The following is a 60948-nucleotide window of genomic DNA, read 5'->3' as shown; positions in this document are numbered from 1 at the left end:
GATTACGGCTCGGATTGTATCCTTGTACATCGCTAGACGAGCTTTCCCTTGCTGTAGGCTATCGATGGTTGTGCCTGAACGTTGGAACCGATCATGATAATGGTTTAAGTGGAAAGTGTAGTAGTCATGCTTTAATTGGGGGATTATAACGCACTAAGAGGATGGCAAAGCTTTCGCAGGCTTCAAAGGAAAAACTTTGCCTCACCAACCGAAGAATCCTTGTATGAAGTGAACACACAATTCTACGTGTGAACCACATTTCGGACATTGAGCAAAGAATTTGCTTTACAAAGAGACGAGACGGAGCCGTTGATGCTTTGTTTTCATCCATTTAATTAAATTCAGATTTTTCTCTATTTTATTACTTGTCGCATGCGTTTTTTTCTGTATCGTGTGTAAGTGTTTCTCATTTCTCCTTCTCCACAGTATTCTTTTGCGTCTTCTCTCTGTTGGTTCACTTCTACATGCCCTCTCTCTTTCTTCTCTCCTTGCCTTTCCACAGGGGACAAAGTGCAGAGTTACATCATCGGTGTGGGAAATAGTGAACGTGAATTTGTGTGTATATCCATATATTTTAGAGGTGTCTTTTTTCCGTGTCCGTGGGAGGTGTAAGGTATAGATGAGTAGAATTCAATAACGTGTTAGCAGCCCTTTTCCCGTTCATGCCCTCTATTGGTTTACTCGCTTTCGTTACATGAGTCGAATGACGGGCGTTAGGTTACCTCGAGTCGGATATTAGAGTGGAATAAAGATGCAATCGGTCGTCCTATCATTCGCTTTTGCCCAAATTTCACTACAACGGGTTGGTTAGTTTGGTTAGGGTTTGCGTGTTCCCTTCCACCACCCCTCCCCCCCCCCCCTCATCCCTCCCATATCGTCTTCCCTGACTATTGGTTCCAGCGATGACTAACACTTTGAACGTGTAGTGCTAAAATTCGTGCAGGAGTTTGTTGAACGCTGAGAGGCTGTGCCGTTTACATGAGGCGTTACATCGCCCTGCTGGGCCTGCTAGCGGCCAGCGGGGGAAGAAGGAAATGGGAGTAACATCGCATATAGATATACATATCGTGGAAACTCTGCGCTCCAACTGGGCGAAAAGGAAAAAGAAATAACTCAGCTCCAACCGAAACGAGGAAATAACAAAAAAAAAATCAACGTATTCCTAGCTAAGCAACGAACGAGATTTTGTTTGCGAGCTTCCGCTGAGCCGATTCAAGCTTTTATTTTATGATTTCTCAACAGCTGAAGAGCTTTTATTTTATGATATCTCGAGATGTACTAGCGGGCTTGAGTGAATGTGGGTGCGTGCGCGTGTTTGCTTCGTAATTGAAGTACATCCTTCAACATTAGCTCCCCAGCCTTGCGGTGTATGCGTCTATTATTTTACAAATGATACGCAAGGTTTACTACACTTAGGAATACGTTCTGCGAGATCTAGCAGGTTATCTAGTTTCACTTGCATATGCGCCCTTCGATGCATCCCTTACGCCAGTTTCGCTGATAAATCTATTCGGTAAAATATGCCATTTTCGTACATTATTTCTCTCTAGCAACTCAACATCCTACCATCATTGTCTGCCGCTTGCTCCACAGTATGGCGGATAATTTTCCCTCGTCAGTGTATGTGTGTGGATGGGGGTGTGCGTCGTCTTGAGTTGAGGGATGTTTCTGGGTGTTTAATGCTTTGCCCCGCGGAGTACATTTCATACAACGTGAATTTTGAATAATTTTTGGAAAACCTTGCTCACTTGCGCTCATTCCGTGATTTATTTTCTCTGTTATATCTTTCGTTTAATTTGGATTCTACGATTCATCGGTAAGAAACTAGCTAACAGCAAATAGCCTTTAACGACGGTCTTTGTTTTTTTTCTTTAAAAAGGGAACAATTTTAGGGAGTTTATTTTGCTTTGTCAAAGTGTTTTTTGTATCAGAGTAGCGCTACCTCTACGTTCCAAAAAAATCCTTCCACATCTACCGGCGACGGCTCACGCTGGTGTGGTTTTACATTATATCTCTCTTAAGCGAAAAAATTGTGCTACGCAACTTTATTGGTTCGTTTTAATTTGTTTCCATTGTAGCACTTTTTTTATTTTGTTTGCATTTTTGCTCTACGATACTTATCCTCATTGAATAATTGGTTCCTCGTTTTGTGTTCCTTCTTACATAGTGCTCCTCTTATGATTACGTAGGCGTGTAATATGTTGCGTTATGTGTTGCCTCCCTTACAGCCCTTACAGTTGGGTGCGTGTGTGTGTGCGCCTTTTTCTTTTTTTTTCAGGGGCCAAATTGCGATTTTCATCCCTCAGTACACCCGTCCCTCTCACTCGCCCGATGATACCTTACCATTAATGCTGTTTCTGCCCTACGCCACTCTGTCTCACTCTGTCGCGGTAGAGTTTTCTGCCGAGAGGTGTTTCGCTAGGTGTGATATGTCAATCCGTTTTTCCTTCTGTGCGGCTTTCGATTTCCCGCTAGTGCGACACACAGGAACACGTCACCTCGATCGAGCCCCTTGCTATAGAGGGGATGGGACCCACCGCAGGTCGGGTGGGTGGGAGTTCGCGAGGGGTTGGTGGGTAAGGGGTTGCGCTGATAAAAGTACAACCGGTAGCATCACACCCCGGGCGGAAAACCCGGGAAAAACCCACCCCTTCCCAATTACGCACTATTTCTTCGCAAAAACTAAACTAAAGCGGGGGTTGCAAATGAACGCCAACGGAAAATCGGAAGCCTAACGGGTTTTGCTGGCCCCACATTTCCACTACCCCTTTCTCCCTTTTCACCCTTCCAACCCCCATCCCACCCTCATACCCTCACACTTACTGATTATCACAAGATTGTTGTTGCCGTGCGCTGCGTGTCCGGTTGCTGCGAATTTTCCGCGACTGCGTGTGTGTTTGTGTGTGAGCGTGTGTGTTATCCTTTTTGTTCCGAGGCGAATTTATGGTTCCTGTTGTTGAAAGGATACCACCCCCACCGCACGCTGCAGCTGAAAAGGGTGGGGGAAACAATACGCAGCCAACGAAGGATTTCTCTTTGATTTCATTCAGCTGCGTGTGCGTGCGTGCGCGTGTGTGTGTGTCCTTTATGGTTATGGTTCCTAATGTGTTTCGTATGCATCTATGTTTTGCCTACTGAGAGCGGGCCATTCGACGGCCGGTTTCGTTGCAAACGCCGCCAACCCCACCTCTCCCCGGTTTCTATGTGTACCCCTATCCTTCTCCCTCTCCTCCCAGCCCCAGCTCTTCCTCCTTCTTCGACCGTACTCCTAGTAGAGCGCGGCGTTTCCACCGGCCAAACTGCCAAGGTACAGAGAGCAATGTTGCAAAGCACGATCCTGCTAAAAAGGCGCTGGGAATATAGACCTCGGTCTCACCCGCTAACGTACGGCTAGAATTTCTTTTCAAAATATAACAAAATACGCTATAATAGAGGATGATGCAGTTACATCTCGCTAGGAGCTACGGGAATCAACCATCTGCCGTATGGGTAAAAGCTAGTATAATGGCACTATAATACATTCCGGCCCGTCCCTTGGACTTGGATCGAGCCGGGCTTGAAAACGCACGCGAAGGAAAACTCATGAAAATACGCGAAGTAACAAATATCTGTCCCCGAGCGCGGGCGAAGCCACAAAACACAAACGAGGCTCGGCCCAAAACAACGCGGCCCGGTGTGACACTTAAGGCTACGATCTGTCCGCAGCAGTAGTAGAGCTGTCACGAACCAACCCAACCGAACCCCGAGGGTTGGTACGGTACGGTTCGGCTCTCATTCCAACCTGACCTGGCGTATAATGCTAATTTGCTAGTAACAATGGCGGTGGGCGAAGGACTGCTGTTCCTTCACCATGCTATAGAGCGTCCTCGATCTCGTACCATGAATTCGTAACCCGTGGGTTTGCGAGAATACCCTGCAGCTTCTATTGCTCCAGAGGATGTGCGTGTTTCGCTAGTCATCGCTATTAGTACATGCTGCTGGTTCAGTATATGAGTGTGTGTGTGTATGTGTGTGTGTGTTGATTCGGTATTGTTCTGCTGAACAACTACATTGTGCGGGCCACGCGTAGGACAGCAAACGTACATTCCTTGGCTTTCTATTCGTTTCCTACGTGATGCGATAAAATAGTAACCGTGCCAGCGTAGACACTAGATTGCTTAGCTGCTTTGTGGTCCTACGTACTGAGATCGGGTTAGTTTGAGATAGTAGAAATGGCTGCTCCCTCACGTCAGCCTCCGCTGCGCTAGTCTCGGTTAGGAAGATACGAATTTTGGGGTGACTATGGTACTATCATGTCTTCGCCTCATCTACGGCTCGCTTTTATGAGGCTTTTCCCCCTTTTTTTTCTCCTCACTATCTCTAGCGTCGTGGAAAACGTTACGCGTCCACCGTTTCTTTTCCCCTTTTGTGTGTCCACGTACATGCCCCTCCAGAAGTTCGTTTCCTTCAGCAAGTTCCATCATGCGTCACGCGGTTGCTTCGTCGTCGCTGAGTCCTCAAGACCGTGGGTGTTGTTGCGTCACGAACACCCACACCATCGGCGTGCCGTATCAATATGTAATGGCGTTAAATGCTTTCATTTTGAAGTCACCCGAACGGGAGATTGGGGATGTGGTGGCAGCAGGGACGACACGTACGAATTATCTCGTCAGTGGCCTCGTACGTACGGCTTCGAACGAAACGATGACGGGAACTGGGTCAGCCAGATCGACCGCAGGACACGAAGAAAATCACACGAGAAATCACCCCGCGTCGGTGGTGCGGGTGGGAAAATCGATAAAATGTTTAATTGCCACCACGTGACCGGGCGCACACGTGATAATAATTTAGAAAAGCCATAAAGTAAGGTGAAAAGCGTGTCTTCCTCCCCTTCCTTCCACCACCCAAGTGCGAGCCACATCGACGGAAATAATTGTGTTGGGAGCCATTTTTCGATTTCATGCCTCGGCGGATGAATTATGGCTCCTGCTTGAGGTAAGTAAGAAGGAAAAATGGCAAACTCCCACACACACACACGCGGGATTAAGCTTCGAGCACATTTTCTCATTTCTTGCCATTAAAATGGCGGACCGTTTGACAAGTACCGGCGAAGCGTGAATGTCCGCGACGTCGGCTGGTGCGGGTGGTTTCGGTTGGCCTGGGGAGGCTTTTTTATTATACTCTCAAAATGCCGGCATGGTGAAAGGAACGTGGCCAAAGGAAAAGCACACAATCGCAAAACAATAAACATTACCATCGCCGTTTTCGCCGCCCGCCCCGAGTGTCCTTTTTTTGCGCATTTTTAAGCTTCTCTGGTGGATTGAACGGCTCGCTTCCTGTGAGACTGTTTGAGAATGGAATGTTATGGTGGCGGGAGGAGAAGGGGGCTCTCTTACCATCCCTCCTTTTTCCGCTGCCCATTTCAATCCCTCCGTAAAGGTAGCGGGACGATAATAAAATCGAAAATAAACATCTCGCGGTATCGATTACCTTCCCGGTTAAAATCGCGCGAAGAGACGTCTCCGGAGGTTCTCACCACCCTCAGGAGGAGTGGGTGGGTGGGTGCGGGGAGAAGAAATATGCTCCTTTGCCGGTGCCATTTTCCAAAGGGCGGCCAGATGGCTGCTGATTGATCAATATCACCCTTCAAGGGCGCGCAATCCGATTTCGCTTGCGTCGGTGCGTACCTGATGCGGGATATTTAGGTATTTTATTTTTTCCTTCCGGTCGGCCTGTTTGGCCCGTGTGTTGGTGAGAGTTGTCCTTTGTTTGCTCCTGTGTGTATGTGTGTGTGTGTGTGGGAGGGTGTGTTCTTGTTGCTTGTTTGCAAACCGTCTCCCCCAGCCCCATCCTGAGGGTCTACAAACCCGGACTTCCGGTTGGTGCACCGGGCAGGAAGCGAGCTCGTTTAAGGTTTTTATTCAAATTCGCATCCTCACGGTGACCGAGTTTTCCACGGCTCGATGCCGCAGGACGACGAGCGAACATTGGTTTTTTATGCGTTCGGGGTTTTCCCCGCTTTCCGGCTCCTGCAGGATCCTCCAATTCAACCCCCTGACTCACGAATGCCGATTTTAACCCTTCAGGTGTAGAAACAAGCTTCAACGCAAGCCATTATGGTGGATTCAAAAGTTGAATCAGCAGAAACCACACACCCAAAGATGACTTACCGACTTGCGGTGGAACTAGCAAAGCATGAGGGTCACGAAATTCGCTACACCGCTTCTCTTCAACCACTAATACCTCCGACGTTGTGGCATTTCAAATCAATAAAACCACATTCCCGTCAAATACCGTCAAATTCCGCGCTGAAACATTCGCCAATTGACTTCAAGCTATCGGTTCGAGCTATTACCATGCTTCTCACTAACGGGGAGTCGCAACACTCACACTACAAAGAGACGCCGACGTGTCCTTTTTTGTAGACGCAAATATGCCGTCCAATTCCGCTCGAAAGCGAGAGAAATTGTTCCGCCCAAAACGCCCAGCCAGGTTCTTCCACAGAACGGACCAAACCTGAGCGCCATTCCAGCCACCAAAGCCCGGTGGTGGCCCCAACCAGCCCTAGGGCCGCAAGTGTGCATTCTGGAACCGCACACACAAAAGCGACGAGGCTGTGTTTGCAGCCTGTGTTTGTTTGCCTCGGTCACGGATTGTTTCGTGCATTATTTTTATTTGTCTCGCTATTGTTTGCTCACCGAAAGGCTCGAGCATGCCAAGAAGGACGGCACGCCCTGGGACCGTCTCAGGGCTCGAGTTGTCCCCCCCCCATCCTCCCTCACACCCCCTCCCCATGGGCGATTGTTTCGTCACCGCTGTCTCTCCGTCATCTGCCATCACAGCTGGAACGTTGACGTTGATTTACAATTCCGATATCGTTTTTTTTTTGCTTTAGTTGCTCTCCCCCGCGAAGGTGCTCGAGCGCTGCTGTTTTCGTGTGTTTTCACTTCTTGTTTTTAGTATTATTTTTACCACCTCCCCACGCCCCTGCGCTCCACCGATGCAGCACCCTTCCCTGCCCCGGTGGCAATCGCGCGTGGGTTCGGGTTTTGGAGGTGTTGAATTTTTTAACACCTCCACCGCAAATGATGGAGCAGGTTTTGCGTGCTTTTGTGAGCGTGACTGTGTACGCGTGCGTGCGTGTGTGTGTGTGGGGGGGGGGGGGAAGGGGGGTAGGAGGTCGGAAGGGAGATGTATTATGTCATGGGTGCGGTAGCACTCGGGATATTGGGCACGAGATTGCCTCTGGAGTGTGTGCTCGAACAGCGCCACCCGAAACAAAGAGCGATCTATTGGTGCGGCTTCATGAAAAAATCACATACCTTCGGTTTTTCACGCGCTCTCCATTGCGCATTTCTTTTTCCAGCACCTCCCCCAGCCGGGAAATGGTGCTGGCCGCTTTTAATCATTCCATCCGGGAAACGCAATGCGAAATAATTGAATAGGCGCCTGTTCGGGTTTTTTTGGCAGCTGTGAAAATTGGCCCGCTTGCGTTCTTGTTTCCGGTCTCGGGCGAGTGGCCAGGAAATCCGGAAGAAGGGTGTGAAAATGGTGGACCGAAATAATTCCCTTTTATCCCTCCCCGAGCTTTATCGCCCATAGACCGCATACCGTTTTGGGATGGTGATTGCGATCTGCAGGAGAGGATTCTCGAGCCAGTAAGATGGCAACCGGTCGCACGTGTACGATGCTGGAATGCATCCGTTTGCGTGACTGGAAAAATGGCCATGAAATTCGCACCAGTCTGGTCGGGAATTTATGGCCCGAGAATAAAAAAGCTGACTGCAGCAAATTGCTGCCACCTGCCGTACCGTCAGTGTTGCTGACGTCCAACAAGTGTTGCCAGCTCGCAAGCAAGGCCACCGGGACCATGGGACCATGGGCGTATGAAAAAGAAAAAAAAGACCGAGAGAGCTGCCTGAAATTCGAACGAACGGTCTCGAAATGGCCACAAAATAAGAATAACCGTGTCTCCCGGTGGAACGTCAAGACGAGCGACTCCTCAAGCGAGTCCTGCCGGCGGTGTTCAAATGAAAAGTTAGTGCGCGCTGTTGCGCAAAGGTACACGATGCTGGTTGGCTTCCTGCCGTGAGACCCATCTCTGGTTGGTGTACGTAAAATAAATACGTCAATTCCCTGGTGGTCCGTCTCGGGGCGGCGAAACGGAGGAGCCTTTCTCGTTCAAAAAGGAGCAAAGAAAAAAAAAAGCCCTACCTACCCACGTTTTTGGGTAAGCACTGTAGCCCAGGCAGAGTAGATGGGCGCAACAAGCCACACCATTCGGTTGGCAATCTTCCGCTCAAAGGACACGCTTGTTCCGGAAAAGGAACCGACCCTTTTGGCAGGTCCCTTTTTCCGCTTCCCCGGGCTGCTTTGTTTTGTTATTTTAAAACTTATTTAAAGTTTCGCCTCGGACCAAAACACCTTATTTGGCTCTCTCGTGCCCAGCACACGCACCGGCGATGCGGACATGTTGCAGATTCCGAAAGGAGCCGTGAAGGTGTACGAACCGTCAGATTAGGCTTTGGCGGTTCAAGGCATCTGGCCGTTTGAAACGAATTTTGCGGAAACCGACCCGGGATGCTAATGCGTCGCTTTCGGTGGACATTAGGCTAGTGGGCGAGTGAGTGTTTTTTGGGGAGCATTTTTTTTTAAAGTTACACCAGCAGCAGTGCCTGTGGGAGAGATGCTAGAGCTAGCCCTTTCGAAGGGTCGCTGGAGTACGACCTCGTTTGCGACTTACGACTGTTTGCTTGTTTGCACTCGGTGGCCCTTTTGTCAGCCCATTGGGGACTTTTCCTCGGGTTTCCGGGGTTTCCATTTCGCGCTCGAAAGCTAGCCGGCAGAAGTAGCCCGAAAGGTCGCCTTTCCTCCCAGCTTGGGCTGGGATTCGAATCGACATCTTTAAGAAGGTCTAAACCAACAAATCGGAGTGTTCTTCGGAAGGCACGAGCTATGATTGAGAGCTGGCACAACTTTCTCGGTTCCTATCGTTGTTGGAACAACGCCTTGCATCGCCAATTCGGTTCACCGATAATTTGCAACCAGCAGACGCGTAATTTGTCACCTGTACCGCTGGCGAGTCGTTACACCGTACTCGCCGATATCTCTACACTGATGAACTTTTTGACACATCTCCTAGCAAGGAGGCGGCATGTCTTGCTGGTGGCAAGCAACGTAAAGGAAAAACTTACCGGGTGGAAACGTGTCGTGTTCGGAAAACGAGAGCACAAAGTTTCCAACTCTTCGCCGAATGCCGGAACGCAAAACCACACCGTGCCTGATGCGATATAATAGGAACTGTGGGTTTCCGGTGGTGGCGGTTTTCACGGTAATCAGGTGCGGGATTGAGGAAGAGTTGTATCAAGTTTTTCCAACCCCCCCAAAACCCGAACAGCTCACCTTTCATCACTTTCCGCGCCGGTGGCTCCCCACAGCCACGGGATGTTCCAGGAGTTCTGAGCCTGCCAGCGAGCAGTGGAGAAGCCGAAGCGGTTCAGGGGTTTAGAGCATTTTTTTTTCATTTAGAGCTATACAAAAAAAAAGCTCCCCAGACGAGCCAAGGGACAAGCAAGGAGCCGCGGGGTGATTGAAGGCTAAACGGAGCCGAAAGAGGGAGCAGAAAAAGGTCTACACTTCCACTTCCACTAATGGGCTGAGAACGTCCGAGGAAGCGAGCGAGGACTCCGAAACGGACCATTTTATGGGTCCACCGTTATTACTCGCCGACCCGACCGATGAACCCCTGCGGTGGGGTGATGGGAAGGGAAATATTGCTCCTCCTCAGGCTGCGTTTCCTCCAGGGCTCCCTCAACGGCTTAAGGCCCAAATCGCCAAGGAATTTATGCACACGGCACACCACTTCCTGGCGAGTTTTGCTACGCCTCGAAGGAGGCCTTTCAGGCTGAGCAGTAGGAGGCATGCTGCGTGTGTGCGTGTGTGTGTGTGTATTCAGGATCAGAAGTATCGGGTGAGTAGAGGAGGACGGGCTGTTACCGGGGGTCTATAGTGATGGGTATGCATCGATGTAATTTTACGCTTCGAGCCTGCGAAATGGCACACGTTGCGTTGGTTTGGTTGTTGGCACTAATTTGGGACGTTGACGTGTGTGAGTAGTTTTGGTTGCTTCAAGGTTGCTTTCACGGTTCAGAAAATCGCCCTAGATAGTGCTTGCCATGACCTTGCATGAATGGAGTAATAAACTACGACTACGACTCTTGGCTGTTGGCCTTAAACCATTCGTTCCTCAAGCAGTGAGGCTGTTGCGAATTTTTCACACATCCAAAATCCTCATCCTCCAGGACACATGACGCAATACAAGCCAGTGGAAACGTTTGCGTAACGAATTTTCTCCTCCTCATCGATCATCGACGCTTCATCGAAGGACGTGTGTGTGTGTGTGTGTGTAAGCAGGACTTCTCACACGACTTGTGGTGAAGCCTTATCAGATTGCACGACCGATGCTGGAAGCACAATGCGACATCATTGACTACCCAGCGCACTCGAGATATGCGAGGGACTCGTACAACTTCCCCCAGCAGTCTTCTCGTCTGGGGAGTCATCGCCATATCCTTCCGCTAATTTTGTCCTTCACGCTGATTCCGACCGGTGGCAAGGATCAGCACGCAATCACTCACCGTCCTGGTTGGGACGCGGCATCCTTGCCGAACAAGGACGCGGTATCCTTTCACGCAGCCGGCGTTTGATGGATTAGCTATGATGGAGCGATCCGTGCGCCTGGTTGACGCTAATGCAGCAACCGCGAAGATGCCGATAACAGGGGAAAAGCGGCGGAAAAGCGGCGGAAAAGCGGCGGAAAAGCCAGTTTTAAGGAAAATCTCGAGCCGGGTGAATTGAGCGCCAAGCGCGTCAGCCGGCGATGTTTATCTTCATCGATGACCCGAGGCATTAAACCGCGTCACAATAGGCCGCGTCCTGATGGCGACGAGTGGGAAAGATTCGGGATCCCAGCCCCAGGATCAATACTGGGCGTTGAAACTTGAACTGGGCTCCAGTCGCTAATGAAGCCTGCAGCCACCGGCCACGGGCGAGAACCTCTGACGGTACCTTTACCCCTGACCAGACCCACCCGGGGCGTACCGTCACATTGCGATGGAAGATAGTGGGGTTATTTATTGTTGACATTAGCTGATAATTGAATTTCATTTTCCACCCCGAAAACAATCCCTCCGAAACTCGGAAAGGCTTTTCCGGGGAGCGCGCTACTCGTAGTTGTCACGGGTGTAGGATTGCGATTTATCGTCCTGGACGTCCGTGTGTCACACGGGTTCGTTGGCGGTTGTAAATTTAATACCTCCAAAATTAATGACCTTTTGTTTCGTGGACGAACCGGTGCCAGTACGGAGACGCTTTCTTGGGTAATCGAGGGTGGCATTTTTGTTTGTTTCTTTTTTAAGGGGTGTGAGGGAGATTCCCACAATTTATTGGGTTCTAAACGATTTCACCTCCAGGCGAAGAATAACGTAGCGAACCGGCGAGAAGAATGGAAGAATTGGTGAGGCAAATTTTGTAACCACCCCGTGGCTGATCCCGTGAAGACCTGAGAAGTCAAATTTTTGCTGAAAGTTCCTCTACAACGCCGTCACCGTCGTTCACCGTAGAGCAATGTCTACTAAGTGGAGGCAAACACCCGACCATCAAGAACAAGGCGTCCAGGACCAGGGCTCACAATGTCCCATGGCGGGTAACTCCACCCTGTGGGGTCCTGGACCGGGGCTCGCATAAATCATACCAATCAGGAGGTGGAAACATCTCGCAGTGAAACTCTGACCGAAAAAGCATCATCACGGTTGGTGAGCGGAGGGAAATGAATATTGATGGGGACATAAATTAACATCCATAAAGGGTATCTACAGCAGGCGGTTGGGCAAAGCTCGTGGTAGGAATACGAGCAAATGCATTACCTGTATTACGGCTACCGGGCAGTTGGGCAGGAAATATGGCCCCCAAAATAAAGCAATATAAGCAATGGTTGGTCTTGGTCGCAAGAGTTAGTCGGTCGGACTGTGGGTCGAAGTCGGTGGTTGGAGAGAAGGTGATCACCTTTAAGAGGAGTCCTCTTGTCGGGGGATGGGACGAATGTCTTGTCCGCAGTGTCAGCGCTCAGGTAGAGTTCCGTAACCGACCGTTTTGCATGATGGATACCTCGTGAAGGACGAACTTTTGGAGCATGCAGCAGTCCGAATAGCTAATGGAAGAATGTGCCTGCCCAGCTAACACGAGCCCCCTTGCGAGCTAGCTCCCTGGTTGGCTAAGTGGTGGGTGTTTCGGGCGTGGACGAGAGATTGTTGTCGGAGGTTGAGAGTGGTCTACAGAGCCCGATCCGGGCAGGTCCTAGTGGGATGCCTTTCAGAACACTGACGGCCTGGTCAAGCGTGGCACTCTGCAGACTGTGCCCATTCACCGAGACGAGCCGATCGCCGGGAAAGATGAAGTTGGTGGTCTCAGCCGACCCGCCAGGGATGAGTCCACGTACGACGATCACGGTTCCATCGGTGTCGAGCGGGTCCTGGTAGTCGAGTATGGAGAACCCAAAACCACGCTCCGTCTTCTCGATGTCGCAGTACAACACCTCGTTCGTCCAGAGCGCCAATCCGGACACCTGCTCGACAGACTTCGAGCGCTGCTGGTCGGTGAGAGTGGCCGTGCTGGATGTGTAGAGTGAGCTTTCGGATTGCGCCTTTGTCAGGATGCCTTGCAGACTTTGTAGACTTTGGAGTCCGCCTGCGAGCAGGCTGCGCGCCTCGAAAGCCTCTGCGTTGCGCGACGTGTTGATCACAGTGGGGGGTGAGCTGCCACGAGCGCAAATAACACGCACCTGCGCCGGCAACTCCTTCAATATCTTCACCACCTCGATGTGCTTCAGACCCTGCAGTCGATGTTCGTTCACCTGCAGTAGTTCGTCGCCCGGTTTGAGCGACCCGTCCCGTCCAACCGGCCCATCCTCGAGGATCGATCGGATGTAGTGGTGTGGGCGGACTTCCACTCCGCCCTCCACCTCCACCGTGCCCTCGAGGCTGATGCCCAACCCGGCCAGCTTCCGGATGTCGGCGACCACGATCTGGCTGTTGGGAACCTCGCGAGACCACCGCAGCACCACTGGATCTCCGGGAGCCGAGCCGGTTCCCGTATCACAGCCGTCACTGTCGGTGGCCTCTCCCCTCGTTTCGGCCACCGCCGCCCCCACAACAGTCCCGTTGACGAGTGGGGACGCGTCAGGCTCCGTCACATCCGGCAGCTCGTCGCAGGATACCACCTCGGCACCATTTTCGAGCGCAAACACACTCGAATCGAACGTCGTGCCCGACTCGAGCTCAGGCTCGATCCCGCCGCACTCGAATACACCACACTCTGTCAGGATGGAGTCCGCATCCGATCGAGCGGGACAGATGGATAGAGTCGTCGCTGAGGGTGACTGCACGATCGAGCAACGCTGTGAATGACACTGCGATGCGCACTGTGACAGAGTCTGCGAGTGTGACGTTACCATGCCGCCGGTGAGATCACCTGCGACGCCTCCATGGGCCGAGTACGGGTGTGTGGGTCCGTTGGAACGGGCACAGGAAGCTGATCCGATGGTGGAGCCGGCACCACCCCCAACACCTGCGACCGGCGGCACCATCGGGTCTATGAGCGCTACCTGCAGGTGTTCGTACTTGCGTCCTCTCAGGAACCGCTCCAGCGTGAGACGAACCGCAATGTCGGTGTTGCGCAATAGCTCCACCGCCTGATGGTTGGTGACACCTGCCAAAGAGCGACTGTCAACAGCTACTATCCGATCGTTGATCGCTATCTTGCCACTCATCTCGGCCGCACTGCCTTCGATGATGCTCTTCACGAAGATCCCGGACAGGTCCTCCTCTTCGCACACGTATCCTGCCACCGTGATGCCGAGCCCGTACACGTTCTTGCGCAGCTCCACCTCGTAGGTCTCTGTCTCCGGTGTGTCAGGTGGCACGCGATCCAGCTCACCACCGAACGGTGACTGAGGTGTTCCAGGAGGCTCAGTGGCGAGCTCACTGCCACCAACAACTCCATCGACCAGCTGGTAAGGCGGCAGGGACGGAAGCGTGATGGAGGTCGGTGAGATGAGCGCCACCGTGCCACCGTTGGTAGACTCCATCGAGCCACCAATGCCGTTGTTGCTGTGCAAGCTGTTGTTGACAGCAACCACCTCGATATGAGTCGGACAAAGACCACCTCCACCGTCACCACTAGCCGCCGCAGCAGCCGCAGCCAGCAGACCGAGCGTGGTGCCACCACCTCCTCCAACGGTCGGCTGCAGAAAGGCACCCGAGGTGTATCCTGCCGTCTGCAGCAGAGTCCGGTCGAGCTCGTCAGGATCGGTGAGCATTTTGGTCGGGATGATCGGTGCATGGCTGGCGAGCGCCTGGTAATCGGGAGAGGTGGGTTCGACGGGCCGTGCCACGATCAGGCGGACCTGCTGCCCCGACTGTCGCAGCACGGTTGCCACCTGTTCCGAGCTGAAGCCTCGCAGGTTGACGTCACCTATCTGCAGGACGTGATCGCCACTCTGCAGTCGACCGTCTCGCTCCGCCACTGAGCCTGGGATGAGTGCTTTGATCACTACACCTGTACTGCGGCCACCGACGAGCATGAAGCCCAGACCGTTGCCATCGTTGATCAGGTCGATTATCTCCACCTGGGACCACTCTGTGCTCAGCACCATCGCTTAGCACCGGGTGCGTGGATGCGTTTGCTTCGATTCCTGCTGCTGGTGCTGGTTCTTGCGCGTGTTCATAGTCGCAAATCGGGACAGTGTGGGATCATATTCATAGCTGGGTCAGGTGACAGGTCCCAGAACACAGGACGACCCTACCGTGCTGCGAAGCTGCAGCTGAGGTTCAACATCGCGTCCGGACCGGAAGAGAGTTTAACGTCAAAAATTTAAAGTTACTTCAATCTGGCGCAAGGAGAAGCTGCTGATTATCCCCCCTAGGAGCTTTTTTTTGGAGTTTCAAAAACAGATCGAACTCAAGAAGATACAAAGAAAGCAAGTGGGAAAGAAACAGACCTCACACACATATATATATATATATATATATATATATATATATATATATATATATATATATATATATATACAGCGGGCCTCAAAAGCTGAGTGAGCGCTGGGGAAGGAATTGTCATATTTTATGTTCTATTCACTCCTGCTTACCTGAGCTCTCTCCCCTCGATGTGGCCCAAATGTGACCCCAACTGAGCGTAGATGTTCCTGCCCAGGATGGCTTTTCGTCCTTCGCTGTTGAGGGTGTTACGATTAACTTCTACGGATCGCCGAGGAGGAACTTTTTCCCCCACGTTCACGCTTGAATATTCGTCGATATTATTTTTTCACCGTAGCAATTTCCGACACGTTTTGCATTCCCCTCGCTTCACCCTCCCCACGCCCGCTCCCTCCTGTATTTGAACACTGAGTCCTTCGCTAATGATGTCGGCGCGTGCCCTGCTGGTTCCTTTCCAACCGCTGACCGTGCACTGTTGCGGTGCTAACAGTTCCGTGCTCGGTGGCAGTGGTGCGACCGGATGTTAAGGAGCCGGTGGCATCCCCGTTGGTTCCCAACACCTTTGCTCAGTCACCATCACCCACGCGATTGTTGCCATCATCGGGCTCAACCTCCCCATACCGGTGTATTGCTCATGGCAGGGGGTTGTCGTTTGATTCAGAGTTGATGTTCTTTTTTTTTCTCTCCCCCCGCTTGCTGTTGGTTGATTGTTGCGAGGTGCCGATATGGCAGAGAGGCAAACACTGTGGGTACGCGACCCAGTTGATGGTGAGGACTTGTTGTTGGCCGCTTGCTGCTTGCCACTTGTCACAAACCCGCAGACTAACCTCTAACACCTCGCACCAGGCGAGCAGCAGTTTACTTCATCACGCACGCACGACACTTCGTCATCTCTCTCGCGAACTAGCCGACCGTACGGAGCCTGTCACTGGTCATGTTAACATTCCATTTCAACATTTTCACCTCCCACTGTGCAGCCGAGGTGGAGCAGACGTGCCACAGAGTCCTCGCGAGGGTGGGCAAGATGAACTAGGACGACAACCTCCGCCACAATGTCGGTGTACTAACTCTCGCGGGCTGGAAGGAACGAGTGGAGCTATTACGAAATTAAGTGCTGGGTGGGGAAGGCCTTTTTTATATGCAAATGTTTCGTTGCTTGTCGCCCTCGACCCGCCCACCAGCCAGCCCCGTGCCCCGACTTGGCACGTGTGATTCTTATGACTTATTGTTTTGAAAATGAACACCTGAACGCGAACGGCCAGCGCTCACCGCTTCCGGTGGGTGAAGGCTTTTTAGGGTGATGGACTAAATTGGATGCCCGTCACAACGTTATGAACACCTCGTGCAACTCGGAGCATCTTTCATAATGGAACGAAGCTTGTAGGTGGGTGGGAGAGGCTTTTGGAAAAGTTTCGGTGAACCGTGTACCTCATAAAATGCAAACGTTTGCAGGAGAACTAACATCAAAGGAAGCTACAAAGCATTCCTTGTTGCTACCCTATCTTAGTACGCCTTCAAAGCTCAGATATTTTGTGGGTAATATTTTGGGGTCGTTTAAATTTGGATGCTGGCAGTATACTTCAAGAATCGATACGAAGAAAAATATGCGGAGGAAACACGACTATGAATATGTGTATGCGTGAACATGTCACAAGCATAATGATACTCTAAGGATCCGCGGAAAACTTCCTGATTCGTTTGACAAACCCCTAGCAAGAGGTGACGGTCATCACATATGTTTATTGCAGCACTGAATCCAACTGCTTCGCTTGGATCTTAAGGTGGGGAAATTTTGCCTAAATCTCTGCTCAATGTTGGCATTGCACATGTATCACGAGCATCATACACATCTCCTGCTCCCCGAGAGTCCTTTTTCGACGACGTTCTTTCGTTAGTGATTGATTTTTCCTTGTGATAACGAGATTCACCACAATCACCACCTTGAGAGTAAAAAAAACAGCACTGTACTGTAGGAGAGCTTACATTGATCTAACCTCGGCTGTATGGTACGGCTACGCGTCGTTGTCCTCGCGCTTCTAACACTTTTGTGCGAGGAAATGTGACAGCAGGACGATGATGTTGGAAAACGACCATCCGGTAGGTACGGTTGGGGAAATGGCGGCCAGTCTTTTACAGGCAGATAAACAGTTAGTGACATATCGCGCACATGCTCAGTAGTACTTTCGAGCAGCATGGTGGAGCAGCTGTAGAGAATTGTATCCCCAGCCGCCCACATGTCAACCTACAGTTCAAGTAGGACAGTGTGCCTCATTTTGAAGTTAAACATGCTTAGAGATATACAATTGCACATTAAATACAAAGCAATAAGTGAAATATATTCCTAATTTGTGATGCTATAATCAAAACTGTGGACTATTTTTTATTTGTATTATTTGCATTAAATAAAACTCACTTCTTAACCATTCCATTCTTTCTGAAGCAATGAACAATCATTCCTTCAATTGTATTTTTTATTAGATAATTGTAAAATTTGTAACTAATAAGATGATACAGGAATATAGTAAAACATAAGAAAATTGTAAAAGAAAGCTTACATAACTGCCAATTCGAAAGATGAATTCTTTATCTTTCACAAACGTTGTCAATCTTGTCAAGACGTAAAAATAATAACAAATAAATTGTGCCAAAGTTAGGAAAGTAATTATTGCTGTAAAATGTTTTCTGATAGTATAATTCGATATGGATTGATTGGACTACGTTCGTCTCTTATATCGCTATCGTCACAAGGACCGGCCGGCTACGAGCAATCGGCCCAGTTAATAATTAAATCGTGGATGCTGTGCAGCCAGCGGAGATTTAGCAGCATCAGTCAGGGGATCAGGGGATACGCAAGGTACGTAGATCACTGTAGTCTCACTAACACTGCTGGCAGATGGAAGTAATGGTAGCTGATTTGCAGTGCGGTACGCACGCATGCTGTTTGTTGCCCTTCCCTTCGTAGACCAGCTACCGATCACCTCCTTCCAGTAGACCAACCCGACCATTCACTTTCGACAGCTCTCTCTCTAAATTCTCCATTTTATTCGTTTCTTTACATTCCAAAAGTACAGTCGTTCTTCAGCACTGCTAAGCAATCGGCAAAAGCCAAAAAGCGTTCACATTCGTTCATTTTCGAAAACAAAGGTTATCAGCAAAAGGATGGTGAGTATTTGTCATGCTTCAAAGCTTATATTCAAGTGGTTTCATAGGTTCTACAGCCGGCTGAACATCCGATGCTACAGGTGTCTGTGTTATGATTATTTTAGTCGTGTTTCTTATTCTGTTGGCAACATGTGCTTGTTCCATGTTTTACCATACGAAACATACGATAAATGTAAGGAGATTAATATGCAACTATATGCATTTGCAGATTGCCAAACTTACTGAGGACCAGCGTACGGAGCAGCTGAAGCCGCTGTTCGCAAATGGCTGGACAATGGTTGAGGGGCGCGACGCCATATATAAGGAGTATCTATTTTCGGATTTTAATGAAGCTTTCGGGTTCATGACGCGCGTAGCGCTAAAGGCTGATAAAATGGACCATCATCCGGAGTGGTTCAACGTGTACAATAAGGTGCAGGTAACCCTAGCTACCCACGATTGCGGTGGATTAAGTGAGCGAGATGTGAAACTAGCTCAGTTTCTCGACAAGGTCGCTACTGTTGCTAAGTGAAGCGAATATGAGAACCTACGAAGGCGTGGAAATCTAGAGGCAGACATATGATTGTTACAACAATAAGACGGTTGGGAAATAAATCGAATGCGATCAGATCGCGTTGTCTTAATCTTAATAGTTGTTTTTTTCTTTTTACTTTCTCACAAGATGTTTGTCCTACTTCCAAGTGCATATCCCATTCCATTGCAGCATAAGAAGTATGTAAAAGCTAATGAATTGCATCGAAAGCTGTTGCATGCAATGCTCAACTCATGATAATGCCGAACTTTGCCATGCTTTTATGCTCGCATTATGCTTCTCGCTCGTTCGTTATGTTGCGTTTCATCCCCTCTTATTGAGGGTTGCCTGAACATGAAATTTGCATCCAACATTCTCGAGCTTTTCCAAAACTGTCAAACTTTACGGTGAAACTGTCAATAGATATGTCACTGCTTAAAATTTGTTTATTAAGCTACCATTGTATCGTAAAAGCTTTAAGTTTCGTTGTTCTTAAACGTCTGTTAAACATAGAATAAATTAGTGAGTTTATACTGTAAAACTAAGGAGAGAATGCTACAGAAAATTTCAATAAAATAGGCTCGAGTCAATTTGTGGGTTTACTCTCTCGCTTCCTCGACAGTCATCTGACAGTTGCCATATGGTTTGGTACTATGCCATAGAGCGTTGGAGAGAAAGAGAGATGAACTACGGTGTGTAAAACACATCAAAGCAAATTGTTAACAACCACTCTATTTCCGATACAAAGTGTGTGGAGAAGTAAGAAATTATCAGGTGAGACTTAATCGCGATTTACGAGAAGTGTAGATACTCCTGGAACAGCGAGCAGTTTCTCGTAGTAACCATTGCAGAGCCGTGGTTCAGCGAAAGCGCTTTGTATTGTTGACTGTATTCGAAGCATCGTGCGGTACCTGGAAACCTTTTTCTCGCCGCAGTGGTAAGGTAGGTATACGACCAGAAGTGGCCGTCACTGCATGTTTGCGGTGGGTAGCGTTGTTCAGCTGCTAAGTGGCTCCAAAATGCGCTAGCGTGGAAGTACGTCAGCAGGAAAAGTTCGGGCGGAAAGAGAAACGTAAATTATAGTGCTGCTGATCTATTTCTCGCTCTTGCTCTTTCAGGTGTAGGTTGCGCGGAGTTGGTGTGTTAGTGTCGGTTCCTCGCGGATCGTCATCGCTAATGCAATCGCGAAACAGCTCGCGGCGGTAGGTTTGTTGTGTTGTGAGGTGTGATTTGAAGTCCTACATCCAACCCCGAATGCTAGCGGTTGCGACCCCCTGATCACAGCTCGTTGTTCGTTGACGGCGATCCGTAGAGGTTGGCGTGGTCGTAAGGGAAGTGAAGAAGCGTGTGTTGGGCAGTGTGTCGAGCGTCTAAAGTGCACATGCGAAGCCACAATCAACCGTCTCGCGACCGAAGCTCTACACTCATCCATCCGCTGAGGCCGATCAACCGTTTTTGTTCACAGCCTACTACGAACCACGGCTGAACAGTTTTGTCGCAATCAACTGCAACACCGCGCCGATTGTTAGGCGGAACGGGACGTTAGGCGGATCAACTACATTTGAGGGAAGTTTGATAACGATTCCGCGAAACCGGTTTCTACGGGGGATTTAGTATGGCGCCCAGTTTAAGCAAGCTGCTAGGGAACCAAAACGCTGTAATTGGTGCTGCTGGTTGCACAGCAGCGGCCTGTATCATACTCTACGGCAAACAGATCCACAAAAATCGGTAGGTACCGACTGAGATGTTCAGTGTTACTATGCAAGCTTTCTGTTAAAGTTAAGTTTCATCATCAAGTTATCAGTACTTCCGCGTTAAAAATCGATTATCCAACAACAATAGCAATTTGATTCATCACCCACACGTTGATGAAGCACAAATTTGATCAAACATTTCGCTTTGGCAAGTTACTAACCCCCTCCCTCTTCATATGTACGATAATATAAACAGGCTAGAAACCTGGTTTCGAAGGCCGTCACATTAAAAAAGATAAGCCTCTTGCCTTGGGCGTTCTTCACAAGGGTCGAACACGAAATGCCAAATCTCATTCTGTTTCGTAATCTATTTTCCAGCAAGCAGCGACCCGAGGACGAAATCCAATACTTAATAAGCGACAAAAAGGAAAAGCGCAGTCCGAAGGCCCATGTCAATGCCGTTTTCTTCAATCAGCTGCGCGCACTATTAGGTAAGTGTCGTCCGAGTCCGTCCGTATGTCCCCAACCCCTAATGGTCAGGGTTGTCCCAAGTGGCAAAGGCGTATTTTAGCGTATCATATCCATGCCATCGTTCGCACACAAAAGCCGTAGACTCGTATAGGCGTGTCGACATTTGTTTCGATTGCGTCAAAATCGCCCGATCGCGACGAGCAGAGTCACGAAACCAACAAAAAAAAACCAGACCGGTTAAATGATCACCACTGCCACCGTTTAACTGATTAACGATATTCGTCATGCACAATCAGCATCCGAATGGCATCAACGTATGCGATGGGGCGAATTGAATCGATAGGTCAAAACGCCGGTTACGACAGTCTGGTTTTGTTGCTAAAGCCTCGATTTGCGCTCCTGCTGGGTTTCCGCCTACGAAACTGGGTGCCAATATCTCACTTCAAATGTTCAAATCATGCTGGTTTCGGGCGTGATTAGAACCGGATTGCGAGCTTCCGATAAGGCAAGACTTGCGTGGTTCGAGTCCACCGGGACGGAAAAGATAAGCGGCAAGTGATGGGCCGACGATTGCAAAGTCCGACTTTTACCTCGTGCACCATGTGCGCTTGTGTAGGTTCGAATTGATTGTATAAGGGCACAGTCATTTGGTAGGGTTGGTTGGAGGGTTTTGCGTTTGAAGGAGGAATAGTCAACCGTTGCAAAGCCAAGGTAATTGCAACTCAGCTTAGGAGCGTTGACTGCGCGAAGGCTTTATTGATTTATGGGATTTTCAGACCCTTCCAAAACACCAACAGTCATTTAGCCACCTAAAGAAGAGTTTCACCTGTGCTTATGCAATAGATAAATGAGGGCATGCTTCGACACGGGAATGAATAATTCACAAGTGCGTTTACGTTCGCTAGAACTGCTCGGTGCGACTCGTCCAATGCGAACGATAAGGGATTAATTAATGATTCCAGAATAGAGAGTGAGTCGAAAGGTCGAACAGAATTGTCCCAGCTCTTCTACTTGTCCCCGTCCCTCGTGGCCTTCAGGCCAGAAGCGAGTGTGGTTTAGTCAGTAATGCCATCCAGCGATAGTAAAGTTCAAATTGCACTAACCGTTCATGGCTGTTAAGAAACACTCACCTTCTTATGAACTCTACGTACTTTTCGCCAAGACGCTTTACCTTTTTTTTCGATAGGGCCTTGAAAAAAGAAGGTGACCAAATTAAAAAACTGCCAAATGAGTTAGCAAAAATTACCCCACCACGATCTTGGCGCAAAAAAAAAACATGAAAAGACTCTCGGTAATGTTGAAACTCATTGTTTGCTCAACGCAAATCTTCTACTTCAATCTGTGACGCGATTGACGTAAACGAATAAAGTGTTGGTCTGGTTTCGGTTCACAAGCGGGAGATCGACTAGTTTTGAATTACAGCTGAATGACTAGGTAAATATTTTGCAACTTACACGTTGACGTTCTTTTATCTGCTTTTGCTGCTTTTTTATTCAAGCAAATTGGCTAATTGAAGTAATGACACGCTATTCAATACATAAAGTCGTCATGATGTCTCGAAACTATATTTCCTGTATCATAACGCGCGGATCCTGCTCTGATTCTAAGTGAAATTTGCATAAAACTGCTGCGAATTAAGCGCTTTTTCAAATTGAAACACAAATTCTAATGCATTTACTCTCTTTCTGTTTCTTTTTTGCAACCGCATTGTGCCTTGGCAACCGTCGCCGTTGAAACTACCCTGCCGCTTTTAAACGCCTTAATAGGCATTATCATCCCCAAGGCATGGAGCATCGAGAACGGGTTGTTGGTGTTGATTGCCCTGTCACTGATTGCACGCTCGGTCAGCGACATTTGGATGATACAAAATGCGACGGCGATCGAAAGCACGATCATCACGATGAACAAGAATCAATTCCGTACTGCTTTAGTCAAGTATCTTTCAGCACTCCCAGCGGTAAGTGTTCGACACGTTTGATTGGGCAATCTTTTAAACATTTTTTTTTTTGAATGGAAACAGCTGAACCTTCCCAAACGTATTTTATCTGAAATGTTTAGATATAGGGCCTTTAGAATTTTAAATGCGTATAGTCGATTTTGTCAGTATATTTTTTTTCAATTAATGCTTACTGCTTTGTATCATTGCTTAAGATTGCTGTCGTGAACAACGTGTTGAAATGGAGCATAGGCGAATTGAAACTTCGTTTCAGAACAAACTTGTCGCAATATTTGTACAACGAGTACCTGAAGTAAGTAGAATGTCAGAAAGAGCGATTAATCTGGGATCATAACGACATGCGCTCATTTATTTTTTACAGAGGATTTACCTACTACAAAATGTCGAATTTGGATAACCGAATAGCGAACGCTGACCAGCTGCTGACGACAGATATTGACAAATTCTGCGAAAGTGTGACTGACCTGTACTCCAACATTTGCAAACCGCTTCTGGACATCGTGATTTACGTGTATCGACTAACGACCAACCTAGGCGGAACAACGCCTGGCATCCTGCTGCTGTACCTGTTCTTCTCGGGAGTGTTTCTCACTAACCTGCGCAAACCAACTGGTCGGCTCACAGTGATGGAGCAGAAGCTCGAGGGTGAATTCCGGTATGTGAACAGTCGATTGATAACCAACTCGGAAGAAATTGCCTTCTACAAGGGTAATAACCGCGAGAAGCTCACCATTTTGGCCAGCTTCAGTAAGCTGGTGGGACACATGCGCAAATTCCTCGAGTTCCGTGTAGGCATGGGCATCATTGACAATATGGTGGCGAAATGTAGGTGTTGAAATGGATGTCGGCATGAAGGGGCGTGTTTAGCTATCAATTATTTTTCGATTTCATTTCCGTAGATATTGCTACGGTTGTTGGGTTCTACGCCGTTTCGCTGCCGTTCTTCGAAAAGGATCATCCATTGCTCACCGGAAGCCAGCAAAGTGAACGTTTGAGTGTAAGTATCGAAAAATAACGTACGGTGGCTTCTTTTTCCGGTTATTAACATTCATTTATTCTTGTTTATCCTTTTTTCTCGCTCAATTATAGCGCTACTATACGTTCGGCCGTATGTTAGTCAAGCTGGCAGAAGCTATTGGCCGATTAGTGCTAGCCGGACGTGAAATGTCACGTCTCGCCGGTTTTACCGCACGCATGACAGAGTTGACTGTGGTTTTGAAGGATTTGAATTCTGGCCGCTATGAACGCACGATGGTGAATAATTCGGCTATTGCAGATGCCGGGGACATCGGCCCGGGACGAGGACTAATGAAGTTCCAAGACAACTTAATCAAATTCGAACATGTGCCATTGGTGACGCCCAATGGGGATGTTTTGGTGAAGGATCTCACGTTCGAGGTTAAATCCGGAATGAACGTGTTAGTGTGCGGACCAAATGGTTGCGGCAAAAGCAGTCTGTTCCGTATTCTTGGCGAACTTTGGCCAACATGGGGCGGTAAAGTGACCAAACCCCCTGCTGGCAAGCTGTTTTACATTCCCCAGCGACCGTACATGACCCTCGGTTCGCTACGCGATCAGGTACGTATGCATGTTTGCCTGTCTAAGCGAATCAATTTTGAAACTTATCAATTTTGCTTGTACTCGCCTACTTTGCAGATCATTTATCCGCACACCCACCAGGAAATGAAGCGTCGTGGCAAAACCGATGCCGATCTGCTCAAATATCTCGAGTTGGTGCAGCTCAACTACATCCAGGTGCGCGAGAAGGGTCTGGACGCGATTGAGGATTGGATCGATGTGCTGTCCGGTGGCGAAAAACAGCGGATCGCCATGGCCCGCCTGTTCTACCACAATCCACAGTTCGCAATCCTCGACGAGTGCACGTCCGCGGTGTCGGTCGACGTTGAGGGTAGTATGTATGAGTACTGCCGAATGGTCGGTATCACGCTGTTCACTGTATCACATCGAAAGTCTCTGTGGACGCACCACGATTATTACCTCAAGTTTGACGGCCACGGTGCGTACGAGTTCGCGCCAATCGAAGGTACACAGGATCAATTTGGATCGTAATATGCCTCCATTACCAAGCAGGAGAAGGTGACAAACGTTCGTTCCCACATACTAGGAAAAAGGCACATGAGAGAGGCGCACATTGCTTGTGAGCATATTTTATAGGATTGCGATTAAACGTGTTACCCGTGGCCTCTAGAGCTAACATACTAGGAAGGCCTCTATTGCGCGAAGCAACTACATAGAGTAGGCTTTGGTATTGTGGAACGGTATTAGGTCATCTCATCCTCTATTATAAGGCATTGAATTGCAGCTATTACGAGCAAAGTTATTTTCGTTTTGTTTTTTTTTGTTCTGTGTTAGTAGCGTACCGGTATAATTTCTATGAGATATTTTATTTTCCCAAACTTCGCAATAGAGTCAATACGTTAATGTGTAGGTTTTCAGGATTGTACGGGTGCAGGAAACCTTTTATAAGCTAGCTTTGTATACATTCTAATGCGCACGGTGCGGTACATTCGATCAGCAAAAGAAACGGGGTCGTTAAGTGTTTACTTTTTAGATTGTTTAACACGTTTGAAGATGTTCACCAAACATATTCCATTGGTCAGTTTCGCAAAAACAAGCGCAAAAGTCTGGCTACTAAATTTGAAACCATTGTACAGCTGTTTCGAATGGGCTGCTATTTGGTGACTTCTTATTCGGTGTTCTATTTAGAGCCGAGCATAAGTATGAAATGCATAAAACGTAACATTACATCCAACATGCGTCGCCATACTTCATTTTATTTCTGACACTCGAAAGGGATATTAGTTTTCTTCCTTTATTTCATCCTGGCAATAGCTTCACTTGCAGCAAAGATATTGTTTCGGTTTCATGATTCAATCGAAAAAAATTGGAGTTTTGTTGGGAACTAAGTAATATGAACTTTAGCTATACGAAAAGCTTTAGCTATACTCTATATGACCAATACTTATTGGATGGATGATAAATCGTGACATTAGCAAAAAAAACCTTTGTCTTCATGAAATTGAGCTACTATTCTATCGAACGAAGGAACTGAGTTACATATTACAAAATCGAATTATTTTTATCATCGATGATCATGCTTTATGTATAGCATACACCCGTGCATAATCGGCAAGTTTATTTTAAAACATACATCCATCATGACAAATTGCTGTGGTACATTATCGTGTGATAAACGTTGATTGATTTCGATAGCAACTACTTAATCGAAAAGCCTCGAAACAGTAACATTCAATACCACTGCCGTCTTCTCAAATGGATCCATCAGCTGGTGCACTGTAAACAGTGCCTGTAAGATAAGCGTTATCTATTCGATGACGCTTCTGCTGGTCGATTTAAGCTTCGTTCGCGATTGGTGCCCAAGTAGTCGTGATTTGGAAATCGGCTGAACGTTCAATTGAGAATCTGCAGCATAATGGTGATTGCAAAAAAGTGGATCTATGTGAAGCCGTTCGAAGGACTGCCCAAGGATGAGAACTTTAAGCTGGAAGAGGAAACCCTAGCGGACGAGCTAGCTGAAAATGGTACGTTTAGAAATCTATCGCTAAGAAAAATGATGCCATTTTCCCCTGTACGTGCTTGTGATCATCCATTGCAGAGTTCCTGGCAGAAGCCGAATTTCTCAGCGTCGACCCATACATGCGACCGTACATGGCCAGCTATCCAGCCGGTTCGGTTATGATTGGCGGCCAAGTGGCCAAAGTGACGGCAAGCCGCAACGATCGATTCCCGGTCGGTGCGTATGTGTTCGGGAATTTTGGCTGGCGCACTCACACCGTCGTCAATCCGGATAAGGGCGCAGGCGACAACCGACCGTACGTGTTGCCATCATTTGGCAAACACCCGCGGTCATTGGGCGTCGGCGTGCTGGGAATGCCAGGCAATACGGCTTACTTTGGCTTTTTAGAGCTTTGCCAACCGAAGGCAGGCGAAACGGTGGTGGTCAGTGGCGCGGCCGGCGCCGTTGGAAGCATCGTAGGGCAGATTGCAAAGCTGAAGGGCTGCACGGTGGTGGGAATCGCCGGTACGGACGATAAATGCGAATGGTTGCGAAAGCTCGGGTTTGACGCTACAATCAACTATCGTACGGTCGGGTCGGAAGGTTTTGCTGCCGCCCTGAAGAAGGTGACACCGAAGGGTGTTGATTGTTACTTCGACAACGTCGGTGGACACATCTCGCAGGCGGTTTTGGGCCAGATGAACCTGTTTGGGCGTATCTCTGTGTGCGGTACCATTTCCAATTACAACGATGCACGGGTGCAGGTTCCCGATCCGCAGCGTGATTTCGTGTTCAAGCAACTGCGTCAGGAGGGCTTCCTTGTGACCCGCTGGACCAAGCGCTGGATGGAGGGCATCGAGGCGAACTTGCGCTGGATTGAGGAGGGAAAGCTGACCTATCAGGAAACGGTGACGGAAGGATTCGAGCGGATGCCGGAAGCGTTTGTAAGCATGCTTACGGGCGGCAACACCGGTAAGGCGGTGGTAAAAGTTTAACCGAATCGTAGTGAATCGAACGAAAGATGAACGGATCTCGAGATGCGATAAATAAAGCTCTCCGAACGCTACTTTACGAATGCACAATCATTATTTATTACCCGCTACACAGATTCGAAATAGGGCCTGCTAGGTCCACGCTAGCTGCCCCGATAGGTCGAGTAACCAAATGGACTCAATATCAGCGGAATATGATAATGCTGCGAAGCATCCGACACGGCAAACACAACCTACATGATGGAAAAAGAAACCACACGGAAATGAATCAAAATCACGATCGTTATTCCTTTTGCATTCCTGTAACATACCTCAATGAATGGATATAAACTCTCCACGTTGCGCCCGCGGAAATAGGGCTCGATATCAAAATGCATTTTGTACACGCCCGTTTGGAGTTTCTGTTGGCCAATGTCAAAGAAGTTTCGGAACCGACCGGCCTCATCAGTAATACCTGTGCTGATTTTTGTCCATGTTTGGTTCGGTCCCTGACGATACAACGTAACAGGCACCTCTCTGGCCGGTTTTCCGAGGGCTGTGTCGAGAATGTGCGTCGAGAGGTTCTGCATCTCTGCACCGCTTTCGTTACCAGAAGAGACTGACGTCGTTGCAGCTGCGGATGATGCAGGTTGCGTAATAACAACTGACAGAGCGGCCAATGCTGTCAAACAGCACAGCTCGAGATAGCGCTTTTGGGAATGTGCGCCACGGAATCGCATCTTTCTGCTGGTTTTATTTGTTTCCTGCGTTCGGAATGGGATGCGAGAGAGACACTGAGAGTGATTGTTGGGGGTTTCGGATCGAATTACTGATAGAGGCAACTTAAGTCGATGTTTTTGGTGCCGTAATGAGCTTTATTGTTCGAGGTATTTATACATAACGCAGCGGGTTGTAATCGCGCACGAACCTAATAGATAAGCGCACATGTTGTGTGATGTTTCGATACGATCGCTTTGTATGGTTGAAACGGTAAGGATGTTATTTTGTTCCATGCCTATTCTATGATCTTCTAGAAGTCGCTATCTGTGTTTGTTTTGCTGCACAAGTTAGAGCGTGATTGTTGAACGATTTTATCTGCTCGCTATCGATCGTTTGCTGCTCTGATGGTTTTCGTTATGTTGAGATGTTTATGATGCATTTTAACATCTTACCAAAGCCTCCATTTTTATGTTAACTATGATATAATATTATAACATAATTATTAATGGAAATAAAATTAATGTTAGAAAAAAATGTTAATAGTAATTGTTGAATTGAATGGTTGTTTTTGAACATCTTATTGAGATGTTAGCATATAACGGTTGTTGTATGATTAAAAAAAAATGCATTCATATACTGTAAAGAATGTGTGGAGTTTCGAATGCACCGTGATTTTCATCTGGAATAGTTCTACCTTCTAAGTATGGAATCTTAGTTGGGCTATCAAGCGGCTTTAATACATTGTTGATCTTCTTTCTAATGCCAAATTGTTTTTTTAACAGAACTTCTTTATGAATAATAAAAAAATAATTACGGGGTTCAATTCTTATCTGTAAGATTGAAATTTGAGTGAGAGACGGTTAATGACGGTTATGGTTTTGGCCCAGAAAGTTAAATTCATTCAAATTCTAAATTGATTAAAAATTAAAAATATGGCATTGGTTTGGAACAATAATTTAACATTCCACAATTTTGACATGAATAATGTTCAAATAGAATCAGTAGAGCAAGGCTGAAGGTATAGTAATTGTTAATGACAAGCATTTCAAGTACCGTCTTAAATTTTTCGCAAAATAATTTGGTGGCAATGAATAATTGAATACTCTTATAAAATCTAAAAAATAAACGTTAGACGTTATTAAGAAAAGTACTTCTAAAGATAAACATTGATCGAAAAAGCTTAATTTTAGTTCACCACAAATATCTAAGAAAACAATCGGTTTTTAGTATGAATCAAAAAAATAATTTGTTTTGAAGCCAACTGATCTGGATGTTAGTTATCATCGAATGTAGTCATTTTTTATCTTGTCGGAAATTTAGTATGCGTATGGGAAATTCAGTACACGTCTTAAATATTTCGCAAAATAATTTGGTGGCAATGAATAATTGAATTCTTTTATAAAATCTATAAAATATACGTAAGACGATTTTAAGAAAAGTATTTCTAATGATAAAAATTGATCGAAAAAACTTAGTTTTAGTTCACTCCCAATATCTAAGAGAACAATCTGTTTTTATGAATCAAAGAAATAATTTGTTTTGAAGCCAACTGATCTGAATGTTGATTATTATCGAATGTAGTCATTTTTTATCTTGTCGGAAATCTAGTATGTGTATTGGAGTGATACGTAGTATTGGGAGTGTTTCAATAAATTGCAAATTAAAATTAAAGTCGTGTCAAAGCAAGTATTTTTCTTGAGCTCGTGAAGGATTGAATACTCTTTGCATTACACAGTGAGGTAATTTTGACCCTAATGATTTGCTCGCCATTTTAGTAACTCTATATTAGTAAAACGTACAATAAAACATTACTTATAAACAATAAAATGTATGTTCCAGAGAGCGTAGCTCGTTTGCATATTGAATTATTCTCATCATCGGTTCTAATATTGGATCTTCTTCTTGGTAGCTATTATTGAATTGTGTTGGACAAATTTCTTGAAAGGATTCTGCTTCTACATTCACAACTTCATTACCAAAATCGAGATTGTTCCAGTATGTCGGTAATATACGTGGCGTTATATGTGGTACTATTTCCGAAACATCCAGTGAGCTTTCCGTGTCTGACTCCTCGTTGTCAGTAATCATCATTAGTGCTGGGATTTCATCAATACTTTCGTATATGTGCTCGGAAAGGTTAGATGCGGAGGAATATTTGTCTGCTGCTAGATCTTCAATGCTGCAGTACACTGGCGATTCTTGTAAAACCGACAACTGAGAAATAGGGGTAGCCGGGCGTTGTACGTGTTGGTTTACGTTAACGTAGATGATTGAATTGGTGTCTCGGGTTAATTTTGGATTGTAAATTGCGTCGTTAGGTCTATCGTAGCATTTCCAGCACAATAAGCATTTGCCAACTCTTCCGAAATATTTAGCTGAAAGCACGCAGAAAGCAATTATAAAAAGAATTTCCAGTAAAAAGATGGAATATTTACAGTTTCAAGAAAATAAAAATGAAATGGTTATTATTCAGAATAATAAATCCAATCACCTATGCCATCACCTTAACCTTCTCCTGCCTTAAATCCTGCCTTCCAACCAGTTATTTCTAGAATTTTTTAATTATCTCACTAACATTGGTGAAGTGGTGGCTTCATGAAATTGCAAATTGCTTTTTAGATCCGTGGAAGTTTGCGAACGGTCGGAGGTAGCTTCTTAGACTTGTTGGATTTGGTCACTGGCTGTTCCGTCGGAGATCGTTGTACTGCGCTTCCACCCATCGGATGGCTGGTAGTCACAGTTTGACTGCTTGTCTCCACCGTGTCCTCGTTCGTCAACGAAGAAACTGAATCTGATATAAAATATAAATTGCTTGAAGAAATTCGAGCTAATGTGATGTAGACACGATGTGGAGAAACGAATGTGGAAAATTTACTGATGAGTTGAAACGTGATTTATTGATATACTCGATGCGATATCTAGCTATACTAAAAGTTCCATATTGTTGTAAGTTAAATTACGTTATTTAATTTAACCCTTTTTAAATTCTGATGAAAGTTTGTTTCATGAGCTTTGCGTTAAGAAAAATTAAAATTTTGTCTTGCAAATTGCATATGATGCAGGCGCTTTTGTTTCTGGGAAATGGTGAATTCATAAATACATATGAATGTTCAAAGCTAATACTCTCATTGCACATCAACGTTTAGCAAAAGAAACCTAAGCACAGCTCTTGGAAGCTTGCTAGTTTATGCTAATGTATGAAAATGCATCCATTAGAAAGAAGAATGAAAATTAAACTTTTTAAGCTTCACTTGCATGACAGTACATTCACTCTAGATTAATATTTCACTTGTCATTTGTTTCTTGCTGTTTCCTATATTTTTTCCTCCATGTTTGTAATGACGCACGTATAATAAAAAACAAGAGAAAAAGGAAAATAGTCCTCATACATAAAAATAGCGTGCATAACAATTCTACTTTGACATTCACAATTCGCTTGAAATACACATGGAACTACTTACCGCCAATACTTTTGTTGTTTGAAGTTGGAGTGGTCATCTTAGGATAATTTTACGAGAGATATCTAAGGGAAAATAAAAAAAAATCAATCAAGCCAGAGTCATAAATGCTGATGAACTTCCTAAAATTATCATCACCCATCAGGGTATGCACTCACTTTACGACACTCCATGTGCATTGTGGCATGAATCGCGCCTTGCAATCTTCCACCCTTTCGCTCTCTTTCACCCCGCTCACTCTCTCTCGCTCTGAGCTAATATTATGATAGTGAAATGCACGAGTGCAGTTTAGAAAATGAGTTTGCGTGGCAGCAAAAAAAGTGTCGAAATTGACACGCTTTCTAATTGATTCATCAACCACAGCTGCGGCTCTTTCCATATGTCGAATTATGAACCGCAAAGCGTACAATTATAGCCAATCTTAGCAAAGCTTAGCGCCCATTTGTTGTTTGTTTGAAGGCGGAAAAATTACGTTATTTACCGTATGTTTTTTAGTCCATCTGATTTATGTCCGCCAGCTAATCACCAACCCTTAATATGTTTAGTTGCTAGGTTGATGAACCGCGTATCCGTACAAGTCTGGATCTAAATAGATGATCGTGAACGCGAGCGCGATTAAATTACCATTTTATGGTGCTCAACATTTTTTTTGACCAACAATTAGTTGATGCAACAATACTCCAACATCTGTTCAATGATTACACCCCTTAAGCTACTGTAGTTAGCATCATTTCGATGTATAATCATGTTTCTTAAACGAATATTTAGAATAGCGGCATTTTGTCAGTAAAAAATTACCTTGAGTTTATGGAAATTTTTCAAATAAAATATTCAAATTTCAATGGTCGCTGAAAGTTAGATAACACGCCATAAGCAACGACTAAGAGCGCTCCACAACTGTTTTTTTTTGTGGCCCAAATTATGTTTCTTATTTTCCGTTTTTTTGCAGCCTCTGTTTCGTCCCCAATAAAAAATCAGCGTGTGGCGTGTTTTAGGTGTTGCCACCAGTGGAAAAAGTAATGTTGCGGATTGTTGGCATAACGACACGAATAAACAATTTAGTAAAACTTAGACCACGAAAAACTTACATCATGCAATACGGCACACAATGACACAAAGAAGAGTCGCTTAAGTTAAACTTGGGCACGGACACTTGGAGCAGGACTCGTCTCAAATATGAACACTTGGACTGTTCAGTAGCAACGGAAATGTTCAAATAAATGCTCCCCGAGTATAGGCTGAATATTGTTCAAGCGAACCACTGTCACTGTGTGGGTAGTTGTTGCACATTTTTTCCGTTCCGCTTTGACCGCAAACAAGCTCGAACACTCTATGCGGGCACTTTCCCCTTCCATACTGCACATACCACGATGGAAGCTCCCACCCAATTTTGTGCAAAGCTTATATACCAGCATTGCATGCCTATGGAAGAGATGTGTAATGGAACGCAATGTAAATGAGTGAGTGAGTGCCTATGCTGCGAAGCTATTTTCTCCGAGTAGCTTTTCCCGTGTACCCGGTTCCTTCTCCCATTCCCGGACGTTCTCCCGTAGCGGGTTTCAGACAGTCTAAAAACCAATTTTGCAACAAAGAAAAAAACTCTTTCCAGGGCGTGATCTGTTTCGCAATGCTGAATGTGGCTTTGCATGCGTGATTACTGCTAATTATTGATCAAATTATGAACATTTTTACCCATTCTGGAGTTTGTGTAGAGAGCACTGAATAAATTGTCTTATTTTAGGTAGTAATTTGCGAACTAAACCACTTACCTTAATACTAATGTTAACGTTGCTCTGCTAATCATGTTGATGCGGCATTTAAATTTTGAATTGTATCTGTTGCTTATCATCGGATTGGAGTGACATATATTGTTTTGGAAATTTTAACGCCGATGAAAATCTCGCATCACCATTACGCTATTGTAATGATTAAATATGGAGAACAAAATCATTTGCAAATTTAAGAGAATTCGTTCGAAATCATCGACGGATGCTTGAGGGTGGTTCAGTATGTAATAGTACAAGTTCGTTTCTTGAGCTATGCAATGTCGAACACGCGCATCTATGGTCGAAATGTTGGCATTCACCACATTTACCATCCATAGCCCACAGTCCTTCAAAAGAATGGTCTTGAAAACATGCTCTAATTCGGGAATGTAGTTGCTCATTTTCACTTTTTGTAGATTTTCCAAACGTAGCCTGATGATGTTTTACACTCGAACTTCGTCGATTAGCGGATTGAGAGCTATGTTTTTTTAACAGACAGAGAAACATAGAGAAACAGTTAGAAAACATTAAAAAAACCGATACAATTTGGGATGCTCTTCAACCTTTAAATGCATGCCATGAACAGCGCTACGAAATGGCCGACAGCGGTTACGAAATTAATTAAATTTCACACGTCACTCAGTACAAACATGGCCTACGGCTGGTAAAAGGCGGAGCAATAGAGATACATTGTTACCCGCGAGCTCGCTTCCACTGGCTGAGACGGTGTAGCAGAATAGAGATAACTCGACGAACAAACAAAAAAAACGATTAATCACCTGCGGGCGATGATACGGAACAGCCAGGTAATTGGCTTGAAGCAGGCCAACAGCTGATCGGCACTGAACGTTGTACCAAATCACGACAAGAAAGTCACTGTTAATGGCGCCAATGTTTGAAAATGGTAAACGTAACAATAAGATGGACTACTGCGCTGTTTTGATGATCGAAATTGAAAGTGTATCTCTCTCTAATACGAACTACACTATTTGAACGCGAACTATTTGAAAGTGAAACATATGAAGCTAAGCTTATCACTCAACCGTACAACATTAACTTTTAAAGTTAAAAAAAATATGTCTGCCTACACGTGAAGCTTGAACGAAATGAAAAGTGATTGGAAACTTTTGGCTATCACCATTGCACACTATTCAACAACCGTTTAGTTTAGTCACAGGTTACATACTCACCCAAGTACACTTTCGGTTTGCCCTTAACTCAACGGTCGGTAGGAGCACGATACAACAAACTTCTTTGACACTAACTGTTGTTCTCGCGTGGATCACGGTTTCTAAATTAGTTGGGGCTGACTAGAACCAGGCCATAAGAACTAAAATCCCGTTGGTACTCAAAGCTATCCGAGAGAGAGAGAGAGAGAGAGAGAGAGACTTAGGCCGCCCTAGGGCGGGGAAAATGTCACTTATTAAGCAGTATTTGTGAGTCCCTCTGGTATTGAGCTTGAGCTTTTTTAACCGCACTGTCTAGAATGGTTTCGGAGGGTGTTTGCAAGAGGGGGGGGGGGGGGGAGGTGTGTGGGTTTGTGCAAACGGTTAAAATTGTGCTGATTTTTTTCTCCTACTGGTATGCGTATGCTTATACTATATACTGGGCCGGATGTTGAAGATATTCACCAACACACTCATCTCATCGCATGGGGGCATTTTTGCCCTCCAGAAATTCCGACGGGTTTCTTTGCCTCGTACTTCTTCTCTTCATCCACGGCTTCCTGTGCGAGATGCAGAGGCATCTACGGACGAACAAAGGAGTTGATTGTTGTTTTGAGCTCTGCAGCTGCAGAAACCTTTCCCATCGAACGGCGAACACGCGGCTCAAGAGGAGCCTGGGAGCGTCCTGCAGTATAGTGGTGAATGTAGTGGAGTCTCCTGCCTCTGTACTGCAGACCACCCACCCAACAGTCCACGGGATGTACAAAGACGGTGAAACCATGGTTCACGAGTCGAACTCCTCTGAGTTCGGTCGAAATAAGACGCAATTTCCGCAACACACCCGTCTAGATGGGGCTTACCGAGTCTGGCCTCGAGGGTGGCCTCTTTTCTCGGCGCGGTTTTTGCTGGACACTTGTGTTTCGTCGTCATTTCCATGGCCGCACCCTTATGTTCGCTTCTCTAAGCTTCAAAAATGCCAATATTTTTCTTGCACAAATGAAATCATTTTTGCTCGAGCTTGGGAAAATATGACTCACTACGGGGTAATTAACAAAATGAAAAGAACGACAAATTATTTGAATTCAAAAAAAATCGAAAAAAAAACACCCCAAAAGGTGCTGGTACAAAAAGAGGACATGCGAGGTTTGTCCAAGCCAATCAGGCGAAAGCTCGCACCTAAACAGTGACACCGAAAAAAACACAGCAACACTAGGGAATGCGCACATTTCATTGCAAACCAATTTTCTTGTTCCTGCATCAGAAAGTCCACGGGTAGTCCCAGCCATCATTTTAGCACAAAATAAAAATCGATCTCATCGTGTCTTGCAAACCGCATCGAAGCGGTACCTTTATTTGAATGCAACTGTAGTAAGGTTAGAAATACGACCCTTAGGTCCGAAGGATATTCAACCGTGCAAAAAACCGCCGGCTTGGTGAGCAAACCATCACCGCAACTCGCGGAAGAAGTCGACCAGTTCCGTCCATAATCTCCAGCCGGCGTGCCCGAAATCGATCAACCACGTCGTCACGTAGAACAGGGTGATCAGTATGAAGTATGCACTTACGTGCAGTGCGCCGCACAACAGCGTGAATAGACCCACCAAGCACAGCAGTATCAGTTCGAAGATGATCATGGTGTGCAAACTGGGCAGTAATCTCTGGTGGAGTAGTTGGGCTCGGAGGTGGTGCCACAGGGAATGGGCCAGGATACTCTTGTTGTTGGTAGAATCTCCAACGGCTTGGCGAGAGGTTCCTCCGACGCCTCGACAACGGTGTGAAGCTAACGACCCCCGTGGTGCTGAGTAGCAGATAGTCTATCTGGCGATATTTCGATCGTCGTCGAAGACGACGATTTGGTGGCATTAAGGTTGAAAAATGACCAAAGAGGCAGTTCAGGTATTTTTTGAACAGCAATTCGAAGCAACAGGAAGCAATTGGCACGACCGAACAACGCGAACACTGACTGGAGAGTAATGGATTAAAGGGCCCGTACATGAGAGTTAAGGCTTACTTATCATCTCAGTATGACGTCAACTGTATCCATTTTAAAGTGTACTGCATTTGTGGTCAGCCGCTATATGCAAAAAAAGACTTAGTGTGCGTTACGTGTCGCCCACAAGACGAGGGGTAATGCACATGTGACCTTTTTTTTGCACAGTAGAGCTAATGAACTACTAACAATAATATTTTCGCATAATTTGTTATATTGAATATTTTTCAATTCAGTATTTCAGAATTAGAATGATTGAACCTTCAATTTTAGTTAAAAAAAAACATAAGATTGGCGAATGCAATGTGCTGATATGGTGAATATTTTTGTTTAAATCCATGGGAGTGTGGCTCGCTGGAACACCCTTTGGATGACGTGTTGCAAGAAAAATCTCGGAGAAGAAAACGCATGCGAATAGCAGAAAAAGCAAACTCAGAGAAGTTGGCCCATCTCACGGGTACACTTCTTTCTTTCTGTCTTTTGCTTCATCGTATTCTCTTTTTTCTCTGTTTCTCTTTCTCATTTCGACTCCTAGACGAGTCGAGCGATCGAGAAAAAAAGACAGGGCGCCTCCATCAAGCGCTACCAATTACACAGAAGTGCATTGTGCGGGTTACGTGTTTGCGCCCATACGCCATGTTGGTGTGCGTTCGTTAGGGGGATTTGTTGCACTGCACCAAACCCAATGTGGAAGCGCAGAAATGAAAACATGAAGCATGGTCCGTTGGAAGGGAGTTGCGTGGTGTTGAAGCAAACAGAAATAAAACCCATCCAACCCCATCGAATGGTGTGGTTCATGAGGAACGACGGCAAAATAAGCAACACCATCATATGCAAGTGGTGTGAAGAAAACAGCACAAGCTCAAACATTAGCAACACCATGCATCCGTGACATTGCCAATGATGTAAAAAAGCAATCACAACCGTGAATGATTCGTTCCCTATTTTATCTTCTGGAATTTGAAGGTATCACAAACAGCATCCGTTTGTGGGGGGGGGTTTCATTTATGGGGTAAATTATCTTGACTTTGCGGAATTCTAAGCCTTTGAGTCGGGCGCGACCGTTTCTGGAGTCTGGCCGGGTGCATTTTCTGTCTCTTTCGCACGGCTGAGAGCCGCCAATCGTGCCTCTCAGTTGATGACGAAAGCGCGCTTGCCAATACCAGAGCATGTGCGTGCTATTGGCATACGCTTTACTTCTATCTGTGCTCTCGAACTGTACGGTCTTGTAATTCCTTCGGTTCTTGGTGAAATTTCGTCTTGGTCGAGTGTTTCTTCCTGCTTTCCACAATCCTTTCAGGTGTTGTCTTTGCAAAAATCACGACTTTGAGACATTCAATTCAACGCAATCAGCAACAACTGAAGACGGTGCGCGTTCTCGGTGCGAGGAAGTGCAGCGCATCGTAGTCTCTCCGTCAAGCGGGGCGTTCCATGGTGGAGAAGTGCCGACGGCTTCCATATATTGTGTCAGGGTGTGGTCAGCTTATCCCGCAGAAAATTGCTAAAAACGCCAGCCGCCTACCGGTGATCTACGAGGAAGAGCCTATTGCGCAGTCATCCACTGCGCCATCCCTGTCCAAGCTGAGTTTTCGATCGACCACCTCGTCCACTGCTCCGTTGTTGCCGTCGACATCGACATCGACATTGCGACATGGATGCAGAGAGACGTATTATACATCGCAACGAGATGTCGCTGTTGAAGATATTGCTAGCAGTGGTGGTGATCTGCACCATATTCCTGCTGCTGATGCTTCTGAAGAAGATGCTGGATCTGCTGAATGCTACTCTGACGGCCTGGAGGATCCTGATAGAACTGTTGATCATCGACGAGGAGATAACGCAGGAGTTTTTGAGACACCCACTCCTGTTCACGATCAACCCTCCCGAAAACGTCACGCATTGATTCGGATGCTGCTTCAAATCCGCAAGAGCATTCTGCGGCGGTTTAGAGGGCCCCGTACCAGGACAACCCCAAAGCGGAGCCTGAGAAAAGGCCGATCGCCCGAAGAAGCAGCGTAGAGCCCGATGTAACCCTTCCTTTTCCGCTTCTCTTCCTTCCGTTCACTTAGCTACGTCCAACAACCCCAACGAAACTGTACAATAGAAATACCCCAATAAACCCGCCGGATCCCGGACCCAACGGAGCTGTGTTTTTATTGCAATTATGCACCATGACATCAAAGGGAGTTTCTTCGCCGTTGCGTATTTTCTTGTCGTTAGTTCTACTTGCGATCTTGTGCCCCGGACAAAACGAGGGAGTATTATCATGGGAGGAATTTTTCCACCGAGCACGTGTGAGATGTTTGCGTTGCTTCGCTTGACTTCGATTTAGTGGGGAGCAATTTGAAAAATCAATCGACGGTTCAGCGAGCTGAGCAAGGCCGGCTTTTCCGAATTTGTGCAGCTGCTTACGATACTGTTGTTTTTCAACGCCATTTTGCTGACCATGAAAAGGCCGCATACGTTTTTCGAAGGAAAACGCAACATTTTCCTAGCTTCTACCAACGCGAGTTGCCACAGATGAACAAGCAACCTTTAGCACATGTCTCGAAAGCAGCCTTGAATTCGTTGAATCACGCATACGTGGAATGATTTCTTCCATTTTTTGTAGCTGGCCAACTCCACGTAGGGTGTACCCGGCCAACTCCGCCTATCGTGTGCTATCTCTTGTATTCGTTAGCACAGCGGAAATAGGTCGACCACCCGAGGGTTGGTAAATCTAAACATTGCGTGACGTTGACCAATCCTTACGCGTTTTCTTGAGGGGTGGCCTCACGCAACGCGCAGCCGCTGTTTGCGTGCTTGCGTAATTCTACGCCAAGGGGAAACTCTACAAAACGACGACGACCCCATAGAACGGCGCAGAAGCTGCTGACGCTGGAATAAAGGGTACGAATGTGGAGATTTTATTACGGATGTGTGTTGTTTCACACAAGCGATGACTCATGCTATGTCGGCTACGTTTCCTGTCGCGATCATAATTCGACCATGGTTTAAACATGAACAGGCAGAAATGAAAGCATGATAAAGAATTTCTTGGTTCAAAAATACGGCATAGCATTAATTTAGCTGCTGGCTTACATGCCTTAGACAGCCCGCATAAATGTGGCGATGTTTGAATGTCTCATAAAAAATGAAACGAAACGAAGCCATGCTCCTGGCTGGAACCGGTTTTGCTGGTCGAATTTTTTTTTCTCGCAGCCTCGAGAGCTGATATCGAAAATGAAGTTCAATTCGCTACGATTATTCAAAATAGTTCATGTAAAGTAAAGCATAGCGACATGAACGCTTTTCCATATTATGTTCATAAAGTGAGCACGATAGTGATGTATTTTCCATAATCGCTTTTCGAGAATTTTATGGAATTGTTTTTTTAAATTAATTGGCAATACAAGCTTCATAATTGTGTACGGCAATATCAGATCGGATTTTAATGTTAGATCAGACGATGAAATTGCCGTTGGGAAATAATTTGAATTCAGTATAATCAATATATAATTCATAGGCATTTTATTCATCTCAGGCTCACCAGTGTTACATCTCATTCAGCCAATCTTAAGAATTATTTCCTGTTAACACCCTTGAGTAAAATAACAAGATATTTCAAAGCAAGATTACAAGGCTTTCGTAGGTCACTATAGGCGGATGTGGATGTAAATATTGATAATTTCCCATATACCCAATTGGTTGCAGTAATAAAGATCTTACGCCCAGGTTATACTAATCACACACATATGGCGCTTTACATTTGCGGCATTCTTTTGTCAACGATATTGTGAGCCAATCATGCACGCGACCAGCATAGTCCAAACATTTACGAGTCGGCGCAGACTACTTGACCTACATTTTGTCCTTTGCAGCCCGTACTGCTTGCATGGTTTCAACCGGTGTAGTTTTACCAGCGAACGCTTGAACGGCCGCTTCCCGGACGCGCATGAACACGTTGATGCGTTTTTCCTGGCCGATCGTGGATGGCACAAGAGCACGTCTGCCTTCGAGATCGGTCTCTTGTGCCCGTTCCAGCATCGCCCGGATGTCTTCATTGTCCGGTTCGACCAAATGCCCGAAGCGTAGGTTTTGCAACGCATACTCATGACCGCAGTACACGTGTGTTTCGTCCGGCAGGGTTGAGAGCTGCCCGATTAGCGCGTCGTACATCTGCTGTGCGGTTCCCTCGAAGAAGCGGCCACAACCAGCCAAGAAGAGCGTGTCGCCGGTAAACACCGCCCGATCCTGGTCAGACTCGATGTAGTAGCAAATGTGGGACGTAGTGTGGCACGGCGTGGACAGGCAGCGAACACGCAGTTGTCCGATTTCGAACGTGTCGTCTTGCTTCACGCGGTTAGTCAGCTGTGCGATGCGATCGTCGTTCCCGCCGTACACGACCAGCTCGCCCCAGTCAGTGTTCTCGAGGAAGCGCTTGTGTAGGGCTTCATTACCACCGGCATGATCCCAGTGGTGATGCGTCGTCAACACTTGGTTCAGCTTACATTCTTGTTCGCGAACCACCTCCAGCACGCGGTCCGGTTCAACCGGATCTACGACGGCTGCCTTGCGTGTCGCGTTACACATCACCAAGTACATGAAGTTGTCTTTCAACGCCGGAATCTTCGTTACCGTCATGCTAGCCATCGCGTTCGTCTGGATGGTGTGCGGTCGCCGTTGCAAACTAAAACTCGATACTAAAAATGTTTCATGATGAGCATATTGTATCCAGGTTGCTTTTCTTCGCTACGAAAATTGAGGCACTTACCGGTGAAATAAAGCGCGGTCAGTCGCTGTGAAACACGGTGTGGAAGCAGATTCAGCAGGGACATCGGGCGCCGGAAGCAATCCGTAAATCAAGGACAAAAGAGCCCGTTAGGCTAGCGAGAAGGAACGAGAGTGTGCACTCCGGGGAAGGGGCTCCAGTTGTAGCCTTTAGGCATTTGGTTGATAGAGAGTTGACTTACAGTGATGTAATCGTGTACCGATGATAACCGGCTTATCCTACTGGGCTGATAAGCGTGCGATTGCTGGAACGCCTGATTTGAGTCGTACCGTCACTTTACGTGGTTAATAGTAAATATAGCTGTTAAAAAAATAGCTAAATTGCGGTAATACACATTTATATTTAAACCTGCATTAGTGGAAAACGACTAAAAACGATTTGAAAATCACAAAACATGATGCAAAACACAGTGCACTTTGATTGCAAATTTTTCGACCAAAACAAACAATTGACATTGAATACACTTTGACAGCTAAAATGTCAGGCATAGTGCGTAATGCTTTTGAATCGGCCGTTATGCGCTGTGATCCCCATGCTTTTTATAGGCAGCCACGATTTGTGTTGTTTCATATAAAATAAATTACATTTTTCATTATTTATAACGAAATAGAGACGTTAATTTACGTGTCAGCAGTGCCCGGGACCTTCATCGCTCGAATCTAATAATTTTAGGAGCCCTTTGATCTCGGGGACCCTGAAACCGCTTTAAACATGTGTCCCTGTTTGTGATAACAAAGGCGTTGATTATTACAAGTGTAATTTGAACACTTTGAGATCCATAAACGGTTCAGTGTCGTAAGTAACAACCATTGCCGGAGACTAGGGAGAAGCGCGACCACAGTAATTGTTAACACACATGTGACGGTTTCACTGCTCCTTTTTTACCCTTCACTGTTTTATAGCCAATAATTATTGTTTACAACCGTAAATGAGTGTGGCTCTTGATCTCATCTCACTTGGCTGAGGCGTGTTCATTGGAAATATAAAATTATCCATGATTGCTTTTGACTCGAAGTACGTTTTTACTGTTTGCCTTCGGAGTGACTTTAAATGGAATCATTTTCGTCAGGTTTTCATTAAAGACGGGGTTTTCCCCAGATCGTTTCATTAGCAAATAATTGGTCGTTTCAATACGCCTTAATGAACGAGATGCAGTTACGGATTCTGCCTTGCATGACTCATCACGTTATTTTCCATTTTAGTCATTCTCTTCCCACCCCGTACGAAGTGTATTATTTCGGATATGTTGTTTCCCTGATTGATCATGCATCACCATAATACTCGATGTTATGATTTTGGGCAATTTTTTTATTCATTCATTCAAGTCGCATTGACAAGTATAAATGTTTCGGTACAAAATTTTCAGTGTTTTTATGACATATGCTTTAGTGGATGCACTCGAGGCGCTTGCCGGGTGTTCCATTATTCATATAAGGCTTCTAAATTCTATCTCTCTAGAGCTCGCTAGTGTTGGTATAGATGTATAAAGGGTTTGCAATATAACGTTGATAAATAAATTGTGTAGATGAACCTTTGCAACTAAGCGCTGGCGATCGGCATTCGCACGCTCTCGTCTGTTGCCTTTTCCCCTCTCGGGATCGGTTATCCATCATTCATCAAAAAAGCTGCCCTTCGCGGCGTCTTTTAATCATCGCACAAAAAAATATATATCCCCAAACGAACCACCGGACCAAAACGAAGATAATTCACCCCGTTTCCAGAAACCCATCATCTCTGCCATGTCCCGGTCACGATCGAACGGCTCCAGCAAAGGTGGAAGCAAATGATCAAAAAAAAACCAGAGCTCATGACGAAGGAAACCAAAGAGCTGCAGCGAGAAAGCGTGGAATGAGGAAGGACCCAAAATTTATGCTGGGACTCGCAATATGGTATCCAGAAATCCGGTTCCTCAGCTCTTTTCTTTTTTCACCCAGCATCCTCTTTCTCGCTGCCGCTCATCGCGCTGCTCTTCTTGGGCTCTTTTAGCGCTGACCTCCATGAGACAGCCATCACAAAAAAAGTGGTTAGACACCCGAATTCCGGCACCTTTTTTGCTGGTCCTTCGCAAGCTCGGAACGCATAATGAGAGGGCTCTTTCGTGGCGCAACGTTCAAACAACTTTCGCATCAGTTTTCGTCTTTTCCGCGAAAAGAAGAGCTTGAGGCTTTTTGCGAACGTGCAGGAGGAGTCCTGTCGGTGGCTTGAAGGGGTTAGAGCAGCCAATTGTACGATGAAGCTCGCGGTGGGGGATAATTGGCGGCGGAAAGGACGGTGGCAGTGGAAAACAACAACAAAATCGTAAAAAAGCTTACTCGCCACAACACCTTCGCCACCAACCACCTTCCCATCGCCTTCGGCACGCCAACCTAAACCCCTCACACGCGCGTGTGTGTGTTTATTATTTTTGCAGTCCAAAAATTGTGCCCTTTAGTGGGGCTGTGGCGCACACATGCAGAGCGCATACCTTACGATACCAAGAGTTACAATAATATAAAGCATATGTTGCTTCACTTCTTAATCCTAACACCTTCACAGCGTGTGCGCAGTATACTTAAAAGGGGATTTTTTTGTTGTTGCAGAAAGGGAGGCCGACCCGGCTCCGAAAGGAGCGGGAAAGCGAAAAAGGAAAAGGCGAGTAGAGAGGGTGTAGGGGGTGGGGCAGGAATGGGGTGGCTTCTTCTTGTAAAACAGGGGAATGCTCGCAAACGTGGCCGAGCCCATCGGCGAACCTTTCGAGGACATTAAGCGCCCAAGCCGCTATCCCTGCCAACATATTCTTCCTTCTAACGACGGCACAGTTCGTCTCGGCTGCGTAGCAACATGTAGAGCCGAGCGTTATCTTGGCTGGTTTTGATTAATTTGGGCCGTGGAGTGTACGCGCGTGCATGTGCGTGTGTGTGTGTACCGGTTGGTTAGCGGTGGCGGCGAAATTTTAATAAAAAAAAAATAATTCACGGCAGCAACGAATAAATAAACCAAAAAATAAAAATACAACATGTAGTTTAAGAAGCCATCAGAAATCAGCATCAGAAGCGAAATAAAGAAGTAAAAAAAAGAATAAAAAGAGATTCAGAATGAGAGAGCGTTGCAAGCAGCAACCTTTGTACGGGAGACAGAGAAAACAAATAACAATAAAATGGATGCAGCTGGGCGAATTGAACGTATTCTGGAGCACGGGGATTCACACACATCCACACACATGAGGGCTTGGGAACACGCTGGGAACGATCGGGGTGGCACCAGAGAGCACATGAGGGAGGGTGGTGCAAAGGGCGGAAAAGGGAAATGGGAAAAAGGGCCAAAGGGAACAGGGCAAAAGCGTGTTTAAACTGCGCATCCGCTCGACTCCACACGTCGACACGACTCAACGCGTGGGGCCACTCTTCCGTCTCGCTCTCGCGCTTAAGGGCGGCTGCACTCACCCTTAAGGGTTGAGCTGCGACAAAAGTGACGTCATTTTTGGGAGGAGAGAGATCGGTTCGGTCACGTCGAGTTCGGGCATGGTTGGATGGGCGTACGATAGAATGAGGGAGGAAAGCGGTTTATGAGGGGTTGGTGTGGGTCAAAGAAGGGTTCGTTTACTTCCGGAAGGGGTTCTTCCGTTGGGCCCGCTTGGTCCCTTCCGCGTGCGTGTCACGTTTTCGTTATCGTTCGTCGGTTTGAGGCCAGTTAGAGAATGGAAGACATGCTCTGCTTAGGTCCCGTCGGTCGGTTCAGGTCCAGGTCCAGGTCCAGGGTGTTGGGCGGGATGGAGGCAGTCAAGAAGAGGAAGAAGGGTGACCCTTGGTGCGTCACCCACACCCTCGCTCTCTGGGGTGCACGCGAAACAGAAACAAAGGCCCTCACGGCCACCGAAGCGGGATGAGAAGCGTTTTAGACAGCTTGGGCCAATGGCCACGGGCCCGAAACTGTCAGTTGGCGTATGCTGTCAGTGGGCTCGAGCTGTCACTTCCGATTGGTCAAACCGTGAGCCATTTTGTGCTCACGCACGATCGCTGCGATCACCCCCTCAGCTTCCGGCTGATTAATATTGGTTTGACCTCGCTCTCCTTCTCCCTCTCTCGCTCTCTCTCTCTTCTTTTCCCTGTCTCTCTCTCTCTCTCTCTGTCTCTTCCCGCTGTGCCTCGTTGTCTAAGTTTCTCGCTTACGGCCCGACGGGCTTAGAAGATGTTGTACGTCACTTTGATATCGCCGCACTGGGGGCAGAAGTACATTTTCTTCTGCTTTTTCTTCGCCTTCTCGCGCATTTTCCTGCCCAAGGTCAACGGGGATTGTTTGTCACGGCCATTTCGGCGGTCGGGTCACCCCCACCCACAAACACACGTGCGGGTTTTGTTGTTGTTGTTGTTTTTTTCGGTGGAGGGTTGGGGCAGGGATGGAGCGGGGTCGTGCGTGTGTTCGTCACAGTTTCGAGGGTTGCGGCGCATACGCGAGTCGTTTGATTTCGGCGAGCCCCGCCACGGATGGTGGATGGGACCAAGCGGGATCACGGTTCCGGTTCCGGTTCGGGGCGGGAGGGGCAGGTAGGATCCGGGAGGGGTTGAAGGATTTTTTTTTTGCGTTTGTTTCATGGACCGGTTTCGTGCGCGCACGGCAGGGATGAGTGATTGAAAGAGAAGGGATGGTGGGGTGGGAGGGGGTGAGGAGATTGGGTGTCCGTTGGATGGTGGTGAGGGAGTGGGAAAAATGGATGAGGCGGAAGGAAGGCGAGAGGGAAAAAGAAGAGAGAAGAAAAATAAAGAAAGAAAGAAAACACATTAACGTTCGAGTCCACCGAGTGTCTGTAGGGGGGAGGGGGGGGGGGGTGAAGAGGGTGAGGGGAGGGGTGGGCGGTCGTGGAAGCTGGGATGGAGTTGGATTGGGGTGGAACGAACACAAACGTACACACATACACACACACAAACACACATTGCGATCGCTAACCTGTGAGTGATGGTGCGGTTGGTGGTCGGTGGCGTACGGAAATGCTGTGGCACAAGTTTCGCCATTCGAACGAACCGAGGGATGAATGGATGAGCGCAAATGCAGTGTGTGGGAGCGAGGGGGCCGTGGGGGGGGGGGGGGCGGCGAGGGACGAGCGAAAAAAAAAACCCCCACGGCGATGCCTGGATGGTGTGGGAAATGATCGCGCAGATTTTGCGATGGATGTGATGGAAGGGGCTGTAGAGATGAAGGGATGCAACCAACATACACACACGCACACAGGGAAAAACACACATACGGCTCTACGTGCTACAGAAGCCGCGCAGGGTGTGAGGAAGAAAGAGACAGATAGAGAAGGGAAAGCAAACGAAGGACAATGGGAGCTGTGGTGTGGTGCGTATGCCCTTAAAAAAAAAAAGATCTGTTGAGGGCCGAGGAAGGCGTACAGGCAGGGTTAACGGGGTTGGCGGGCGTTTTTTTTTTCGTTTGCGTGTTTGGAAGAGGAAAAGGCGGGATGGACTTAAGTAAAGTACACCATAATTAAATACTATCGATAGAGTAGGCTTAAACGCTAAGGAAGGAACGCGGGGAGGAAAAACAAAGTGAAGAGCAGACAGCCCTTCCACATGGGGAAAACCCAGCTAAACTCGTATCGGAGGTGTTGATGATGGTGGTTGAAGAAGAGAGGGGTTGGGGATGCAAAAAGGGCTACTTTTGGGATATTCACGTCAGCGTGTTGTTCGGGTTGGTATAGGTGAAGCCCTCGAACTGGGCTTGATCCATCGAGGCAAGGATGTTCCGGTCGATGGGCGTGAGTCGCGCTCGCTCACGAGTGAACTGCTTGTCGAAATACTGCGTATCGAGTGGATGGCGCTGTTGGTTTGATCACCACCAGAGAGAAACAGAGAGAGAGAGAGAGAGAGTGAGAGAGAGAGAGAGAAAGAGAGAAAATAGGGAGATATAGAGATAGAGAAATGGAGAGAAAGCAGGATTGTCCCTCGGGACAGCCAGCTGAGAGTGTTTTGCAGAGTGGCAAAGGACGAAATGTATTGCACAAAAAAGAGTAAAAAAAAAACAGGAAAAATGAAAAACACTTACGACTTGGGGCTTAAACGGCGGGTCAACGGCTCGTCTCTCCAGCTTGTCCCAGATAATACTATTGAAGAATGGGTGATACTTGATGTCGCTCTCCTCGTCCATCGTGTTGAGCACGCCGAGTCGTATCGAGGCGTCCTTCTCCAGCAGCTAGCGTGGGCGAGTAATGAGAGAGCGCGGTGCGGTTAGGTAAGCCATCTTTGACCTTACGTATGACCTTGAGACTGGACTTACCGACTGGAGCAACCGCAGCGCCTCCTTGGAGAGGTAGTGCGGGAACCACGGGATCTCGTTGCATATGGACCAGAACAGCTCGTCCTCGTCGCATCCGCTGAAGGGCGACTGTCCGACCAGCATCTCGTACACTAGCACACCGAACGACCACCAGTCGACGGCTTGGTTGTACTTTTGACCCTAGTGAGGTTTTAATGACGTGCGATGGATGAGAAACTCGTCATCCACGCAATCATCCCCATACTTACTTTGATGATTTCAGGCGCCATGTAGTCTGGTGTGCCGCAGAAGCTGTCCGCTAGCTTGTCCAGGTAGATCTCCAGCTTGCACATGCCAAAGTCCGCTATCCGAACGTGTCCGTCGTAATCGAGCAGCACGTTGTCCAGCTTCAGATCTCTGTTCAAAGCGTACGGAGATAGGAACGAAAGTGAACGAAAACGCTAGCGTCCACGTCTATACGGCAGGTAGAGCTGAGCTTACCGATAGACGATGCCCTTGCGGTGCAGAAACTTTAGACCGGACACGATTTCGGCGGCGTAGAAGCGAGCACGGGCCTCTGGGAAACGGCCACTCTGCTGGATGTGGAACATTAGATCACCCCCGTTCAGGTACTCCATCACGAAGAACAGGTGACTCTGGTGGAGGATGGGAGCGTGGTGAATCATCAGTGCGCAGAAGTGCTAAAAGGGTGTGGCCCATCCCTACCAAAATTCATCGCAAAAAGCCCTGTTGCTCACACGAGCTTCAAGAGCCCTGCCGCATGACAAGGTGCAGCAGTTCAACTTGTCCCCTAACGCGGCCATGCAATCACAATGCAACTCATCGCTCGCAAAAGTCAGTTCTCGAAGGTTCCCCAAACGCAATCTCTCGATTGCGCATGACGACCTACCAGACCATTCTCGTCTAGTGCAATCGTCACACGAGATATCGGTCAATGGGTACAAAGCCGCGGGAATGCGTGGTGCGAATTCCTCCCGGGGCGTAAAAATAGCCGCCGACGTCCCACGGGACCTGATACGCATCGTAACACTTCCTCGTTCTCGCGTACTGCGGGTTGTTGAACGGGCGCGGTTCTACTTACGTCTGTCTGAAAGGTGCAGAAAAGGTGACAGAGGAACGGATGCTTGGTGCCGAGGGCCAACACCTTCCGTTCGATCAGCGTACAATCGACATCGTCGTCCTCCAGCACCACGTCCTTTTTCAGGCACTTGATTGCGTAGTAGTAGTCGGAGTTCTTCAGCTCGGCCAGAAACACCTGTACCCGGGGGGAAACGAAAAATGGCGTGCGCGTGAAAGCACAGCACCTAGGGAAAATGTGGTGTGTAGTGGATGCTTACCTTTCCGAAACTACCCTTGCCCAACACCGTCAGGAAGTGGAAATCATCGACGTTGTACTTGCGGAAACGTGGTATCACCGTGGCCGGAGCGGTCAGCTTGCCTGTCTTCTGGAACTGAGCGTACGTGTACGAGGTTTCTACCGACGAAGACCAACGATTTATTACACGATTTCACACAATTGGGGAACGATTGAGGAGTAATAGGAAGGGAGAGAGACAGGGGGTGGGCGAAACACACACACACACAAATAGGACATTCTAGGAGAATGCGCCCTTTCAAGGCGCAGGTGCAACGAACAACCGAACGACCGAACGATAATGAGTCACAGATGAGAAAAGATGTCACTTGTGGAAAGGTTCTAATAACGAGGAGATAAAATATACGTACGCACACACAAACACCCACACTGATTGAAACTGTGATTAAAACTACAAAATTGAAAGAAAAAAAACGAAGCATGGATTCGGCAACCACCGGCAAGGAGCTACTTCTCGACTTTTCCGCACCACAATTTAACGAACAAATACTCCAACAGTATGTTACAGCAGCAGGCCGCTTCAGCGTCGATATCGTCATCGACTTCTGGCGACATAAACGCCATCATCTGAGAATTATCGCTTCTTGTCTCGTCACTCAGGAACGTATTTACCGATTGTTCCTCCATGTCGGTCGAATTTCTCGGCTGAATCGTTCTCACCAAAACCTCGATGGTTGCCCGCAAGAGCTCGGAAGCGTTGCCTTCCTCAGCCTCAGGAAAAGCCGGCTCTGTCGGCGGCAATTGGTTGTTGTCGGGGTAGCTGGTCAGGCTAAGACTGTCTAAGTTCATTTGTTCTAGTTCAGCAACTAGCTGTTCCAGATCGATTGACTGCTTATCGGAGTCGACTTCGTCATACGGTTCCAGGCAAAGCTCGCAGGACGACGACGAGTCTGTTTCCGTGTCCGAAATCTCGCCAGAATCCGTCTCATCCGAATCTTTCTCCGAATCCGTCGTTTCGATGCTCAGGCTCGTGTCGAATGATGTCTCCGCTTCTGAAGGCTGAAGTTCCGCGTTCCGAAAGAACACGTCCAGCTCGTGATCAAGCTCCTCCTCCATCGCTTGGAAGTATGTGTTGCCGATGGGTTGTGGTTCCATTTCTTGCTCCATTGTTTGCTTGAAAACTTGCGCACTTGCTTCACCTCGAACGGTTGATCGCGATTTGTGCTACTAAACCTCCAAAGCCTCGGAAGCCCGCGGGATTAACAGTACATAGGCGCTCCAATCCCATCCAGCGGGTGCTTGTGTGAGTGGAATCGGCTGCTGGATGATTTGTAATACTCACTCAAGCTACCGTTGAAACCCCCACCAGCCTTTGGAAAAGGCCTAGGTCTCGGTTTGGGTTTGGGTTCGGGTTTAGGTTTGGGTCTGAGTTTCGCGATCGCGATCGCGCCGCCATTTTAGCGCCTTTCTATGGAATCATGTTTGTGGCCCTGGCAACGTTGCGGATTCGGGGCCTCATTCGATCGATTCGGTGCAATTTTATCGTGTCCGAGGTGTGGGAGTATGTGTGCCCTGAAAGCGCTCTCCTTTGGGCCCTTGCGCTTCCACCACCGGTAGCTCACCACCCTTTGCCGGTGAGCACCGCGTACAGGTGGACTTATTTATAAACGGAAACAAACCTTTCTATTTTGGGCGTCGTCAAAATTGCGCATAGATACGCGCGGACAGGGCCCCAAGGCGATGTTCTGGCTGGGGGTGTCTTCGTTTCGCGCATTTTCCGCGGTTCGATCGATCGTGGCCGATTGCGAGACTCCGTGACTTGGGCGGCATTTTTCCTCAACCGAGTTGGTGTGTTGGTGGGAGATTTTTTTTTCCCGCCTTCCCTTAGATGAATGTTACGGCGTACATGGAGCATTGAGTGCGGCGGGGGAGGGTGAAGGGTGTGTGTGTGTGTGTGTGTGTGTGTGTGTGTGTGTGGAGGGGTGCGCAGTCCACAGTGGGTAGCCGCACCCAGCGCGTTGCTCAAGTGCGCCTTATTTTTTATGCCCGTTAGAGCTCGACTCGTTAACGCGAAGTCTTGGTTTGAGCGATTCCACCGGAAACTCGCACTTAGGGTGACCTATTTAAAAAAAATGGTGGAACCTTCGATGGCCGGGCCCGAGTGAAGCAAGGAACAATTGGACCATTGTCTAGCGTAGGAGGCGATGGAATCCCACGCTAACCACAGTGAACGGGGAGATGCTCGAGATTCGTCATGCAACGAGTCACCCGTTCGGTTAGAGTCGATGGACAAGGAGAAGTGAAAGAAAAAAAAAAGAAGCCAGCGGCCCTTTGGAGCAGGCGCTCTCACGTTCACACTGCGCGGCGGAAAATTGTGCATGCGACCTAAATAGTTTCGTGTGGGTTTTTCCTCCCGGGGCGAATTTTTCGTGTGAGGAATAACTTTCACGAACACACCTAGCCTGTTGGACCCAGTGAGCCTGATGGCGGAGCGGAAGGACGAGTTGGGATATTGGGAAAAACTAACGGTAAACTAAAGGAAAGCGGGTGCTAGCAAGCGGCGGAAAAGCGATCAAAAACACGATCGGAAACAATGCCCCAGCAAAGCGACGACAGCCCTCAAAAGGACTAAAAATACACGAGAACGAACGAATCGACGATGGCAGCAAAGCGTGCAAGCGAAACGCCACGTGTACGCGAAACCGGAAGCTCGCGCAGATCGCGTTACCTAGCTCTTCCTCCTTGGCGGTCGTTGGCGAAGGGCCACCACTAGTCGAGGGCACATCCGGTTGTTCGCAGGATGGTGCCGGTGCCTCGATGCGGTAGGCCGGATTCGCGCTGGGTGGCACCTTTGAGGGTGAATCTCGTGGCTCGTGAACGCCTGGAAAAAGGGGGGGGGGTTAACCGAATGGTGGGTATGGGTGGACTGAGGGTTTTGATCCTTGTTGCTGTGCATACCCACGAATGCCAACGACGGGAAATGGCCACTTTTCCCGGTCACGCGTATCCGCTGGTGCAGGAGTACGCAAAGAATTCGCGCTTTTTGGCACGCGAACGTGCGCGCAATCCATTCCGCATTCCGTCGGTGGTCGCCTTTTTTACTACGCCTTTACAACACCGCCACGCGAGACAGATGCGAGAATGAGCAGGAGAGTGAGTGGGTGTGTAAGGGAGAGAAAAGAGAGTGAGAGAGAGAGAGAGAGAGAGAAAGCGACACAGCGAGACAGGTTTTCGGTTGCCAAGATTTCCACAAATCCATTGCGTGGTTTTTGGCGTGATTTTTGAGGTTACCTTTTCGCTGATTTCCTTCCCCGCTACTGCATTCTCTTTCTCACTCATTATCCCTCTCATTTTCTCTCACCCGTTTGGGGGGGGGGGTGCATGGCTTTCGATCAACGAAGATTTCTCAGCATTTTCTCGTCCACATTTAGGTGACGATTTTCTATCATTTTAGGAGTGATGAAATTTCCATTTTCCCTCTCAAAGCCGTCGGGGTTTTTTTACTGTGCAATATTTTCACCACCCCCCACACACACACACCCGGTAAGGGTGGCGGAAGTAGGCTCTCTCAGCGCCGATAAAGGTCGTGGCGGCACTGCCACCGCCAGATTGTGAAAGAAGTCGAACCATTAAAGGGGGATAAAGTGTGTGGTGAGAGAGAGAGAGAGTGGGTGGTTGGGGGGGGGGGGGGGGGTGGAAGGGAAGGAGGCACATGAAACGACGAGTGAGGTGCGGGGTTATTGCGCTTTTTGTGCGCGCGTACGGACCTCGCACGGGTTGGCATTTTTATAAATGCTCAAAATCAACCGCCTGAACAGGATGGACCGGACGGGAAAGGTCACAGGTTGTGGAGTGGTGGTGGCATGTGGCCATCTTGCGATAAAAAAAAATCCTGACAAACCGACACACACACACACACCCGACAATTGTCCGCAAATCTCAGCACAAATCTCCGTGAGGCGTCTTTTACCCGTACGCTTGCGGTGAAAATGCTCATCGGCACTGATTATTTGCTATTCTTTTCTATTTGTTTGTACCACCACCGCTCGAAACGGGGGTGGTTTGTTTTTGTGGACAGTGCGGGGAGAGATGCTCCCATTTTCCTTCTCCGCATCGTCCCCGCACACGCTCCGTTTCGGTCGTTTTCACGCGCTGCACCACGTGAGCGGATTTACGTGCGTCTACGCCGAATGGCAGCGGTTCTAATAAAAAAGCAAGCGTGCGCGTGAAAAACCCACCCACCCCGGCCCAGCAACTCGGAAAACTCACGCGCCGCGGTGAAAAGGAGAGGAAGGAAAAAAGGAGCGAAAAACAAAAACAACGGCATTAAAAAAGATATCACAAATTAATCCCAGACGCTCTCGACGTCAAACCGGCGGCTCCTATTGCGTCGTTTCTTTCGCGCGAATTTTCACCTCCACACACCGTGTGTGGCTTGTGTGTGGTATGTGTGTGTATCGGAAAATCCGCCGACGAACGGGGGAGGAAAACTCCAAGCCCCACACACACACACCCATCCACCCACCAGGGTGCATCCGGGCCAAAGTCCGGCTCAAGTACAGCTTGACAGCCACACCAAAAACTGCCTGCAGCTTATGTCAGGATCTATTTCTCTTTTTCTCTCTCGCTCGCACGCGTTATCACGCTCCCGATATCCCTGATCCCTAAACCCATCCGTTGGCATTCGTGGGGTGGTCGTTCGCACCGATTGGATGTGCATACCTCGTCGCACGGAGGACAGTGCCTCGACGATCAGCTTCTGGTTGACGCCGCACAAGTTAGCCGCCAGCTTCTCGCACTTCTTGTGACAGTTGACGTCGCAGTCTGGCGTGTTTTATTTATTTATTTTTTTTTTGGGTGGTGGGTGTGAAGATAAGGGTAATAGGGAAAGGGGAAAAGGGGAAAGGATGGGAGGGTAAAAGATAGATTCGTATGAGCGCTGGCGATCGGTATCGGTATTGGTTTTTCGGCCGCTGCATTTTTCACCAACCGACCGTTTCCTTGCGCGCCGTTCTTGCCGAGTTGAGGTGTGATTTTTCCTGCGCGGAAAAGCGCCAGCATGCCAGCCCTTCGCTTGCGCGATCGGGCGTTGTTCCGTGATCGTTAAAATGCCCCAAATGCCGCGGTGATGGCACCGCGATGGTGGAATCGAGAGGACTTCACTAGTCAACAAGTTTATGACATCGACCGCCGGACGCGAAGTCGGGGCCCTTTATTTTTATTTTTTTTATGCTTTTTTTTTGTTCGCGTACCGGGCGAGAGTCACCGCACTCGCGCTAAGAATAAACCGGCTCGCATTGAAATAGATCGAGAATTAATTAGCCTAATTGCATACCGACCATGATGGACAGTTGGCGGTTTCGTTCTGGTGGCGACGCGAAACCGCTGCACTTCGGGGGGTTCGTTCGGGAAAGGTTCTGGCCCGTGCCAATCGTCGAAGGGCGGCCCTTTTCGAACGGGAACTTGCGACCCTGTTGAACCCGCTGTTGAATTGCGCGCATCATAAATAGCCAGCGGTGGTCCCAACACCGGTAGCACAGGCTCCTGCGATGGTGGGCATTCTGACGTCCCACGGGTGATGTCTTGTTCGCGCAAGGTTCGCGCAAGAAGCGGCTACTTCTGCCAGCTCCAGTGTGCTCACCCACCCATGGCGGTGATCTACGACCTGTGTCGGGTGCCTTTGATCACCTTCAACGGGCCGATTCGGCGGGCCGATGTTGCGCTCTTCACACCGTGAACGGTGGCGAAATTGGCACAAGAAAACACCGGCAGCACCGGAAAACAAATCTACTGCCCTGCAATTCGACCTGATTTTGGCCGCCCACGGCATCCCTGTCTCACTCGCACTCGCTTTTTCGTTCGCTGTCTCTCGCTTGCTCACACAACGGCTAGCTGGGTGCGGAGGCGATGCTCTAGAATGTATGGTAACGTAAACACGAAACCGCGCTGGTCCTCTACCTGCCAGATGTTGTAATAGCGCTTCGAGAAACAGCGGCTAGTCGAGTCGCAACACTGACCCTAGACCTGCGTGGGTGGGGATTTTTGTGATTTTTTTTTTCGGAGTAAATCCATCGAACTAAGCGTGAGTCTCTTCCGCTTCACTTGCATCAGGTATGCAGCTGCATTGTGCCAACTGCAGGTTATATCCCTGAGAGGCGCAGAGTGAAAGCCAATCTGTCAGTTAACAGGTTTAAATCTCACGCAAAGATCGCGTCCTTGAGATAAGCCAGGGTATGGTGTATGTCTTGCAAACTTCCCACACCAGTGGAGGTACGCCATGTATCCGACCTCGAGTGCCCTTCGAAGCCGCACCGGGAGATAATAAACCTCAACGACCTGTCGGCTACCGGGGAAGAAAAACGACATCCGAAATAGAGACAGTGGTCGAGAGATCGCCCGGATTGTGCGGTTTCGCTTTGCACTTTGTCACACCATGTCTCGGACGGTCGTGCGCGGTTTTTGTCTATTTGGGAACACCTCCACCATCGTCCTGAACACACACCCATCCACCGGTCTACGGTGGCCCTAAAGGCAATCATTTTTGCTAATCCCTTCGATGGGTCGCGGTCGCGTGAATCGCAAGTCACCCGATGCGTGGTACTGGTGGCGCAAACTCGAGCACAACGAGCTTGTCCCGCATCAACCTGGGCTATATTTAGTCGCCAAGTCTCTCGTCTTTCTTCCGCTCCCCCTAGACACACGTTCCTCCCCTACAGCAGGTTCCTCAATCCAGACACCCGCGAAATGCTAGACACCTAACGCGACCCTCTAATGTCGCTAGAATCCCAAGCTTGACGTGTCAATGCTCCAGGGTCGTCCGAGAGGCTGACCCACCTGTTGTCACTCGATCAGGAAGCTGCGACAAGCGATACCCGTGTGTGGCGCCCATCTCGCTTGCTTTCACTCATGCTAGCTCCCTCTGACTCTCTCGTTGGTTCACTTCTCGCTACAGGAACCTCGGTTTTCGGCGAACGTCAACGGTGACATTGAACTTGACTTTCATGACGACAGCCGCCGTGGCTCGACTGCATGCCGAGGGTCGTGTGTTTGTGTACGCGTGTGTTTGTGTGCCCGTATGTGCCGATCAACCCGATGAATCGATCAATCGAACCGTGCTCACTGGCAGCTCCTATTTATAGGGTGGGGGAAGGTTCATGCGGATGATTGCGAGGCGGACATGAGACGGTGTTCGAGTTCGGCGTTCGTTGCAGCTCGATCGCGTAGATGACAGAATGGTGCAAGAGTGCCTACTGGACCTCTAGAGTGACTTACCGAGCGCCTTCTTGGGGCTGATTGGAGCCGTTCCACCACCGTAGAAGCCGGAATCGTGGCTGCTAGTGCTGGCACTCCTCACATCATGCCCAGCACCGATCGACCTGGCCCGTTCGTCCTCATCCAGATCGGCAGGTGTGTTGTTGTTCTCATCGCGAGGTGATGGTGCAAACGACCCACCACTCTTGCGGCTGCTTGTACGAGGTTCTGCGTGCAGTGGTATCACCATTGGCGTGTCGTAGATGTCCCCGAATGGGTCCGATTTGTCCCCTTTCTGGCCCTTGCCTTTGGGTTGGCCCTTCTGTGCTTTGCCCTTCGTCTTGCCACCTGTGCTCGAGTTAACGCTACTGTCCGTGTTGATGTCCGAAGTGGCCCCATCCAGAGCGGAGGCCGCTTCCGAGGACGTTTGATCGGTGGTGATGCTTGTGGTCGCACCACTGCTGGTCGTGGTTGAGGTGCTGGTGCTTTCGTCATCCTCGCTACCACTGCTGCTACCACTGCTGCTTGTTAAGTCCGCTTTGCGGTTGTGCCGATGTCCATGTCGCTTCACCTTCCAAAGTGGACGAGGTCGCGCCACCAGCACTATGGGAGATTTTTCTTCCTTCGAATAACACTTGCGCATCTGATCGAAGTTCAGCTTGACCCGCTTGGTCGGATCGAAGGGCTTTTTCTTCTCCGGCTTGTCGTTCGCCATGTCGTCGTCGTCCTCTTCCTCCTCCTCCGATGACCAGTCGTCTTCCACACCCGAGAACGAGGTCTCAGACGCGCTGTCGTTATCGGTGCGAGGTCCTTCGCCTGTTCCTGCAGTTGCTCCGGTCGCTACACGCGTGTCCTCCTCCTCGTCACTGCTCGAAAGGAACACCTTCTTCTGCACTGCACTACCACTCTGCGCGCCGAGCTTCTGCTTGCCACTGTTTGCCACCACAGGTACTGCTGCAACGGGTGCTGCTGCGACGTTGTTGCGATCGCGAACGTTCACGGTTGATAAGTCGCTCAGATTGTCTAGCGTGCCGAATTTATTCTTCGTCAGCTTCGCCCCGTTGGCGATCGGTAGCTTCGGTGCCTTCGACTGTGGAGGCGTCGTCGTCGCGATGGCTGCCGCCACCGGAAACGCCTCGGACACGATCGCCGACTGACATTTTTGGCATTCCTTCACCTCCACCTCGAGTCCCTTTACGCCCATGTTGAGTGTGATTTGGTTTAGCTTCGTCTTCATGCGCTCGAGATTCTGCTGCTGCTGCTGCTGAGCTTGCAGGCGTTGTTCCTGCTCGCGAGCTGCTTGAGCCTCCGCTTCCGGTTCGGGCAATACCTTGGCGGGGGTTTTCGCTTTGACCACCTTCACTACCTTCTTGACGACGACTTTTTTCGCCGGTTCATCGGCCGTCTTATTGCCGGTTGCAGCATTTGGTGCAGTAGGTGTGTTGACCACCACGGTGGCAGAAGTTGCGTTGGCTAGGGTTGAGCTGTCGCTCTTCGAAACCACCGTTGTTGGAGCTGGTGTAGGTGCAGGTGTCGCAATAGGTGTTGAAACCGTAGGTTTGCTCTTTTCTAGGGCTAGCTTTTTCTCGGCGGCCGCGGCGATGTTCGGTGCAATGGCTTTGATAAGCTCCTTAGGTGAGTACTTCCTCGTGTCGAGCAGAGGATTTGGAGTTCCAGCTGGCACTGCCAGCGGCTTGGTTATGAGTCCTTTCGTTGTTACAGTCTCGGGTGGTGTTGGTCCTTTACCTTTCGCTGACACCGGTTCAGGAAGAACGGTAGACTTCGGTTTCAAAGGGACAGGCTCTGAGCTGGGTTTAGTTTTTAAGGTCGTTGAATCGGCAGGCGTGAAGGGATTCACTTTCACCGATGTTGCCTCCGGAAGAGTCGTGGTTTTTGCCTTCGGAAGGACTTTCTCAGGCTCAGAAGGAGTGCTTGGTTTCGCTTTCAATGGCACCGCTTCCTGGGGTGAATCCTTCAGAAGTGGCTTCGGTTTTGGAACTGCCTGTTCAGTGCCCGTGGACTTTACTTGCGGTGGAGGTTCTGAGCTGGGTTTAGTTTTTAAGGTCGTTGAATCGGGAGGCGTGAAGGGACTCGCTTTCACCGATGTTGCCTCTGGAAGTGTCGTGGTTTTTGCCTTCGGAACGGCTTTATCAGGCTCAGGAGGAGTGCTTGGTTTCGCTTTCAATGACACCGCTTCCTGGGGTGAATCCTTTAAAAGTGGCTTCGCTTTTTTAACTGCCAGTTCAGTCCCTGTGGACTTCACTTGCGGCGGAGTCAGCTCAATTGGGCTCTTCTCGGGCAATAAAGCAATTTTCGGTGAGGGTGCTTCTGGAAGAACAGCTGGCTTCGTCTCCACCGGTTGAGGTGTGGCTTTTGCTTTCAAAGCCTCCAGTTCTGGCTTCGCTAACGCAGTTTGTTTCTCCATTGACACAGCTGGCTTGACCGGCTCCACCGATGGACTGATGGGACTTTTTGGACTCGTGGGGCTTACGGGACTTTTAGGACTTTTGGGGCTTTTTGGGCTGGCAGGACTCTTGGGGGTCTCTTCAAGTTTCGGTTTAACAACCGGCTCAACCGGCTCAACCGGCAATTGTGGCAACGCCTGCGGCTTGCGTTGGTTCAGATCACTTGCCAAGAGCTTCTGTGACTCCTCAGCAAAACCCTGGAATGACTGGCTCGGTGATGCCGGTGGTGACTCTTCTTCCGTAGTCGAACGAAGCAACACCAGCTGTTGCTTGCGGCGCGCGAACGAAACCGTCTCCCGGGTGCCGATCGTGCTCCAGAAGTCCTCGTCATCCGTTGCACGCTTTAAATTGGCGGGCTTCTTACGTAATCCCAGCTTTGACATCACTGAAACCGGCTCTTCTGGTTTGGGTTTTATTTTCGGCTCAATGTTGCCGAGCAGGTTTTTCTTCAAGGTTACGCTCGAATCAGCTGTTTGCGAGGGGAGACTCAATGCTGGTTTTTTCTTTGCTTCTGTTAAAGAATCCATACTAAGGGTTTCTTTTGCCGCGGGCAATTTCTCGTTAGCTGTCTCATTTGTAGGTGCCTTAATTTCGGCTGCTACTAAGGGCTTATCTAAAGCATTGATTTTCTTCTCCTCGATCGTGAGCAACGAAGACGTGATTGGTGTATTTTGAGCCTTCAGCTCATCAGAGCCAACTTTGCTACGATTGATTGATGTTGTGGCGTTGTTTTCTGCTCCTATTTGATCTTTAGTTGGCACTACCTGTTCCGATTGTTTTTTGTCACTGATTGAAGCATCCTGTTTCGTACTTTTACCATTTGGACTATCTGCTTGCAGCTTCAAGCTCACGTTTCCTTTCGTCCCTTCTGAAGGCGTCGGAGTCACTTCCATACCTATTTGACCTCCTAGCTTTGTTTTCACTTGCACCTTGTCGTTAATCGAGCCTTCCACCTTCGCGTTTTTATCGCTCAAGATCGCAGAAGGCTGCTTCGGGTCAGTTGGCGCTTTATCAGCAGGCTTGGAAGCCGATGAGGCCGTGTTCGCATCAAGCTGCTTGGGTTTCGTTTGTGTTTTGCCATTGGGTGAAGCTTCCTGTTTCGTGGCTTTGCTACTTGGGATTCCACTATCTGATTTCGATTGCTTCACATCCTTCGGCGTCTCTGGTACTTTGACATATGGTGCATTTTGGGAAATATCAGACGCAGTTCGCTGAACTGTTCCAACACCCGGCATCTCGTGTGAGACTGGCTTATTTGCACCAACCGACGACGCAATCTGTTCTTTCTCTGGCACCTTCATTAAGCTTTCACTTTCACCGGCCAGCTTGATAGCTGACGGGCCGGAAAGTTTCACGTCAGCTTTAACCGTCCGTATCGGTTCCTTCTCCACCTCGCTCCGTACCGTCTTAGTGACGTCCTTAGCGTTATCCTCCCGTCTAGCAGGTGGTTGCTCCGAAGGGCCCAAAATAGCATTCTCGCTCGTGGCAACCTTCGCCGGCTGGAGCTCCAACCCTTTGGCTTCCCCGAGTGCAGGTTCCGGTAGCGTTTCAACCGTTTTCTTCCGCACGTATGTCTTAATGCCCGGCTTAGTCACCTTGGGGCGCTGCAGATCGCCTGGGCCAGCCCCGGCTTCGAGCGCTCCAACACCAGTCTCCGTCGAAGCCAGCTTCGACGTCTTTACCACTCCATTAGTCAGTTCAGGCCGCTCAGGATCCACAATCAACAGATGCACTTTCGGCGGCTCCGATTCCGAGACTACCGGTGGCATCTTCTCCTCTTCAGGCTGTCGTGGTTTCTTCTTTTTGGGTAATTTAAACACCGTGCACTCTTCAATCGACTCGAGCTCGGCGACAATCCGCGGACCTGGAGCCGATGGGGCATTTTCCACCGTAATCTGTTCCGTTTCCGGTTCCACCGCTGGCAACACCTTCGTGCGCGTGCGCTTGATCTTCTTGAGCTTGCGTTTTTCAGCCACCTCAACGCCTGAATCCTGTGCGATTTGCTGTTCGAGTGCCTCCTTTAACCGCTCTTCAAGCGTATCAGCTGGCACAGGTCCTGTTCCACCTGAGGACGCCTTCTTGAGCTCCTCCTGGAACTGCAACAGCTCGTCTTCGATCAGCTGGGAAGCACGGCGACGCAGTTCACCCGCGTTCAGGTCGTCATCCAGCTTGTCCGAGCTGATGTCGGCACAGATCTCGTGGAAACTCGGGATCTTGACAGCACTCTTGCGTCGGATCGTACCACGGCGCTTTGGTACTGGCGAGCGGTTGGGTCCTACCACACGTCCCACATCCGGTCCCACCAGTTCGTCCTCCCGGATCAGGTGTTTCTCGAGCAGCAGTTCACCGGGTGATTTACTCGGTTCGGGGCGAGTTCGTGGCCTCAAAGACAGCTCATCCCGGAAGTTATCTCTCCAGGAGGTGCTCGAGCGTGCCGTGAGTGGTGGCTCCAGTAGCAACATCT

The 60948-nt window shown here is 48.3% G+C and overlaps 7 protein-coding genes across 8 annotated transcripts in view; 3 read left to right on the top strand and 4 right to left on the bottom strand.

Annotated features, from left to right (window-relative positions):
- Positions 1–12250: 12250 nt before the first annotated feature.
- Positions 12251–14689, bottom strand: LOC128729141 (patj homolog). Its single transcript, XM_053822793.1, has one exon. The coding sequence runs from the start codon at positions 14687–14689 to the stop codon at positions 12251–12253; it is 2439 nt and encodes an 812-aa protein (XP_053678768.1).
- Positions 14690–18018: 3329 nt separating this feature from the next.
- On the top strand, positions 18019–18811 carry LOC128728782 (pterin-4-alpha-carbinolamine dehydratase). The gene is made up of 2 exons (XM_053822428.1): positions 18019–18188; positions 18397–18811. Exons 1-2 carry the CDS (start codon positions 18186–18188, stop codon positions 18697–18699), a joined length of 306 nt encoding a protein of 101 aa, XP_053678403.1. The 5' UTR covers positions 18019–18185; the 3' UTR covers positions 18700–18811.
- Positions 18812–20314: 1503 nt separating this feature from the next.
- On the top strand, positions 20315–25148 carry LOC128728301 (ATP-binding cassette sub-family D member 3). Its single transcript, XM_053821921.1, has 8 exons — positions 20315–20427; positions 20772–20884; positions 22631–22821; positions 23016–23113; positions 23183–23646; positions 23721–23818; positions 23911–24399; positions 24478–25148. The coding sequence occupies exons 1-8, from the start codon at positions 20315–20317 to the stop codon at positions 24889–24891; spliced, it is 1980 nt and encodes a 659-aa protein (XP_053677896.1). The 3' UTR covers positions 24892–25148.
- A 1093-nt stretch (positions 25149–26241) lies between these two features.
- LOC128729239 (prostaglandin reductase 1-like) lies at positions 26242–27424 on the top strand. The gene is made up of 2 exons (XM_053822901.1): positions 26242–26384; positions 26459–27424. The coding sequence occupies exons 1-2, from the start codon at positions 26276–26278 to the stop codon at positions 27352–27354; spliced, it is 1005 nt and encodes a 334-aa protein (XP_053678876.1). The 5' UTR covers positions 26242–26275; the 3' UTR covers positions 27355–27424.
- An 8-nt stretch (positions 27425–27432) lies between these two features.
- LOC128728403 (probable 5-hydroxyisourate hydrolase R09H10.3) lies at positions 27433–28070 on the bottom strand. The gene is made up of 2 exons (XM_053822026.1): positions 27663–28070; positions 27433–27584 (listed from the first exon to the last, which is right to left on the bottom strand). The coding sequence occupies exons 1-2, from the start codon at positions 28068–28070 to the stop codon at positions 27495–27497; spliced, it is 498 nt and encodes a 165-aa protein (XP_053678001.1). The 3' UTR covers positions 27433–27494.
- An 11863-nt stretch (positions 28071–39933) lies between these two features.
- Positions 39934–41535, bottom strand: LOC128728405 (hydroxyacylglutathione hydrolase, mitochondrial). Of its 2 annotated transcripts, none has more exons than XM_053822028.1 (3): positions 41383–41535; positions 41184–41295; positions 39934–41112 (listed from the first exon to the last, which is right to left on the bottom strand). In XM_053822028.1, the coding sequence occupies exons 2-3, from the start codon at positions 41245–41247 to the stop codon at positions 40271–40273; spliced, it is 906 nt and encodes a 301-aa protein (XP_053678003.1). In that variant the 5' UTR covers positions 41248–41295; positions 41383–41535; the 3' UTR covers positions 39934–40270. The 2 variants fall into 2 exon arrangements, with proteins under 2 accessions (XP_053678003.1, XP_053678004.1); XM_053822029.1 differs by having other exon boundaries at positions 41184–41208.
- A 3533-nt stretch (positions 41536–45068) lies between these two features.
- The window catches only part of LOC128728401 (titin-like), a 16622-nt gene continuing 742 nt past the window's right edge, over positions 45069–60948 (bottom strand). Inside the window, exons 1-9 of the mRNA XM_053822024.1 lie at positions 56041–60948; positions 48791–48927; positions 48535–48708; positions 47934–48088; positions 47702–47849; positions 47454–47633; positions 47223–47369; positions 46852–46997; positions 45069–45452 (exon numbers count right to left, since the gene is read on the bottom strand). The exon at positions 56041–60948 is cut by the window's right edge and continues 742 nt beyond it. Coding sequence (XP_053677999.1) covers positions 45362–45452; positions 46852–46997; positions 47223–47369; positions 47454–47633; positions 47702–47849; positions 47934–48088; positions 48535–48708; positions 48791–48927; positions 56041–60948 — 6086 coding nt within the window. The 3' untranslated portion in view covers positions 45069–45361. The remainder of the gene's footprint in view (positions 45453–46851; positions 46998–47222; positions 47370–47453; positions 47634–47701; positions 47850–47933; positions 48089–48534; positions 48709–48790; positions 48928–56040) is intronic.

The sequence above is a fragment of the Anopheles nili genome, chromosome X (assembly GCF_943737925.1).
Source record: "Anopheles nili chromosome X, idAnoNiliSN_F5_01, whole genome shotgun sequence".
Classification (NCBI taxonomy): Eukaryota; Metazoa; Arthropoda; class Insecta; order Diptera; family Culicidae; genus Anopheles; species Anopheles nili.
Note: the sequence above shows the minus strand (reverse complement) of the source record. Positions and strands in the feature narration are given on the sequence as shown.

Coding starts and splice junctions, on each gene's coding strand:
- LOC128729141 (XM_053822793.1), bottom strand. CDS start 14,689: ATGGTGCTGAGCACAGAGTGGTCCCAGGTGGAGATAATCGACCTGATC.
- LOC128728301 (XM_053821921.1), top strand. CDS start 20,315: ATGGCGCCCAGTTTAAGCAAGCTGCTAGGGAACCAAAACGCTGTAATT. Junction 20,428..20,771: donor AAACAGATCCACAAAAATCG/GTAGGTACCGAC, acceptor TCTATTTTCCAG/CAAGCAGCGACCCGAGGACG. Junction 23,647..23,720: donor TGACAATATGGTGGCGAAAT/GTAGGTGTTGAA, acceptor TCATTTCCGTAG/ATATTGCTACGGTTGTTGGG.
- LOC128729239 (XM_053822901.1), top strand. CDS start 26,276: ATGGTGATTGCAAAAAAGTGGATCTATGTGAAGCCGTTCGAAGGACTG. Junction 26,385..26,458: donor GGACGAGCTAGCTGAAAATG/GTACGTTTAGAA, acceptor CATCCATTGCAG/AGTTCCTGGCAGAAGCCGAA.
- LOC128728403 (XM_053822026.1), bottom strand. CDS start 28,070: ATGCGATTCCGTGGCGCACATTCCCAAAAGCGCTATCTCGAGCTGTGC. Junction 27,585..27,662: donor GTTTATATCCATTCATTGAG/GTATGTTACAGG, acceptor TCCATCATGTAG/GTTGTGTTTGCCGTGTCGGA.
- LOC128728405 (XM_053822028.1), bottom strand. CDS start 41,247: ATGTCCCTGCTGAATCTGCTTCCACACCGTGTTTCACAGCGACTGACC. Junction 41,113..41,183: donor GACCGCGCTTTATTTCACCG/GTAAGTGCCTCA, acceptor AAACATTTTTAG/TATCGAGTTTTAGTTTGCAA.